The 55,971-nt window shown below is 48.9% G+C and overlaps 3 protein-coding genes and 2 non-coding genes across 7 annotated transcripts in view; all 5 read right to left on the reverse strand.

Moving 5' to 3' along the window:
• The window catches only part of FOXRED2 (FAD-dependent oxidoreductase domain containing 2), a 19,782-nt gene extending 16,304 nt beyond the window's left edge, over positions 1–3,478 (reverse strand). For both annotated transcript variants that reach the window (XM_010860542.1, XM_010860541.1), the window contains exons 1-3: positions 3,407–3,478; positions 2,227–2,775; positions 19–270 (exon numbers count right to left, since the gene is read on the reverse strand). In XM_010860542.1, coding sequence (XP_010858844.1) covers positions 19–270; positions 2,227–2,774 — 800 coding nt within the window. In that variant the 5' untranslated portion in view covers position 2,775; positions 3,407–3,478. The remainder of the gene's footprint in view (positions 1–18; positions 271–2,226; positions 2,776–3,406) is intronic.
• Positions 3,479–9,610: 6,132 nt separating this feature from the next.
• On the reverse strand, positions 9,611–23,843 carry EIF3D (eukaryotic translation initiation factor 3, subunit D). Of its 2 annotated transcripts, none has more exons than XM_010860544.1 (15): positions 23,690–23,843; positions 21,214–21,346; positions 20,897–20,942; positions 19,610–19,746; positions 18,288–18,373; positions 17,654–17,726; positions 16,749–16,858; positions 15,866–15,998; positions 15,318–15,465; positions 14,562–14,692; positions 13,329–13,414; positions 13,107–13,236; positions 10,743–10,885; positions 10,197–10,480; positions 9,611–9,756 (listed from the first exon to the last, which is right to left on the reverse strand). In XM_010860544.1, the coding sequence occupies exons 2-15, from the start codon at positions 21,334–21,336 to the stop codon at positions 9,743–9,745; spliced, it is 1,644 nt and encodes a 547-aa protein (XP_010858846.1). In that variant the 5' UTR covers positions 21,337–21,346; positions 23,690–23,843; the 3' UTR covers positions 9,611–9,742. The 2 variants fall into 2 exon arrangements, with proteins under 2 accessions (XP_010858846.1, XP_010858845.1); XM_010860543.1 differs by having other exon boundaries at positions 16,749–16,861; positions 23,690–23,842.
• Positions 23,844–26,965: 3,122 nt separating this feature from the next.
• TRNAE-UUC lies at positions 26,966–27,037 on the reverse strand. Its single transcript has one exon. It is a non-coding gene; the product is annotated as a tRNA-Glu (tRNA).
• Positions 27,038–27,098: 61 nt separating this feature from the next.
• On the reverse strand, positions 27,099–27,170 carry TRNAE-UUC. Its single transcript has one exon. It is a non-coding gene; the product is annotated as a tRNA-Glu (tRNA).
• A 26,913-nt stretch (positions 27,171–54,083) lies between these two features.
• Positions 54,084–55,971, reverse strand: part of CACNG2 (calcium channel, voltage-dependent, gamma subunit 2) — a 123,112-nt gene continuing 121,224 nt past the window's right edge. The window contains exon 4 of the mRNA XM_010860545.1: positions 54,084–54,627. Within this exon, the coding sequence (XP_010858847.1) occupies positions 54,084–54,627 (544 nt within the window). The remainder of the gene's footprint in view (positions 54,628–55,971) is intronic.

The raw sequence follows: 55,971 nt of genomic DNA on the forward strand, positions 1-55,971 counted from the left end.
GTGGACTTCCCAGCATACCTGAGGTCTCCGACGTAGTGGGTGGCCCAGGAGAGCCGGACCCGGGAGCGGCTCAGCATATGGATAAAGTTGGTGACACTGAAGATGTTCTCTGCTGTCTCAAAGGCCGAGTTCCCCCGGCCTAGGATCAGCACATTCTGACCCTCGAAGTCCTTGGGATCCACAGACACGGACTCATACCCATCCACATATTCGGAGCCAGGGAAGTCCACCTGGTTGGGGACCGACAAGCCGGTGGCCACAAGAAGGACGCTGCAGGTGGGGGACAGAGGGAGGATGGCTTATCCTCTCAGCTATGAGACCACTAAGTAAAAAAATCCCTCTTTGGGCCTGCCGCCTGGCTCGCCGGCCCCACCCAGACTGCTAGGTCCTAAAGGAAAGCAGGTCATCCATTCCTTTACCTACTTCCTGACCTGGCCCAGTGTATCTGACACTTTACCTCAGCCCCCTCACTGAATGATCCTTTGGGTATAGTTTGTTTTCACCTTTCTGGGATTATACCAAACATGAGAATCAGTTTTAATTTCTGACTCTAGAGAGGGTGACACCATGAGAAACTGAATAATTCACTTAGTTTTGAACACAGCAGCCATAGCCATACCAAGTACCACCTTCATCATGAAAATGAAACCAGACACTCTGCTTTCCCCTTTCTTACTTCCCTGATAGATGCAGAATCTGCTGAGCAGAGATTCTGTACGAGTCCCTGTACTAAGTACTTTCTGACTCATCTCACTGCTCAGAGCAGGTCTGCGTTGGTGTTATTTGGCCTGTGTTACAGGTGAAGACTGCTGGCTCCAAGTGAGCCCATGGACTCCATAGCTCCTCAGATAGCAGAGCTAGAATCTGACCAAAGCCCAGCCTAATTTCAGAGTCCTGCTCTTTCTGCTGATGGGGATTATAATCTTGTGGTGGGCAATCCAGGAGCTGGACCCTGTGGCCTGCAGAGGAAAGAGTGGATAACAAGATAGTTTCAAAGACAGGAACAGGTGGTCTGGAGAAAAGGCTTGGGCAGCCCCCATCCCCCCTTGTTTTCTGAGCTGTCCACTGGCTTACATCTGACTCCCCTATACTGTAGCACTTCTAAGTCCTAAGATGCGAGGGTCCAAACTGACCCCGCTCCCTAGGCTGTAACAAGCAAGGAATAAGGCTGGGCCTCAGGCAAAAGGCTTGAGAAGATGAACTGTGATGGAGCACGTGCCTGGGGCCAGGTGCTAGGCTGACAACCAGGAAGGGGGAGTCAGTCTGGTGGGGCGTTAAGAACACAGGCTTCAGAGTCAGAAAGACAAGTGCAGTCAAGTGGCAGCTGCTACTTATTAGCCGTGTGACAGAATACCAGTTACTTAGCTTCTCTGAGCCTCAGTTTGTCATTCATAAAATGGGGATCAGTGAACCTCCTTCATAGGGTCCTTGTGAGGATTAAACAAACACAGTAGAATGTGTAACTCTGAGTTGGAGTTGTCTACACAATATTAAGCTTTCTCCCAAGCCAAAGCAAGCTAAAGCTGAATGCTAGCAGCCCTGCCTGTTGTGCCTGGCTCTCATTCAGTTCTGAAATCCTACCGAGCCCAGCTAACACTTACTGGACACTTGCCAGCATTTCTCAGAATGAATTTTGGGGAATGCAAGTTCTAGGAGATGCGCTACAAAAAGGGTTTTGTAGGTGCATAAGCTCAGATAATGCTGAATATTTTACCCAATGTTGGAGCCCTTCAGTGAATGTGAAAATATTTAAGACTGAAAAATCCTGGAGGAAAGAAATGGTCAGAATTTTCAAATATCTTTGGGCACACACATTTCTAGGAAACACCTGGGAAATGATGGATGAACTGAACCTCTGTGTACTGGATTTCAGCGGGAACAAAGATGGGGAGGGGGCTTTCCAGTTGGCTCAGTCCATAAAGAATGTGCCTGCAATGCAGAAGACCCAGGTTTGATCCCTGGGTTCGGAATATCCCCTGGAGAAGGAAATGGCAACCCAGTCCAGTATTCTTGCCTGGAGAATCCCATGGACAGAGGAGCCTGGTGGGCTACAGTCCATGGGTTCCCAAGAGTTGGACATGACTTAGCGACTAAATCACCACCAAAGATGGGCTGAAATGCCCTTTTCCTCCCATTTCTCCCACACCTATGGGCCAACCAATGGGTTTTCTTCCTCCCAGAAAGGCCCCAGCTTCAGCAGGTGAGCTCTGCAGCCAGGTTCCTTACCTACACTGGTATGCCTGGCCCCGGTGGTCGGTCAGGATGAAGTAATGGCCATTCCAGGCCCCGCGATCCTTGTTCACAGTGACGTGGGCAATGGTTGTGTTATACAGCACGTGAAGCCCCAGCCGCTCTGCAAAGTCGCTCAGGTAGCGCACCATGTCGTTGGCGTCGGGATAGTAAGCGTCCGAGTAGTGTCTGAAGAGCAGCCGGGGGTCGTGGCTGAGCAGAGAGTTCCAGTCGTGACGCAGGTTGAACTCGGCATTGGTCTTGCCGGTGTACCGCTTGTTGATGCTGATGAGCTTGCGGTGCCGGGGGTAGCGCGTGAAGAAGCTGCCCGGCACTGGGGCGCGTTCGAATACCATGTAGTCTCTGCCTGCCCTTTGCAGGAAGTAGGCCATCTGCAAGCCCGCGGGCCCGGCGCCCAGGACGCAGTAGTCCCGATGCACGGGCGCCCAGGCCTGGGCAGGGCGCAGGTAGAGAGCCAGGTGCAGGGCGATGGTCAGGAGCAGCCCCGGGGCGCCCCACAGTGGGGCGGCGGTGGAGAGGCCCATCCTACGGCAGACCAAAGGGGTGAGGCCTTGGACCAAGCTAGGCCCCTCGAGGCTGGGGGACGGGAGCCAGGAACTGGGGGCCTAGAGAGAGGCAAGGGCTTCCCCGAGCACTCACTGCGATTTAGGGCGCAGCCAGAACCCAAAGACCTCTGACCTCAACTGCCCAGACTGCATCGTTTCTAGCTCGGATCTGGGCTCCCTCCAGGAGTCCCGAACCCCTCCATCTTCCTCACGACCTTACTTCCCAGGGGCGCCGGACTCCTTACTGCCATGGTAATAAAAGGGTGGGTATCTTCCCCAATTTCCCCTAATTTCTGGGGTGCCCAACACCCTCCTAGGGCCTCCCGAGGCCAGACCCTTGAGAGTCACGTCTTTTGGCCTCGCCCCCGCGCTCCCGGCTCCAGCCTGGAGGAGGACTGGGCTGCACGGTCCTGTCCCCCTCCCGCGCCCGGCGCCCTGGCCTCTTCGGTCACGTGACAGGGATGCCCCGGCACACCTGCCGCGGAGCCGCGCGAGGCCACTCTCCTGCAGACGCGCGGCATCCGGGAGCCGCTCCCCACGCGTGCGCTGTGCCCACGCCCGCAGCTCCCGCCTCCCCGCCCGCCGGCCCACCGCGCGCACAGAGCTCGAACCTCTCAGCCGCTCCGGAGACAGCCCGCAGCCGAGTCAGGCCGCAATCGGCCGGCCCGCGCCTCCGCGGCGGCCCCGCCTCTCCCGCCCGGCCAATGGCAGGGGGCAGGGTCACGTGGCGAGGCGCGACACGGCGGGCGGGGCTGGCCAGGGCTGGGCGCCAGGATGCCAGCGAGCGAAGCGCACGTGCTGTGCCGCCGGCCCGCACCCGCAGGGAGGGTGGTGGCAGGGTTGAAGATCGAATCTGGCAAGGGCGCGGAGCTCTTTAAAACTGTATATTTATGCTTGTAAGGCAGGCACGGGAGCAGATGACTTTGGGAGATAAACCCCCGTGACACTTCATTAATGTGGGAAAGGAGTAGTTGGCTACCCAGTACTTTGAAACTGGAAACCAAGTTGGTGAAACCAGGACCAGTAAGGCAACTAAGGAGTTTTCGCTACAATGATTCAGTCTATCCTTCACTAAGTAACAAACAGGACTGACTTGATCTTCCATCAGAAGAGGGGGGCTCCACTCTAGTACTCTTGCCTGGAAAATCCCATGGACAGAGGAGCCTGGTAGGCTGCAGTCCATGGGGTCGCTAAGAGTCGGACACGACTAAGCGTCTTCACTTTCACTTTTCACTTTTATGCATTGGAGAAGGAAATGACAACCCACTCCATTGTTCTTGCCTGGAGAATCCCAGGGACCGCGGAGCCTGGTGGACTGCCCTCTATGGGGTCGCGCAGAGTTGGACACGACTGAAGCGACTTAGCAGCAGCAGCAGCAGCAGGGGCTGTTTCCTATATAATGTAGCTGACTAGCCAAATGGCACTCAGAGGGGGTTTGCTTAATTAAGATCATAGAGTTGAGAACTGGAGTGTGGAATTAACACACACACCGCCCCCCCCCCCCCCCCCCCCCCCAACCATTTATACTCCAAATCATGAGCTCTTTCCAAACTTTTTATTAATTTATGAAGCCCGTTTTATGTGCTTGATATCAATTAACAATTAATTGCCCATCTAAGGAAGAAATGGAGAACTTTAATTGAGCCAACCTAAAGCTGGGAGAAATATCAATAACCTCAGATATGCAGATGACACCACCCTTATGGCAGACAGTGAAGAGGAACTAAAAAGCCTCTTGATGAAAGTGAAAGAGGAGAATGAAAAAGTTGGCTTAAAGCTCAACATCCAGAAAACGAAGATCATGGCATCTGGTCCCATCACTTCATGGGAAATAGATGGGGAAACAATGGAAACAGTGTTAGACTTTATCTTTTTGGGCTTCAAATCACTGCAGATGGTGACTGCAGCCATGAAATTAAAAGACGCTTACTCCTTGGAAGGAAAGTTATGACCAACCTAGATAGCATATTGAAAAGCAGAGACATTACTTTGCCAACAAAGGTCTGTCTAGTCAAGGCTATGGTTTTTCCAGTGGTCATGTATGGATGTGAGAGTTGGACTGTGAAGAAGGCTGAGTGCCAAAGAATTGATGCTTTTGAACTGTGATGTTGGAGAAGACTCTTGAGAGTCCCTTGGACTGCAAGGAGATCCAACTAGTCCATTCTAAAGGAGATCAGCCCTGGGTGTTCTTTGGAAGGAATGATGCTAAAGCTGAAACTCCAGTACTTTGGCTACCTCATTCGAAGAGTTGACTCATTGGAAAAGACTCTGATGCTGGGAGGGATTGGGGGTAGGAGGAGAAGGGGACGACAGAGGATGAGATGGCTGGGTGGCATCACTGACTCGATGAACGTGAGTTTGAGTGAACTCCGGGAGTTGACGATGGACAGGGAGGCCTGGCGGGCTGTGATTCATGGGGTCACAAAGAGTTGGACGTGACTGAACTGAACTGAAAGCTGGCTTAAAACTTAACATTCAAAAAACTAAGATCATGGCATCCGGTCCCATCACTTCATGGTAAATAGATGGGGAAACAATGGAAACAGTGACAGACTTTATTTTCTTGGGCTCCAAAGTTACCACAGACTGTGACTGCAGCTATGAAATTAAAAGACGCTTGCTCCTTGAAAGAAAAGCTATGACAAATGTAGACAGCATGTTAAAAAACAGAGACATCACTTTGCTGACAAAGGTCCATACAGTCAAACTATGGTTTTTCATGTATGGATGAGAGTTAGATCATAAAGAAGGCTGAGTGCCTTTTGAATTGTGGTGCTGGAGAAGACTCTTGAGAGTCCCCTGAACAGCAAGGAGATCGAACCAGTCCATCCTATGGGAAATCAACCCTGAATACTCATTGCAAGGACTGAAGCTGAAGCTACACTACTTTGGCCACCTGATGGGAAGAGCTGACTCATTGGAAAAGACCCTGGTGCTGGGAAGGATTGAGAGCAGGAGGAGAAGGGGGAGATAGAGGATCAGATGGTTAGGTGGCATCATCGACTCAATGGACATGAGTTTGAGCAAACTCAGGGAGACCATGAAGGACAGGGAAACCTGGTGTGCTGCACTCCATGGGATTGCAGAGAGTCGGACAAGACTGGGTGACTGAACAGCAACAAAGGACTGTAATCTAGGAGACAGTCTTTCAGACAGCTCTGGGGACTGTAACGAAGGGGTGGGGGAGGGAGGCCAGTTTTATCTGTGATTTTGATGAAGAGACATATGCAATCAAGCCCACGGCTTGGTAGAAGGTTGTTGCTCTTTAGGAGGAATTAAGCGACTTAGCAGCAACAGCTTAATGGTTTTAGTTCTTAAGTATGGGGAGATGCAAGAAACTGGGTTCAGGAATTTTTCTCTTGTAAATATCTGTCTGAAGGCCAGTCCTACCAGTTTTCCTAGAGCACAAAAGTGCCTTGTCCAAATTCTCATCCAGAATTCCTCTCATGGTATATGTAGGTCATCAAGTGGCTAATGACTTGATTCTTGTAGAACTGGGTGGGAGGCTATATTCCTTATTTTACAGTCCCTTCCCTTTCAGTCTTAATTTTGACCAAGGTTTAATAGGTATTCTGTGACTGATATAGCCCATGGTGATAGGAATGCTCATTCCCAGACCAGGCAAGGAATCATTGATAGGCCATTCAGTGTGTTATTACTGGACTGGGCTGTTAGTAGTAGCCAAAAGCCTCTGGAACTCCTGTCTTACTGGCCTGTTATGGTTCAGGTAATGATTCCCTCTAGTTTCTTCCCATTATCTAGAGTCAGACTGTTACTATCATTGACCTTGTAGAACTGTGTATTTGTTGTGGTCACCTAGTCATTATTTTTATTGGAGGCTCTGTCACACATCTGGTTGTGCAAGAAACAATAGTCTTAAAGACTTCTTTGGTAGTCCACTGGTTAAGAATCTGCCTTCCAATGCAGGGGACATGGGTTCCATCTCTGGTCAGGGAACTAAGATCCCATATACCTTGGGGAAACCAAGCCTGTGAGCCACAACTACTGAGCCTGTGTGCTCAGGAGCCCAAGCACCACATCTCGGGAGAAGCCCACAGGCTGCAACAAACAGCTTGCGTGCCACAATTAAGACCACCAGCAACTCAAAAAAAAAAAAAAAAAGTCTTGTAAAATAGGCAGAACATGTGAAATATAGCTGCTGCTGCTGCTGCTAAATCGCTTCAGTCGTGTCCGACTCTGTGCGACCCCATAGACAGCAGCCCACCAGGCTCCCCCGTCCCTGGGATTCTCCAGGCAAGAACACTGGAATGGGTTGCCATTGCCTTCTCCAATGCATGAAGGTGAAAAGTGAAAGTGGAGTCGCTCAGTCGTGTCCGACTCTGTGCGACCCCATAGACAGCAGCCCACCAGGCTCCTCCGTCCATGGGAGTTTTCAGCCAAGAGTACTGGAGTGGGGTGCCATCGCCTTCTCCGAAATATAGCTAGCAACATTCTTTCCTAAGGAAGTATTTAAGCTGAAAGCTTTCATTAGGTGCAGCCCAGTAACTCCCCAGGTCACCTGACCAGTCCTTTCTGCCCCCATTACTGTCTTTAAGGGAAATGGCACATTGGCATTGTACATAAAGTTCAACAAAGATGTCTGCATGAACAAAGCAAGTGGTGGGTCATTGTGACCCCTTACAGGACTGAGAAATGAATGTTATCTCCTAAGGAGTTCCATGACTGGCACCAGAAGAAAAATTGAACTTTAGGGTTGAACAGGTTATTTCTGCCATTGAGGACTTGTGGTTAATGCATAACATGGAAACACAATGCACACTAAAGGGGAGGGAGGAGGTTTTAACCTTCCTTGTCTTGCCTTAAAATGGAAATTTTTATCTTATCATTGGTAATATTGTAAACAAAGGGCCCTATGACAGAGCAGTGTAGACACTTAAGCCCAAATCCACTGCTCATGCTCAGCAACTGTGGCTGAAGTGGAGGCAATATAGAGGATGACTGGGTGACCCTGCACCCCATTAAAGTGAACTGGATGAGCGGGGCTGGCTTTCCCGAGGTGAAATGTGAATCCTGAATGAGATTTACCTGCACAGAACACAGTGCATCTATGAATAAACTAAGAAATTCAAGAGCTGTTAAGCAGTCCTGTGAGATGGGGCTGAGGGTTCCAGTGGGAAGGCAGCCATGGTGAGTTTGGAAAAACACTGGTTTTCCAGCTTTTCATCACTGAAACTTCTCTACAAAGTCTTTCTTGAGCTCTCAGACCTAAGTACACCCTTAGGAATGCCATTTATCTATTTTTTTCTAGGCTGTTATTAGCATCAGAGAAAAGCTCCTGTTAGAGCAGAGATGAATCTTAATCATTATAGTGACCTCAGGGCTTCCATCAGTATCTGACATAGAGGAGGCCCTTAGTAATTTGATGAATAAACACTGAAAGCAGACAAAAGTACCTAACCAAAAATGAAGCTAGGGAGGTCAACTTCTTAGTAGTTACGATGATCATGAGAATGGGTGTGGACAAATAATTAAGTACTTAAAACTGCTGGTCTTATCTTGTACTGGGAAATTAGGCCTGATAAGGTATGGCAGGGCCTTCAGACTAGGCTGAGCCTGCACTGTAGAATGCTTCCGTTTTGAGGCAGGGCTATTTACAGCCATCAAGTTGGTGGAAGTAGAGGACAGATGAAAGACATGAAGCAGGTGGAGGTTGCTGTTAAGATGTTTTTGGGCCACTTGTTCCAGATAATTCTGCTGGGTTCAGCTTGGGGAGTACCAGCCTGACCTTGAAACCCCACACTTGTCACACTATAATGTGAATTTTCTAAGACTCCACCTACACCGAACTCCCCAAGAAGCAGACGTTAATACGGTTTTCCTAGTAACTTGGACAATGAAGTCCAATACATTTTTGCTTGCTTTCTGAGGCTCAATCATTTTGATCAAAATTGTTAAATTTAGGATGGCTACCCAAAAGTGGAGCCAGTTTTCTCATCTGTATAATGGCATCACTTCCACCAGCATCACAGTTCTGTGTCAGGATGAGATATTTGTTTATGACACCATGCTTTGAGGGTGCCGGCTTGAGATCACATCACTAGCCCACGCCAAGTGAGAGTGAAAGTTGCTCAGTTGTGTCTGACTCTTTGCGAACCCACGGACTATACAGTCTGTGGAATTCTTTAGGCCAGAATACTGGAGTGGGTAGCCTTTCCCTTCTCCAGAAGATCTTCCCAACCCAGGGATCAAATCCAGGTCTCCCGCACCGCAGGTGGATTCTTTACCAGCTGAGGCACAAGGGAAGCCCAAGAATACTGGAGTGGGTAGCCAATCTCTTCTCTAGGGGATCTTCCCGACCCAGGAATCGAACTGGGGTCTCCTGCATTGCAGGTGGATTCTTTACGAACTGAGCTATCAGGGAAGTTTATACAAACCATTACAATCAACACCCTGTGGAACATCCACCAGGATGTTCTGAAGCGGTCTCCTTCACAGCAGCGACCTCACCTCAAGCTTCAAAGACTGCCCCGCTTCATCTTTACAGTGATGTGTGTCTCAGGGCGGCAGGTGGGTCTGGCATGTAGCCAGCTTGTGCTTGTGAAACTGACTTCCTATGGGGACCTCACAATGGACCTCACTCCCTGGGAAAGGATAATTTCAAGGGGTTCCAAGAACAAAAAACCCAAGGGCATTCACCTTCTAGCAGGAATGTAAAACCACTAATGCTGAGAACAAAGGAGGGAACCCAGATTATGAACTCTAGAGAGACTCTGCTGCGTCTCACCCTCCCTCTCTGAAGGGCTACTCGGAGAAGGAAGAAGGGCTGTCGGTCATAACGTAGGCACAGATGAAGGTAAGGGACTAAACAGAATTTATTTCAATGGCCTAGCTTCAGACAGCAAGAATCAGACACACATCCTACTAGGTATTCAGGGTCCTCCAGGCTCGAAGCAATCACAGATGCCAGTTCCACATCACCGTCTGGTTTAGGCTTCTTCCTCTGAAAGATACAAAGGTTACATCAAACTGGTGAACTGCTTATGATTTTCAACACTTTCACTCAGATGTGAAACCATTCAGATCCTCAGAGGACTACCAGGTATTTCCTTCAGTCACCAACCAGTGAAGCAAGTGAGAGAACGATTTAAGGCCTAGCATGAACCTGGAGCATCATTCCTCCCTGGGACCACTGGCTAGTATCAGGGACTTCTAGACCTTCCTCTAGACATTTCTTTCCTGCCCTAACTCTCCTCGCCAACCCCATCATGTGCTCTAAAGGCTCTGGAAATGGCTCCTGGAACTAGACTGAATGCCATACCAAGTGAAGCCTCAGGGAATTCCTGGAGTTTTCCACTGAGGTTAGAGGACTGAGGCTGCAGCGCTTGAGCCCCAACCAGCCCACAGCTCACGCCAGACTTCTGAGGGAGGCTTGCTACACACCTTCTTCTTCCTCTTCCTCCTCCTCCTCCTCCTCGTCGTCCTCATCGGAGCTGAAGGTGCCGTCGGGCAGGCTGTAGACACGGATGACCTGCTTGTTGGGGTCCTTGAGGATGAGGTACTTGCCCTCCTCCAGCTTCATGCAGATGTCGATGACGCAGCGCAGGATGCCCCAGGCATTCTCCACGCTCAGGTTGATCTGACTGGCGAACTCGTTGGGTTTGAACTGCTGGGTACCCAGGATGACGTGGCGCGAGGAGTCTTTCACGTGGTACCGGGACACGTAACTACCAGGGGAAGGAGTGTTAGGGTGGGGCACGCCGGCACAGACCATGTGGCACGGGACACGCAACTGGGGGGTGTCGGGTGGCAGTGTTAGGGTGGGGACCGCTGGCACAGAGGCACAGCTGTGCCTGGGGTTGAGTTATCAGTTAAATGGCAGCCTCGTGCTTGTCCCAAGAAAAGGGAGAAAAGGGCAGCCTTGTTCTCCTAACCCGAAGACCCCTCCTTTCCGAAGATGAGCTCCCGGCTCCTGGGCAGGAATCTCACCCAAGCTTGAGGTACTCAGATCCGGCCAGTAAAGCACAGCAGGTCCAGCGGGCCAACTTGTAGCTGTTGTTTTTCAGCTCGGTGGCAATGACAGCCCCTCGCTGAGAATCAAGCTTCTGTCGCCAGTCAACGCCGTTACAGTGCTGTGGGAGGAGGGCCCCAGTTACAGGTGCCAAGGCACCATGCTGCCTATGGACTACTGGCCCCTCTGGTAGAGAAGAAGTTCCCTAGTGGGCTTAACCAGGGAGGGGAAAGCCCACAGGTGGAGCAGAAGGAAGACATCATCCATCCCTCTCTTGCACAGCCTGCCACACAGCTGGTGCTTAGCAAACTGTAACTCCTCTCTTTACAAGGTCTCAACCAGACCAGGACACATACGCACACATGTTAGAAACAAGTGCCATACAAATGTTTATCACATGTGGTGTGGAGAGAGAGTTTCACAAGGGAGTGTGACAGCTCACCCGTGGAGAATACTGGCAGAAGCTGGAGTTAGGGGGATCTGAGAGGGACAGGGAAGAGACAGACTGGTTTAGTGTGGAAGCCCGCAGAGGGAGGGGAGGTCAGGTAGGTCTGACCTGATGGAGAGGGAGTTAGGGAGGTCAGTTAAGAGACAAATGCAAAATAACAGGCGTTATGAGTAGGGTCCTGAACTAGGGTGATGTCAGTGAAACCCAGGGCTGGGCAAGTAGACAGCCTGAGCCTGACAGCAGAATTCAAGGGTGCAGAGAAGGAGGAGGAGGAGATGTTTGAGGCTCTGAGCCTAAGAGAGCAGGAGAAATGACACTGATGGACAGTCAAGCCAGAGGGAATGACAAATGAAGACACTGGAATGACAAAGTGTTTTAGAAAAAACCACCACCAAAAAATTCCAAAACAAAAACAATGATAGACCAGGAGTCAGAAGAGATTTCAGGAATCATTTCTGGAGTTCAAGGAAGAGGCCTGGGGTTAGGCTTAAATCTAAGATGGTCCCTGGTGGCCCTGCTCTTGCTGCATCTGCTATCCCAGAGTCTGGGGGAACCCTGAGCATAACTACCCAGGATCATGCTGCTACTGCTGCTGCTGCTGCTAAGTCGCTTCAGTCGTGTCTGACTGTGCGACCCCATAGAGGGCAGCCCACCAGGCTCCCCCGTCCCTGGGATTCTCCAGGCAAGAACACTGGAGTGGGTTGCCATTGCCTTCTCCAATGCAAGAAAGTGAAAAGTAAAAGTGAAGTCGCTCAGTCGTGTCTGACTCTTAGCGACCTCATGGACTGCAGCCCACCAGGCTCCTCCGTCCATGGGATTTTCCAGGCCAGAGTACTGGAATGGGGTGCCATTGCCCTCTCCATGCTACCTTGTGTCTAAAGAGATTCTGCAGATGGAATCAAGGTCCCTTAAGATAGGCAGACCATCTGAGTGGACCACACACAGTATAAAGAAGTGAATGTGGCAAAAGAGTTGCATAAGGGACTGACCCTAAGAGAAGGTGCCACTGGGGGGTTAAAAAGGAGGGAAACAGCAAAGGAAATGTGAAGGCAGCTGAGAAGCGTGCAGGACCAGATTATGGCAGCAGCAGAGGGTGCCGTCACACAGGACGATGTTCCTGGGGGGCTGTGGTCAGAGGCTAAGAGCAGGCCACTGGTTCAGAGCTGAGTTTGCAGCAAACCTTCTAGGGTGCTCTCAGCAGGTGACAGAAGCTAAAGAACACCTGAGGAGTGAAACCTGGTGCCCAGAATGCTAATCCTTAGGCTCTAACGCAGGCAGAGCACAATGGCCCCTGACCTCCATCTCACTGGACCCTCATTAACACAGGCCTGGCCTTGCTGTCCTCCTACCAAGACTCTTTTATTCTACACACCAGTGACCAGGAGCATGGCCACACATTTTACATTCAGGTGTGTAGGCCAGGTACTTTCAGAAAGGATGACAGCCCCATCCTGGCACACTAGCCTGGGAGAACGGAAAGAGAAGGAAAAACGAAGGATGCATATTTCTTTCAAGATGCCCCTCCTGAAAAGCCAAACCTGGGATAATCTGAGTTCAGTAAGAGACAAAGTTGAAAAAAGGGTGCCAAAAGGTTGAAAACCAGGTAGGGGCTGCCGTAAGTGAAACAACAGGTCCAAAAGGAGAGCTGCCAGCCCAGCTCATAAGGAGAGACTGAAATCACACTTGCAGAGGGCAGAAGCCAAAGGGAGGCCGGAACGGACAGAGACAGAAAACACAAAGGAAAGGTAATCACCCGCACACACGATCTCTTCCTCAAAGTGGAACTAAGTAGGGGGAAAATTCAGAAGACAGAAAACCTCTGTAAGCAAGGCAAGGGGAAGAGAGACACAGGCTGCAGGCGCCAGCCCGGGACACGGTGTCCCGCGTGCCTCACCCTGGAGTCCCACTCATTGAGGGTCTTGATGTTGATGAAGGACACCTCCCCGTTGGCTCCAGTCATGACGCCATCGTGCTCACAGCGGACGATGAGGTCGATGTCGTCCCCGAGCTTCCACCGGCGGTAACTGCAAGGAAGAAGGAGTGCCTCTGGTCACCTGAGGCCCTGGGTCCAGATGCACCACCCACACAGGGCGGGGGCACTAGGGAGGAGGCATACCGGTACGCCACAGAGGCAATCTCGTTCTTATCCATGTCGTCCTCCACAAATGGGTTGGGGTTGGGGAAGTTGTATCTTTCCTTCCCCTGTAAAAATGACACAGGTGTCATGAGACAGCGCCAACCCGTTGCCAAGGCAATCAGCCATACCCAGCACCTTTCCTCTGTCACAGCCCTGCCTGGGTCCCTAGAGCTCGATGGGGCTCTGGGCACACTTCCGAGCCCAAGCGAGCACCCCGTGGGTCACAACAGAGGTAACAGCTCGCGTTCACCCTATGCTCATGTTTGTGAAACACGAGCTTCTAGTCTCTTATTTAACTAGCAACAGCGCCCCCTCCTGTTATGTCTTCCTCCAAGGTACACACAGTCATTTGTCACAACATGTACGTATCCTGAGCTTACCATCTTTCCTCCTCCATTGTGTGTTAGTCGCTCAGTCGTGTCCGACTCTTTGCGACCTCACGAACTGCAGCCTGTCAGGCTCTTCTATCCATGGGATTCTTCAGGCAAGAATATTGGAGTGGATTGTTGTTCCCTTCTCCAGAGGATGTTCCCGACCCGGGGATCCAACCCAGGTCTCCTGCATTGCAGGCAGATTCTTTACCATCTGAGCTACAGGGAAGATCTTTCCCCCTCCATTATAAAGTTTTCTAAGGGCAGGCACTTAGGCTGGCTGGTTGCTGTATCTCCAGCTCCTAAGAAATGCAGCTGTATCTGTGCACAAGGGTGTCTTGGTCATATATTTCAAGGAATCTTCACAACGTATCTATATGAGACAAATATTATTCAAGTATTCTAATTTTACAGAGGAGATTCCTTGGTGGCTAGGGGGTAAAGAATCTGTCTGTAGTGCAGGAGATGTGGGTTCCATCCCTGGGTCGGGAAGATCCCTGGGAGAAGGAAATGGCAACCCACTCCAGTATTCTTGCCTGGGAAATCCCAAGGACAGATGAGCCTGGTAGGCTATAGTCCATGTGGTCTTAAAGAGTCAGACATAACTTAGCAACTAAACAGTTTCAGAGAAGAAACATGACTGGCACCACAAAGCTAAAAGTGGTGAATCTAGGGCTCAAAGTCAGGCCTTCTGACCTCTAACCTCAAGCTGAGATCTCCTCTGTGACAAGCAGGGACCCCCGTCTGTCCTGTCTAATCCCACAACCCAGAGCTGACGACCCAGTACATGCTCAGTAGGCAGCAACTGGGGTTGATGAACTGAGTGCTCCCAGGACCTTACCATCCTCAAGCACTGCTGGGAGAAGTTGTGGTTGATGTAGGTTGCTTCCATGGCCAGGTTGCGGGGTGAGTTGAAGGAGTTACCTTCATCTTGAGGGGGTTCGTTGGCTGTCTCACTCACTGTCAGAAGGTCTGCAAAATCGGCAGCATGGTCACCCACCCATGAAACAGTCACCAAAGAGGCGTAGGGCCCCTTAGGGAGATGTGGTGATTCAAACAACATAGGCCCTTCCTCTAGAGGACCGCCATCTGCTAACCTGGGTCTTCTGAGGGCGGCTGGGTGGGGCGGGTTTCTGGATAACCTGAGATACTAACATTACATTCTGTCACAACCACACCTATTTTTGAGTGACCTGGTTTTCATTCAACGTGTGTGTGTACATACACATGTGTATGGTACATGTGCATTTTTTCCTTCATAAATATGCTGAAGTAAAAAGGGCATCAGTCCAAAGAAAAAGGTCAAGTACATACTAAAGGGGGTATGGACAGATGACAGAGGTCAGGAAGATGCTACTCAAATGGGTGGAAACACGGTGTTCGGGTGCCGCGAGGACTCAGAATGCTGCTGCCTGACAGGGGTACTGCAGTGACAGCCCCTTCCTCTATCTCTGAGGAGGCTGAGGGGGATTCTGACATGGCTGTTGGTGTTCGTGGGGAGACAGAACAACTTCTACCCATTCTCTGTACCTGGGAATGGCTTTGGACCAACAAGGACACTCAGAGCCTCTGTGTTGTTCCTAGACAGGCTTCTTACCAAAGTCAGAGTTGTCCCTCTTGTCAAAGAAGAGCTTGGATCCGACCCTCTGGACAACGATGTCCCAGGAATACACAGAGCGGGTGCAGCTCATCAGCGTGGCCAGAATGGCGTCGGTGGCAAACACATTGCCCTGAGTCTTCGCCAGCTGCAAGGAGGACAGCAGAGAGATGGGCTACTTTGGGGCTCACCTGCCCATTCACAGGAGGTGAAGGACTTGTCTGCAAGGAGCCCTCACACCTATACCTACACCTCTGCTTGTCTGAGCCAGGCTGCAGCAAGCCAGCCAGCAAATTTGTATCCTGGGTCCAAGGAACTGCAGTTTCCTGACCACCTGTTACACCCCAACACTTACGGTCCGGTCAGCAGAGTGCCTTCATTTTCACCTAATCCTAAATTGATTCACATGAGTCTTATCTACAGGGGCATCTGAGGCCTGGTCGGTTCATACACCCCCCTACCCCCTCGCCACATCTCTGCTCTCTCTGAGGCCTCAGCGGTGGTATTGCAGCGCTCCCCTCAGGTGGGCACGGGGCAGGGGTGCCCACCTTCCGGATGACGGGGTCGTCCGTGGTGGTGACGGTGTGGAAGATACGCTTGATGCTCCGAAGCGGCTTCTCGCTCCGCGTGGTGATGCGGTCAAAGGCCTTGTCGTAGTACTCCAGGGCCCCACAGCACTCGCTGAGGGGAGAGCACACAACACACGCTAAGTCAAGGGGAGCAAGACTACCTACTTCTTCCCTGTTACACCATGGGATCCAAAATCTTATCCAAAAGTCTAACACAAGAGATGAAAACAGTCTCTGACTGGACTCTCAGAGCTCATGCAGGGCCTGCCCCCTCAGGTCCTGAAGTGGCTCCACCCAACGGTGACCACAAGTGATTTGGCTCAGGACTCCACTCCCCGCCCCACTTTAGAGACAGGGAGAGGAGCAGTGACAGAGCCCTCAGCAGGAGGCTGCCTCCTGGCTGATGCTCCAGCTCCCGCTAAGTTACGTCCACCCACTGGCCTTCTGAGATAAGGAGTTCTTTGAAACATCAGGAAAAGCGTCACTTCTCTTGAAGAACTGCAATCTTTCTCTTTCTGCCCAAAAAGCTAAAGAACCCAACCTTCTCTTTTGCTCAGGATTTCAGGAAGCTGAAAGAAATCTAGAGTTTTAATAATAGGAAATTTCTTTCTGCTTTCTCCCAACAAGAATCCTATAATTTAATTTTCCTTTTGCTCACAATGCCAGGAAGTTGAAAGAGAACTGAAGTTTTAGCTTCAGTAAACTTCTTTCTGCTTTTCCTGCCACAGGCATTTTTTTTTTTTAAGCTCGTCCGCTAATCTTAGGCAATATTTTTGGAAATGCTAGGGCTCAGGCCAACAGTCATCACCAACATTCACACACATTAAGAGCATGATGGACAGTAGGAAAAGATGCCACCTACATGTCCTGGGGCTCTGACACTTCCAAGTACCGCATCTTCATCAGCTGAGGGAAGTCCATCTCCTCCTTCACCTCCCAGTCACTGCGGACTTCCACCGAAGAGTCTCGGGGCTTCTGTCAGGAAAAACCGTTGGAGGGGGAAAATGACAGCCAGCGCGAAACATAAGCAAAAGGCAGGTAACAGTATGAAGGGCTTGTATTCAATAAATATATCCAGAACAGTCATACGACAGGCTGGCTGTTTTCTAACAGCTCCTCTGCATTTCTCCCATGTCATTACCTGGTTATTCTTGCTGCTACAGCAAGCACTGAGTCCAGCAAATGTAACTCCCACAACTGCACCTTTACTCTGGCTTACACATGTCTTCTACTTGCACAACGTCCACATAAACACTTTTAGAGGAATGTCCACGGTGGCACCATGCACAATACCCTCAAGTAAAAACCCTGATGTCTATCAATGGTGAACAGACAGACAAAACGTGGTCTATCCATGTAATGGAACATGGCAATCAAGAGGGATGAAGTGCTGACATGGGCCACCACATGGAGGAACCTTGCAAACATGATGCTTGGTGAAAGGAGTCAGTCACAAAAGATCATTCTGCTCTGGTTCCATTTATATGAAATGTCCAGGAGAGATTAATCCAGAGACAGAACACAGAGAAGGGGCGGTCTAGGGCCGAGGAAAACGGCTGACCGGAACAGGGCTTTTTGTAGTGATGAAAACATTCTGACACAGACCACAGTAATGGCTGCAGGACTCCGTGCATAAACTATGAACCACTGAGTTCATCTTAAATGGGTGAATTGTATAGTATGAGAAGTAAAAACCTCAATAATGCTGTTATAAAACCAACCAAAAAAATCAAATTCCTGGACAGAATTCTGATACAGATATACTACCTGTGATTTTTGGTCCCATTTCTGCCTCACTCCAAATTGTTTCTGGAATTTTTTCTGCAGTCGTATGCGTTCTCTGGAAAGATAGGAAAACTGCTTTCAGTACAGATTTTTAAGGAAAGTAGAGGCTTAAGAAAAAACAAAAACCAAGACGAAAACAGCACACACTAGACATGCTAGGAGAGGCATATTGCCCCCAATATGCCAGTGTATACCAGTATATGACCAGTATATACCACTCCACCTCTAGAGGCTGTCCTCTGGCAGCCTCAGTTCGGGCAGGCTACTGTCCTACACAGCTCCAGGGACTCACAGGACCCGGTGTGAATGGGCCCCGGGAGCTGCACCACAGAAGCCCTGCGTCTAGGTGAAGCTCTGGGGTCACTTCCTGTCTGCCTTTGTTTCCGTGTCAGTCAGTGCTCACAACCAGTGCAAGCAGTTTCCTGTCCATGGTCTCTGCCATGACCAGCTCTTGGAAGACGACACCAGGGCTGAAATAGTGGCTTAACTGGCTTTGGGGAGGCTTTTTGGTTTTTCGTAATACTGGGGAAGAAGATGACTATTCTGCTCTGGCTTCCTGACAGCAGTGTGGTCAGTCCTGGAAAAATAACTTGTTCCAACAGGATGGGCAACTCACCTCTCCTTCTGCTTGGCACTCTTGGGCAGGGTCTGCAGGTTGAACTGCAACATGTTCCGTCGATCTTTGTCTCTGCGGAGATTTCGCTAGGAATCAGGAAAAAACATCATGTTAAAATCCTGGGACATTCAGCTGATAATTGGTGGTGCCTAATGGGATGCTGTTAGAGTGAGTTTAGGATGCAGCAGCCCAGTTGCACATTTCACTCTGTGCTTTTACAGGATCAACACCTGGGGTTTTTAGGTTGAGTAAGCACAGGCCTACCTCCCAGATACTTTGGGTCTGGTCCCAGACCACCACAATAGAGTCAGTATTGTAATGAGGCAGGTCACACAATGTTTTGCTTTCCCAGTGCCTATAATTTATGCTACAAATACTATACACTATACTGTAGTCTACTAATGTGCAACACTGTTATGTCTTAAACAATGTATATATCTTCATTAGAAAGAAACTTTATTGCTAAAAATGTTAACCACCTTCAGCGATTAGTAACACCACTGATCACAAATATGATAATAAAAAAGTCTGAAATATTGCTATGACAGAGACATGAAGTGCACAAATGCTGTTGAAAAAATAGAACTGAAAGACTCGCTCGATGCAGGGCTGTCACAAACCTTCAATTTGTTTAAAAAAAAAAAAAAAGCAGTTATCTGGTTTTTTGTACTGAAGCACAATAAAAATGTTTGTACCTTGAATTAGCTTAGACTCATATCCATGCTTTTACTGAGGCAGGTTCACTGGCTCTTATTAGAGTTGCTGAGTTTGCCTCTTTATGTGAGAAGATTTAGCCCAACTGGATCATCTACTCAGTAAATCCCGGACACAGCAATTATTCGAGGCAACAGACACTGACGCACATGGTTATCCAGCACAAACAGCCATCCTTAGCACAGATGTCCTAGCTACTGGTCAACAGACAGCTGAACTGTTTAAAGGCATTCCTGGACATGGTACCCGTTTACTTTAGCACAGTTTGTCACTAAAGAGCTACTTGGATTCACTCAGCTCTGCTGAGTCGTATCTACCTCCTTGTGACCCTATGGACTGCAGCCTGCCAGGCTCCCTTGATACTAGAGCGGGTTCCATTTCCCACTCCAGGGGATCTTCCTGACCCAGGGATTGAACCTGTGTTTCTTGCATCTCCTGCTTGGCAGGTGAATTCTTTACTACTGGGAGACCTGGGAACGCATAATATATCATGGGATTCATTAGGATACCCATAGTAACATGCTTTCCCCTCATCAGTACTCACATGGTACCATTTTTAGCACCAGGTGACAGCCCCAAGATGGTCAGACTGCTGGCTCTTGACTTACCTGTGCGAATCGCATTCGATTCCGCTGGTAGGCGGTCTTCTGTGTGCGCGCTGTGTCCACCAGCTGGAAACTAGTTTCATCCTCCTCGTGGAAGTAAGCATACTGACTTCCACCTCCAAACTGAGAGGAGTACTTATCTGCAGGCAAACGTGACAGTATGTAACACTACCCACAGACTTTTTAAGTACATAGTAGTCTAAAGCCTGATATTTACAGTGTGGTCTCAGGAGCCACCCCATCGGCTGGCAGCATTTTAGATGTACAGACTCACAGCTCCACCCTAGATCCACTGAGTAAGAACCATCCTTTTAATAAGATCCCCAGCAGATTATGGAGAAGGCAATGGCAACCCACTCCAGTACTCTTGCCTGGAAAATCCCATGGACGGAGGAGCCTGGTAGGCTGCAGTCCATGGGATCGCTAAGAGTCGGACACAACTGAGCGACTTCACTTTCACTTTTCACGTTCATGCACTGGAGAAAGAAATGGCAACCCACTCCAGTGTTCTTGCCTGGAGAATCCCAGGGACGGCAGAGCCTGGTGGGCTGCTGTCTGTGGGGTCGCACGGAGTTGGACATGACTGAAGCGATTTAGCAGTAGCAGCAGCCAGCAGATTAATATGCACATTCAAGTTTAAAAAGCTCTGATCCAAAGAACTTTCTAAGTCAAGACAGAGTCTGAGGAATTCAAGACAAGCCCATTTTGCACTCTGCCTTCTTCTGTAAGAACAGGAGTTACAGTTTACTCTCTCAGGAGAGGCAAGCAGGCGGTTACACACGTCATCACTGTCACCAGCTGGCGCCCAAGGCAGACGTGGCTAATGGGCTAGGACTGGCTTTCTGGCTGACCTCAGACTTCAGATCGTCTTTGACTCAGTATTCCAGAGAGCCATTCCTAGCTCTCTTGACTAGTACAGAGGAAAAAACTAACTTCTATTAGGATCCTAAAACCAGGAGTTTTAAAACTGGGATCCACTGACTGGCCTTACAGGCTCAGTAAATCTCAAGTAATGAAATACAAAATGGGAATATGTTCACCAGATTTGTAAAAGGGGCCATGGCTCCCCAAAGTAGGGGGGAAAACCTACTATAATATGCTGAACAGTCTAACTTTTGAGGCTATTTACAAAAAATGGATTGTCTCCACAGTCCATAATAGGCCCCTAAAAATTATGAATTATCACCATTTCGTTCCCATCCTAGAATGCTTTCAGGTGGAGGTTACTAGAAACACGAACAATCCACCAAGGGCCTGACCTGGGTAGGCAGGCAGGCGGAGAACACTTACTCGTGTATCTCTTGTCTTGGTATGTGGCCCCCGTCCAGTCTGCAACCTAGTGAGCACAACAAGGGAAGGCAGAGAGCACGCGTCAACCAGGCAAGTTTCTGTTGACCCAGAAACCCCCTCCTCCCAAGTGAGGACACGGTGTCACAAAGTGTTAGAAAGACTGGCTCACGATAGCTTTGTAAGAGCCCAGCTCTCCTATGACTACTGGAAGTAGCCAGAGCTTATAACCATTATCCTTTTGAGAGAATAAAATTAAAATGAACTTGGAGCATCAGCTGCAGCTTTAAGAGATTCAGACCCTGCTGACAGGCAAGCACCTTTCCGAGCCGATCTCCTTTGCTGAACGGCTGGTAGGGCATATCCCGAAACTGCTCCGGAACTGCACAGGGACCCCAGCCTGAGGGGTTGTCCTGGATCACAGGCGTCATGAACTTTGCCATCTTTTAAAACCTTAAAAATACAAATAACAAAGTAACTCCATGAAGAAAAGCCTCAAAAAAAAAAAAAAACAAAACAAAAAACCACAAGTCTTCCATTTGAGGTAAGCTAATACATGAATGATAAAGGTAAAAAAGCAAAACACAAAACAGAAGCCTCAACTGTTGAGCTGCTCTCCACTTAACATCTTCCTGTAAATAATACTGTGAATACTTAAAACTCAGACGACTGCTAACCAGATTTATGTATCATATCTCACTGTTTTTTTTTTCTACTGTACTATCTCTGAAATGAACCTGCACCTTCTAATTGATGAGGTGTCATGTCGTATCTGGCAACTTTTCTTTCTTAGTGTTACATGAAGAAATTGTGCTTCTTGAATTCAGTGATGTCTTACAGATTTGATGAAATGTAATTAACTTTTTTTTGAGTTTAATAACCAAGTTCCAGTTCTCATTCACACCTTCAACAGACATACGATATTTAATTCCCCTAAACCTCAGTCTCTTTACCTGAAAAAATAATAAGATCCTTGTTTTATTCCCCTCAGAGGATCACTGTGAAAACCGTATATATTAGTTAACATATGTGGAAATAGTTCCATTGTAAAATGCAAGACACTTACTACTCAGTCTTACAAAAATACATTTACACACAGTGCCGAGAAAAAACAAGGGTCCATGAATATATCCTGAAATGCAACCTTCCTTTGTTGTTCTTCCAATTTTCTGTTGTCAGTGCAAATTCTTATGCAGGGCATAAGAGTCAGGCAGAAAGTCCAGCAGAAGGTTGAGGAGGCCACCTGAAGCCTTATGTCATGAAAGTGGCTGAACACAGCCAATGTTCATAAACATTATGAGTACCAGGCATGTTGTTAGTGCTTTCCACACATTAATTCATTAACTCCTCTCAACAATCTCCTCCCAAGTTAGGGCCAGTATTAGCCCCATTTTCCAGATAAGAAAACTGAGGCACAGAGATATCAAGAAATCGCCTAAAATCACAACACTAATGGATGAAAATCTGAACCCTGGGAAACTGGCTTCAGAGTCCACACTTTGTGTAACACCAGTACTCCTCTCAGGAAGAGTAAAAACCAGGGGCTCCAGACAGGTATCTGCCAAACAATTCCTACCCAAAACTCATGCATTTATCATCCATTCTAATCCCCTGAAAATGCCCAGAAGCTGAGTTCCCAGGGTAAAATTCACCACACAAATATTTCCAGAGTCTGGGGAGCAAAGAGCAAAGGATACTAAACTTATGAAACTCTCTTCATTTTCCCATGATGGGGAGAGTTCCTAGAGGTGACACTTGCGTGATCCAAAAGGGCATGAACCTGGAAGCCCCATCCTCCCACCTGAACTTAAATTACAGTACAGGAAGCAGACTGAGGGAGAGTGTGGTGGTCTCAAAACAATACACCCTTATATATTACCAGGGTCCTACAACATGTCAGATGCAACACCACTAAACCCCTAGGCCCCCATTTCAGATATAAAACTACACAGTTCAGCCAAATCAAGCAGCTGATCTCATCATTTCAAGATAGACTTGGTTTCTAGGGTCCTCTGTCTTAAGTGTAACACTCTTCCCATTATTTTACAGCTGGACAGCAGCCTGAAAAGATCCTGGGTTTCAGATCATATCAATAACACAATAAGATATCTCCAAACACACTTTAAAAGCGGTGGAAGGGTTTCAACGCGTAAAATAAAATGTAGGCAGAGCACAATGTAACCAATAGGGGAAACTAAATCTTTCAGTTGAAACGGAGTGACAGCTGTACTGGCTACACATACAGGATGAGGCGGCACCAACAGGACAGTCATAGGGAGAGCCTTGTGGCTGGCAGGCCATGTACTGGGCACGTTGTCGCAGCCACTGCAGATCGTTTGCCAATTCCTGGGGGGTTAGTATCAAATCAGAGATCAACCAACTACATCCCAGCCTTCCAATTCATAAGCAAGGAAAAGAAACATTTAGACCGAACTCTTCAGAGCAGGGCCGAACATCGCTCAGGTTGGCACACCCAATAGCCCTCTCTAGAAGCTCAGGGAACCGTGGGGCACTTTAAAAGACCCTGAGACTCAGCGGGGTTAATGGCACGTTCACATCAGAACAGACCGTCGGTGGCCGCTAAGCGGACTCCAGGGAAAGAGACCTCAACCACAGGTTCTGCCCCGCACTGGGTCGGACCTGGGGGGGCCGAAGGCGGATTCCTGCCCCGCCCAACGCAGGAACAGAAAGGCAGTTGTGGGCGTACGGAAGTCTCTTCCGGTAGGCTCCCGAAGGCCAGGAGCAGCCCAACTCTGCTCTGGAGGTCCGCGGAAGCGTATGGAATACGCTGCTTACCTGTAACGGCCGTAACCGGCCCCGATGGTGAGAGATAGTCTAGGCCGGATACCGCGCCACTGCCTGAGCTCCGGGGAACCGGGAAAAGAAGAAAGACGCGCGCGCAGCGGCCGGTACCGTAAACACGATCGACGGTGTCGTAAATTGCTTCTTGGCTTCCTTCCGGTTCGACGGCGGAACGCAGGAGTCGTAAAGCGAAGGCATATCCGGAAGTTCGTCACTGTTCTTTTCGCGGTGTTCTTATTTAGCCTTCGAGGCTGATAGACACCGGAGGATGTTTACAGTTACGTCATGGGGCATCCGGCGACACTCCGAGAGTTTCAAGTTCCATGAAACGTGGCGGCCTTGGAGTTGGAGTTGGAAGCGGAGACTGGCTGATGTCCCACAATGCCTTGCGGGCCGCTCTGGCCACTCTGTATCCCACAATGACCCGCGGTTCCTGCCTTCTTTAAAAGAGCGTGTGTTTCGAGTTTCACCGTTAGGGGGAGTTCGAGTCTTTCAAGCAGGTTTTTGTGGCTACTCACTGAGCCTTCAGCGGTTTCGGAAACAGACCAGGAGGTGCAAAGTCACCTGAGTAGATCAGACTACTAGTTTTGGGGGTCGCTGCCAGTGTTCAAACCATAGCTCCGCAGTTCTCAGACTTTCTTGTTTGACAAAGATTCCTGGAGTGCTAATTTGAAAAATGAAGATTCCGGGTCCTCTTCCATAGACTGTTATACCAGCGTGGCTTAGCTGGAGCCCAGAAACCTGCATTTTAATTGGTTGTGATTCTGAAGTGGCGACTCAGGAACCACCTTCCTACGATGGCAACTGTGCTGTCTTTTTGGAAACAGCCTACGGAGTTTGTCCTGCAGCACGCCAGGCCTCCCTGTCCATCACCAACTCCCGGAGTTCACTCAAACTCATGTCCGTCTAGTCGGTGATGCCATCCAGCCATCTCATCCTCTGTCGTCCCCTTCTCCTCCTGCCCCCAATCCCTCCCAGGATCAGAGTTTTTTCCAATGAGTCAACTCTTCACATGAGGTGGCCAAAGTACTGGAGTTTCAGCTTTAGCATCATTCCTTCCAAAGAACACCCAGGACTGATCTCCTTTAGAATGGACTAGTTGGATCTCCTTGCAGTCCAAGGGATTCTCAAGAGTCTTCTCCAACACCACAGTTCACAAGCATCAATTCTTCGGCACTCAGCTCTCTTCAGAGTCCAACTCTCACATCCATACATGACCACAGGAAAAACCATAGCCTTGACTAAACGGACCTTTGTTGGCAAAGTAATGTCTCTGCTTTTGAATATGCTGTCTAGGTTGGTCATAACTTTTCTCCAAGGAGTAAGCGTCTTTTAATTTCATGGCTGCAGTCACCATCTGCAGTGATTTTGGAGCCCCCCCCCCCCCAAATAAAGTCTGACACTGTTTCCACTGTTTGCTCATCTATTTGCCATGAAGTGATGGGACCAGATACCATGATCTTCATTTTCTGAATGTTGAGCTTTAAGCCAACTTTTTCACTCTCCACTTTCACTTTCATCAAGAGGCTTTTTAGTTCCTCTTCACTTTCTGCCATAAGGGTGGTGCCATCTGCATATCTGAGGTTATTGATATTTCTCGTGGCAATCTTGATTCCAGTTTGTGCTTCTTACAGCCCAGCGTTTCTCATGATGTACTCTGCATAGAAGTTAAATAAGCAGGGTGACAATATACAGCCTTGACGTCCTCCTTTTCCTATTTGGAACCAGTCTGTTGTTCCATGTCCAGTTCTAACTGTTGCTTCCTGACCTGCATATAGGTTTCTCAAGAGGCAGATCAGGTGGTCTGGTATTCCCATCTCTTTCAGAATTTTCCACAGTTTCTTGTGATCCACACAGTCAAAGGCTTTGGCGTAGTCAATAAAGCAGAAATAGATATTTTTCTGGAACTCTTGCTTTTTCTATGATCCAGCGAATGTTGGCAATTTGATCTCTGGTTCTTCTGCCTTTTCTAAAACCAGCTTGAACATCTGGAAGTTCACGGTTCACGTATTGGGGAATTTCAAAACATTTGAAAGAATCTGAGCACGAGATTTGTGTTCAAACCTCAAGATTCTTTACTACCTGGTCTCCTAGGCTTCCTTTTCAGTCTCCTGGCCTGTCTCCTTTATTGGAAAATGTACTTGCTGTTAGAGCTGATATTTATTCTTGGCTCTGCCACTTTAGCAGCGTAGCCTTCACATCTCTGGGCCTCAGTTTCTTTATTTGTAAATTGAAGATGAGAAAAGGAGGTGCTGTGAGGGTAAAATATATGTATGTGAAAATAGGAATTCCACTTATCAGTTGGACAAACTCGGGCTTGTTAATTGATCTCTTTGAAACCTTATTCATGTATAAAATGAAAATGTTAACAGCAGCATCTGTTTCTATAAATTCTCTTGTAATCCACTCATCATCCAGTTTCCCTAATTTTTGTTCACGGTACCCAGTGGATGATGCTTATTGAAAAACCTTGTAGTCGTCATTGGTAGTTCCTTTTCCCACCGCATTCAATCCTTCAGCAAGTCCTCTTTATTCTTTTAGAATACATTTTGAGGGAATCTGCAGGTAGCCCTGTGGTTAGGACTCTGCACTTCCATTGCAGGGGGCGTGGGTTTGATCCCTGGTCAGAGAACTAAGATCCTGCAACCTCACAGCATGTCCAGAAATGAAACAAAAAATGAACCATGGTAAATGCCACCACTTGCCCTCACCATCTTCAGCCTCATGCTTGGGCCCCCAGCGTCCACTTGTGTTCCTCTAGGGTTCTTTCTTTGTGTGGTGATCAAAGCAATCTATTCACAACCTTCTAGTAGCTTCCCATTATATACTTGGAATAAAATATGAAAGTCTTCCTATGACCTATCTGGTCCTAGCTTTCTATCATCTTTATATCCTGCCATTTTATATTCACTCTTCTCTAGCTCCAGAGAAGGCACTGGCGACCCACTCCAGTACTCTTGCCTGGAAAATCCCTTGGATGGAGGAGCCTGGTAGGCTACAGTCCATGGGGTCGCTAAGAGTCGGACACAACTGAGCGACTTCTCTTTCACTTTTCACTTGCATGCATTGGAGAAGGAAATAGCAACCCACTCCAGTGTTCTTGCTTGGAGAATCCCAGGGATGGGGGAGCCTGGTGGGCTGCTGTCTATGTGGTTGCACAGAGTCGGACACGACTGATGTGACTTAGCAGTAGCAGCAGCAGTAGCTGCTCTTGCTCACATGCTGTTTTTTTTTTTTTTTTCCAATCATGCTGCATGACTTGCAGGATAGTTCCTTGACCAGGGATCGAACCTGGGCCCCAGCAGTGAAAGTGCTGAGTCTTAACCACTGGACCACCAGGGAGCCCCAATCATGCTTTTTTTTTTTTTTTTTTTCCAATCATGCTGCATGACTTGCAGGATAGTTCCTTGACCAGGGATCGAACCTGGGCCCCAGCAGTGAAAGTGCTGAGTCTTAACCACTGGACCACCAGGGAGCCCCAATCATGCTTTTTTTTTTTTTAATGCCACAGGGCTGTGGAAAGAATTAAATGAGTTAATTTAAGTGCTTGGAATAGTACCAGGCACGTGGCAAGCGAGAGAGTGAATGAGGACAGGGCAAGGCTACCCAGAGGGGTGGTTGGTTGTGGACACAGGCAGTGAAGATGTAGGGGAGATGTATTCCCGGCACCAGAGAACAGCAGGCAGCAAGGTCTCAAGCAGGAAGAAGCCTGGGTGTGACCCAGAAAAAGGAAGTTTCCATTTAGAAATGTGCAGGCCATGGAACAGAGTATGGGATTTTATCCTCAGGATAAAAGTAAGCTACTGAGGGATTTTAAAATGGGGAGGGAAGGAGGGAGGTCATGACCTGATTTAATGTAAAGGAGGGTCATCCCTACTGCCTGTGGAGACTCAAGAGTTGGGTAGGCAGAAAGAGGCAGCAAAGGTGTCCATTGGGGGAGGAATTTAGATAGGATCTCCCACCTAAGCCCAGGGACCCAGTATTGAGAATAAGACAGACTCTCCAAATTCTTCTCCATCTGGGGTGGGCAGGGACATCACGGCCAAAATGGAAAAGATGATTAAACTCTGACACAAAAGCGAGATTGCAGCAGATGGCCTGTGGGCCCACAGGAAAAAAAAAAAGAAGAGGAAAACAAAAGACATGATCCAAGCAATCCAGCAAAAGTTAGATCTCCCCTTATAGTGTAGCACATATTACAACTTACTATTGATATTCAGTACACTGACATTAATTGAATCCTTATTTATGTGCCCGGGGTAATGTGCTGAATTCATTTTCTCATTTAATTTTCACAAAACCCCTATCCACTCATTCAACAATTCCCCAAATATGGATCACCAGTCACTGTTCTAGGTAGGACAGCAAAGCCTCTGCTTCCCAGAGCTGACACTCTAGAAGCAGAGACAGAGCTTAGACAAGGAGGCAAAAATATTTCAGCACATGATGAGAATTATGAAGAAATGAAGCAGAGGAAGAGGTGAGGAGGGACGGAGGAAGATGCAGCCATTTTAGAAGTGATGATCAGAGATGATCTCACTGGGGAGATAACTCTTGAGCAGACACAAGGATGCTGGGACCAGGCCAGCCGTGGGTCAATATGGACTCATGTGTGGAGCACCTGAGGGGGTGAGGGAAGGGCCTGTGTTCTCAGTTGCTAGAACAGTGTCTGACATACAGCAAGTGACCAGTAAGCATTTGTTGACTAATCAGTGTATAAAAAGATCAAAATTAGTATGAGATCATTTATTCAGCTTGCATTGTAAGAGCCACCACTTTGCAGCAGGACCCTGTATTTATAACAATCCATTGTAAGATTCTTCAAAGAACGTCTCTTCTAGATGAGTGAGTGACTGCAAAAGTATTTTCTAAACTAAAAAGTGGAGATCCATAGTAGGCCTGCTGGCCTCTCCATATTCATACCCTGATGTCATGTCTAGAAGCAGGAGGCACCATTATTACTCTTTTCTCCTTGGCCTTTTGTGCTGTTCTGTCCTGTCCCTTTCAGATAAGACAAATGCCTTGTCTAATAGGAACCTCCAATGTTTTAAAAAGGGAACTAGCATTTATTGAGTACTTATTATATGCCAGGCAATGTGCTAGTGTTTAAAACAATCATCTCTTATGCTTTCTAAGTGTTCTTTGAGACATTCATGCAGGTGGGGAGAAACAGGCTCTGGGCAATTGGGTGTTTGGCTCCGTGAGCAAATGACTGCCCCAAGATTTGAGAGCAATTTTGTGTCCTTATGAACTCCCATCCCGGGAGGGAGGTTCAAGAGGGAGTGGACATATGTACATCTCCGGCTGATTCATGTTGATGTTTGGCAGAAACCATCAAAATTCTGTAAAGCAATTTCCTTTAGTTAAAAAATTGATTAAAAGAAAACCCTTCCATCCTTTACAGGATGGTGCAGAAAGCCTTCCCTGAGGTTTGGGTTTTCTTTTTCTCCTTCCTCCCATGTCTCTTGCCTCTGGTCTCTCTGATTGATTCAGACACTTCCTGTCCTGGATATCAGCAGCAGTTCCAGGATTTCTCCATGGGAAGGTAATAGAGACAGCAATATGGTGGAAAGGAGGGGGAACCCTGGGCTTGTCTTAAAGCTGTGTTTGTGGAGTAGATACCCTGCTTTCATTGGGGTTGTATGTTTATTGGGTGAAAGGAGCCTCTGTAGTATACTCTGAGAACTTGGCCAAATGTGGGTGACCATATCATTTACCATCTAACTTAGGGCCCTTTGGGGAGAGAAAGGGGTTGTTATCAATACTTATGCCAGGCAAAAGCCGTAAACTGGAACTGTTCCTTGCAAATTAGAAGGTAGGATCACCGTAGGGGAAAGGGAAATAAAATTGGCCTCTGTTCTGGTTACCTGCTGCTGTGGAACACATCTATCCAAAATTTGGTGGTTTATGGCAACAATCCTTTTATATTCTCTATTCGCTTCTGTGGGTCAGGAGTTGAGGAAGGGCTTGGCTGGGTGGTTCTGGTCTTGGGTGTCTCAGACAGGTGGTTAGAGGTGCGGGGAGCTGGCTAGACAATTCTCTTTTTCTTTCTCTCCATTTAGTCTCAGGGTCTCTCTGTGTGGTGAGTTCACATGGAGAGTTTGGGTTTCCTCAGGACATGGTGGCTTCAGACCAGTCAGACTAGTCACAGGGGGCTTAAGACTGCCAGAGCACACATTCTGACTAATAAGCTGGGAGCTGCATGGCCTTCTATGATCCAGCCTCAGAAGTTGTGTGTGTGTGTGTGTGTGTGTGTGTGTATGTTTGCTCAGTTGTGTCCGATTCTGCAACCTCATGGACTGTAGCCCTCCGGATCCTCAGGAGGAGAAATTCTCCAGGCAAGAATATTGGAGTGGGTTACCGTTTCCTTCTCCAGATGATCCTTTCTGACCCAGGGATTGAACCCAGGTCTCCTGCATTGTAGGCAGATGCTTTACCCTCTGAGCTACTAGGGAAGCCCCTAAGTTACGTAAGTAACTTCTGAAGCCTCAGAAGTTACGTAGCACCAGTTCCATCCCTCCCTTTGTTCCCAGTGAGTCCCAAGCCTGTCCAGAGTCAAGGCACAAGATTCTAGAAGAGCATGTGGAGATGCTATTGTGATCATCATGGGAGCAGAAAATCTGCCGCAGATGTCAGCTGACCTTTTCTAAGAGTCACTAGTTGGTTGTCTGCAAACATGTGGCTGATGAGTTGGGGACACATCAAATTCCAGACAGTGTCTGAACAAGTCTGGCTGAGGGGAGGCCTGGAATGTGGCCATGGTTTATCATGGGAAACTGATCACAGGGAATGGAGATGTAGAAGGGGAAGGGTCTAGGAGCCAGAGCTGGTGCTGTCCAGGGGGCTAAATTGTTACCCCCATTTCCTGGGCCAGAATGCCCCCTCAAGTTGCCTCTGCTGATAGATGCTTCTTCAGAAAAACGCTGTCTCTTGTTCTGACTCTCTCCCATCATGATCGTAAATCCTCACAGAGCTTTTACTGCAGGAAAGTAAGTGCTGGTCAGGCCAACAAAAGCACCGGGTCCTGCCGGCGGCTGTATTTCTTGTGCTTTCTATTAAATAGACAGATCATCTGTTTATGCATCAGCCCTGCTTTGTTAGCACACTTACCCTGAACTGCGATGGGCTCACCAAGGCCTCCTTTGGGGACCTGCCAGTGTGGCCAGCCCCATTCCAGTGCAGCAACCTTGTGTGCCTTCCAGGAACCAACACAGGAATTACCATCCCGTTTTACAGATGGGAAAACAGAAATATAGTCAAGAGGAATGTCTTGCCCAAGGTCAGCCAGCTGGTAAAGGTGCAATTGGAATGCACCCAGGATTGCCTGAAACCAGGCTGGCATCTCATACAGTTCCCAGGTCCAAATAAGCTCTGAAAACCACAAGCTTTCTCATGAAGTTGAGGATAGCATCTGATGGCAAACCTGATACAAATTGGATATGTTGTTATTTACTTTTTAAAGAGTTTTTGTTTTTGATGTGGACCATTTAAAAAGTCTTTTATTGAATCTGTTTCAATATTGTTTCTGTTTTTTATGTTTTGGTTTTTTGGCCTCCAGGCATATGGGATCTCAGCTCCTGGACCAAGGATAAAACCCACATCCCCTGCATTGGAAGGTGAGGTTTTAACCACTGGACCACCAGGGAAGTCCCTGGACGTGAAGTTATTTATAGGCGTTCATATCCCACTTAGTATGAATATGTAAACATTTTGCTGTATAGGAATAATGAGTTTATGAAGGGTTTATGGGATTCTGCCCCAGAACTTGCTGGGCATATTGTGTAACATATGGTAGTCTCACCATATAAACCTTTCTGAAGTCCACAGAATTCTGTTAACAAGCACATTGAGCCCCAGGTGTTTCAGGTCAGGAACTATGAACTTGTACCACACTTTTTGGTCTCAGAGATACAGAAGGCACTACCCCCAATTTACAGATGAGAAAGACTGAGGGTGGGGGAAGTGGTACCCAAGGCAGATTCCGTGAAATTGCAGCATTTTTATCATCCTGTAGGGGTGTGCTGGGGGGAAGGGAAGCCTTTGAATCACCAGCCCACCTCAGCCTCCTAAGAGCCTTGTCGCCCCAGCAAAATTTTAAAAATAGAAAACCTGGAAGGATTAAAGCATCCCAAAGGATGTTTCAGGTCCACCGGAAGAAAGGGAGGTTCGCTATAGGTTCTGTTGGCTGGCATTCAAATTTATTTATTTTTTAAAAATCTCAGCTGGATGTACACTCACCCATCACAGGATCAGTTCTCAGAATAGAGAGGTGCCTGTTGACTCGCCCACCCCACTTCCTGCCAGTGCGGGCATATCTCCAAGTGCTGAGCCATCCACTTCTCTGCTGTGGCCTGAGATATATCAGGATTTGCAGCCCTGGTGACGGGAGACAAAATAGACTCCCATTTCCTTTGGAACCATTTAGCTACTTGAGAGAGTGCTTGACTGTTTCAATGAGATGATCAAGAACCAGGCTTCTCCTGGCTCCTCTCTGCCCTATACATTTTCCCTTGTTGGGAACTGGGATTTGGTGTTCTGGGAAAAGAGATAAACACCAGTTCTGGCTTGATCTACCTGTGTAGTGTTGGATAGCATCCCTCTGCGAAGCTAAGGTTTGGTTTCTGCAGTGCTTGCATTGTTTTCTGTGCCACTTGTTGTGGTTCCCACTGTCCTTAAAACTGGAAACCATGCCTGGCAGCTTCCCAGAGAGCATTATCAGGGCTATGTAACTGCAAGATATATTTAATGAAGGTGGGGGGTCTCATGGGGCAAGATGGTATCACAGCAACACAGGCATTGGTGAAGATAGACTGCCTGAATTTGAATCCTAGGTTATTGCTAGCCACATGACCTTGGGCAAGTCATGGGATTATCTGAGCCTCAGCGTCCTCATCTGTAGAAAGGACAGAATCATAGTAAGTAGGTCATGAGAATTAAGTCAGATAACATGGAAAGTGCTTAAACAGTGCCCAGCATGCAGTAAACACTTAATCTATGTTGGCTGGACTGGCATAGTCACCAGAAACCAGCAGGGGTTTGACTGGGCAAGTACTTTCAACATTTCAAAAGCAATAGCTTGTCACTGGTAGCGATCCAGGTCCTGAGCTGGTCACTCAGAGTTCAGTGACCTAGCCTTCCTCTCAAGTGGCCCAAAGTCTAGTGAGGAAGTAAGTGGGACTGCTTCAGGGGCTACATTGCCTATGAAATGCTTAACAAAATGGGTTTTGAACCAACATTTATAAAGCAGATTTCAGCTAAGAAGCTGGTGCTGAGTAGGGGCTGCCCCCAGACCAGGGATTCTCTGCTTTGCCACACTCCTTACTATTCTCCATTGCATCATATCTGACCTACTTCCTGTTCATGTGTGTTTGTTGCCTGCCCCCCATGGGAATTTGCAGATAAATTACAGTGCAAGGCTGTGAGTGTTGTGGGAATAGGATGAGCAATAACTCAGCCTTGGGCAGTCAGGAAGAGTTTCCCAGGGGAGGCAAAGTCACAGCTGCTTTTCTCTGAAAGCTGCGGAAGCTGCCGAACACCCTCATCTTTATGGTTCAAGGACAGGCATAGCAGACACAGGCAGAGCCGGCAGGGATCTCTGACATAAAGCCACCAAAGCTAAGTGGCCTGTTTGAGGTCATTCAGCCAGCAGATGGCACAACTAGGGCTAGAATCAGGACTGCCAACCAAAAATAGTTGTGGGCCTTGACAGTCAGGTGAATTTGTACTCTGACGTCTTGAACTGGAGGCCTATCTCTGCCACTTACTTGCAATATGACCTTGACTAAGTTGTTTCATCTCCTTAAACCTCGGTTTCTTCATCTGTAAAAAGGGCTAAGGATTCTGACCTCAAAGGAGCATCCTGAGGGCCAAATAATGAGAAACTGAATAGGGAGACAGTTGTAAAGTCAAGAGGACTCTTGACATGTGAGGGTCATCACGATTATTGCAAATTAGCCACCATCCCCCCTACAGGTCTGCCACCATCTGTTCGGCAGAGACCTTGAAGGGGACCCATCCCCTATCTGCCTTGTCCAGTTCCTTGTGGCAGCATGCATGGCCTTCTTCCAGCTGTAGACCTAGGATGGGAGTCTTTTGGAATTCTCCGACCTTGAATGTGAGCAGGACTCTGGGTGCAGAGCTCCAGGGCTCCCCTCTTCCAGGAGCTGCCAAAGTCTAAGGAGGTACTGAGCTAGAGATGGGAATGAAGCAGAATTTTGTGGGGAAAAGAGGAGAAATGTCAATAATTCCTTAATTTTCTTTAAGACTGCCAGCTGGGGGAACCTTGAAATTGCTGGTCAGTGGCTGAAACTATTAGGAGAGAACAGCACTAACGACCTCGATTTGGGGGTCACCTTGTGCTGAGTTCAAATCTTGGCTTTTCTCCATACTAGTTGAGTGTGTCTTTTGGCAAAATTGCAAGCTTTCCCAAACCTCAGTGTTCTCACCTGCAAAATGGGATTCTTTTTATTTATTTTCATTGAAGTATGGTTGATATAGTGTGTTAATTACTGCTGTACAGCAAAGTGATTCAGTTATAGACACACAAATATATACATATACATTCTTTTAAAAATATCATAAGACATTGAATATAGTTCTCTATACAAGAAAGACAAGTAGGGCCTTATTGTCTATCCATTCCATATATAAAAGCTGGCATCTGCTAATCCCGGCCTCCAACTCCGTACCTCCTCCAGCCCCCTCCTCCTTGGCAACCACTCGTCTGTTCTCTACGTTGGGGAGTCTGCTGCTGCTGCTGCTTCATAGATAGGTTCATCTGTGTCATTTTAATGTCTTGGATTCCACATGTAAGTGATATCATATGGTATTGTCTTTCTCTTTCTGAGTCACTTCACTTAGTTTGACCATCTCTAGTTGCATCCCCAAATGGGATTCTTAGAAGTAGCTATTTTATAGAGTTATGTGGAAGTTAAATGAGATTGTATGGTAAAGGGTTAAGCACAGTGAGAAGTTCAATAAACTGCCAGTTGTTAGATCATTAGAAATAGTCATAACCATCTATCATACTTGTACAGGATTTTACCACTTATGAACTAGTTGTGCTTTTCTTTCTTATCCCATCTGACCTTCCCAAGAACTCTTTGAGCTGGCCTGCGCAAGGATTATGATCTCACTGTACAGATGAGAAAACTGGAACCCAGAGACGGCAGCAGTCTGCTGAAGGTCACACAGCTTGTGAGTGGCAGAGCCAAGTTCAAGTCTTCTCAGATGGAAGATGGTTAGTGTTCACTGGGCCAGGCCAGCCCGCCTGCAAATGTGACTAGGCTTGTCCCAACGACCTCTTCATAGAGAAATAGTCCAGTGTTGCTTCAGACTCTCGTCGCCCCTGTTTATTGTACTCTGAGCCTATACCACTTCCGGGGATGAAGAAATTTCTCTTTGTTCTGTGGCGTCAGACTGACTTTTCCTTGTATTTGTCCTAACTCAACCTCCAGGGGTCCCGTTTCAGCCTGATCCCCGCGGACCACCAGGAAGTCCATGTGTTCTGAGTTCTGGCCACAGGATGGCGCTCCTCCCCAAGGCATGAAAAGTCCTGCCCAGCTCTTGGATTGCATTTCAATGCATCAGCTATTAATTAAACACCTACTGTGTGCAAGTCACTGTGGCTGCTAAGGAGAGAGCTTCAGTTTGGTACTGGAGACGCGGGTTCGCTCCCTGGGCTGGGAAGATCCTCTGAAGGAAGAAATGGCAACCTACTCCAGTATTCTTCTCTGGGAAATGCCAGGAACAGAGGAACCTGGCAGGCCACAATCCACGGAGTTGCAAAGAATCAGACACAGATGAACGACTGAGCATGAGTACAGATTTTCAGAGTTCACCGAGCAGTTGACATACGTTGCATTTGCCGAATAATCCTGTTGTATTGGATGAGGTGGCCTCTCCACCCCTCAGTTTGGGGAGGAAACTGAGGCACAGAGAGGTGGCAGGGCTGGCATAAAGGCACAGGGTAGCACATGGCAGGCACTTGATGAATCATAGGTGGCAGGTTGAATGGGGTGGACCAGGCATTCTTCTCTTCCTTGCCATCACTTGTCTGGGAGGGCAGGGACTATCTTATCTGCCTTTCTTTCCCCTCTCCTAGGACTTTGCCTGGTCAAGGGCTTCAGCACACCTCTGGGGCAAGGAGAGGAGAGGCAGGGGGCTCCTGCAGGCCACTCAGCCTCCTTGAAGCTGCAGTGCCGAACAGCCGGCCAACTGCAGCTCCCAGGCCAGGCCTGGAAGGCTCTCTGGATGCTCTCAGGCTGAGAGATGCAGCCTCTAGGCTGGAGCTGGTAGAAGAGACTGCAAAGAGAGGTCACTGCATCCACCACGAGCCATGGGCAGGATGTGAGTGACTCACCATAATTGGGTCCCTGAAGCTGCCAGGTGGCCGAGGGGACAGGAATGGCTCATTCATTCATTCATTCATTTATCCATTCAACAAACATTTCCTAAGATCCTGCTAAACATTAGGGATACAGAAAATTTATCATACATCTAAAAAGAAAAACACGGCCCCTGTCCTCTTGGAACTTTAAGGGCAGCAGCCTAGACAGAGGGTAGAAAATGAACAATACAGATTGATAGGTGCTGCTCAGAGGTCCAAGTGCCATGGGTGGGGGGTGGTGACTGAGTCCACCAGGGGCAGGGGGACAAGCTACATAGAGCGGGGATTCTTTTGCAGGATCTGGAAGGATGAGATGAGTCTGTAGATTATCAGGCAGAGGGAGTGCGGAGGTGGAGGGAAGGCAAGAATCAGGGGTGATAGCGCATGGGAGCAAGAACTGTCAAAGGCCAGTGAGCATTTTTTTAACTTATCATTTTAATTATTATTTTTGATCTATTTCTAAAAATTGGAGTATAGTTGCTTTACAATGTTGTGCTGGCTTCTGCTGTATAATGTGAATCAGCTATTTGTATACATAGATCCCCTCCCTCTTGAACCTCCCTTCCACCCCCGTCATCTCACGCCTCTAGGTCATCACAGAGCTGAGCTGAGCTCCCTGTGCTGTACAGCAGGCTCCCTCTAGGTATCTATTTTACATCGACCACTGCATTTGAGGATGGGTAAGAGGTGCGCCCAGAGAGAGACCATGAAACCCATCCTGAGGACAGTGAACTGTGTCTCGTCGCTGTCAGGGAACATTTCAAGGCTTTTAACCATCATGCCAAGAGCTGTGCTGAACTCTGGGATCCAAAATGCAGCATTGTGGTTCCCAACTTTGAGGAGCTCAGAGTTTCAGGGAATTCCCTGGCAATCCAGCTGGGGGCCTTGGTTTGATTCCTGGTTGGTAAACGAGGATCCTGAGGGTCCTGTGACACAGTCAAAAAAAATAAAGAGTTTCATGGAGAAGGTGGACAAAAAGAAGACCTTCACTCATGTTTCCTGAGTCCTGCCTGCTTGCTGTGCATGGTACTAGGTGCTTCCTGAGCACTGGTTTATCACCTACCTTGCAAGACAGATATTATCATCTCTCCCATTTAATAGGTGAGTAAACCGAGGCTTGGAGTGCTTAAGTACAGTTGTCCAAGGTCAGGGGGCTAGTCATGGTGGAGTCATGGTTTGTCTTTTTGGCCTTTGAATGGTTACCTTTACTAAAGTTAATTCATTCGTGTTATATGGTTTATGCATATGGTTCAAAACTCAAAAGATGCTCAGTGAAGTTGGTCTCACTTACATCCTTGCTTCCGGTTCTCCCTCCCCAGAGATGACCACTCTTACTAGTTTCTGATGTTTTCTTCTAGAGATTTTCTATCCAGACTCAAGCATGAAAGGTAAGAAAAGACAAGTGCAGGTGAATCACCAGCGTGGGCTTGGGAATAGCCTGCAGGGGATTGAATCCTTTTTCGTCTGAGCTTGAAGAGCATTCCCAATAATTATAGTTTGAGCAGGGGGCAGGAGGGTGGGCAGGGATGGCAGTGTGTGTGTGTGTGATGGTGCAGGGCTGGAATTGAGGGGAGGATGTGGTGATGGCACGGAGATGAGGGAGGGAGGACCCGCACGGAGATGAGGGAGGCTGAAGAGAGACTGAATAGGGGTCAAGGAGGGGAAGAGAGGCTGTGGAGGGGTGGTCACAAGGGCTGGATGTGCACTGAGAGGGACAGAGGTGGCCCTGGGGCCAGGACGGTCCCCATGTGAGGCCTCGGGCGGACTCCTGAACAGTTCCAGCCCATCAAGTCACACACCAGAGTTGAGACGCTGGCAATGGGCTGCCTGGGAGGCCCTGGGCTCTGGAGCCTGGGAGGCCTGGCCTGAGTGGGCAAATCCTTTCTCTCCCCAGGAGTCAGTGCCAGTCAGCACTTCACAGAAGTTTGTTGCCCCTGCTGTTCTCCACCATGAAGGGAAAGGCGGGGTCAGGGATGGGGAATGGAAAGGTTTGGGAGAAGCTCAGCCTGGGATGGGGCTTCCCTCATAGCTCAGTTGGTAAAGAATCCGCCTGCAATGTGGGAGACCCTGGCTCGATTCCTGGGTCAGGAAGATCCACTGGAGAAGGGATAGGCTACCTCTCCAGTATTCTTGGGCTTCCCTTGTGGCTCAGCTGGTAAAGAATCCACCTGCAATGTGCGAGACCTGGGTTCGATCCCTGGGTTGGGAAGATCCCCTGGAGAAGGGAAAGGCTACCCACTCCAGTATTCTGGCCTGGAGAATTCCATGGAAGTCCATGGGGTCCCAAAGAGTTGGACACGACTGAGCAACCTTCACTTTTACTTTCAGGCTGGGATGTGCTGGAGGCTCAGGACCCTTTTCTGGAGGTTTCCAGGCTGCACCTGAATGAGTGTCCCCCATGCCCAGAGCAGGGGATAGGGTAGGGTAGGAAGCCAGCATATAGAGAGAATGTTACATGTTATACGAATATGCATGTAATATGTTAATAACATGTAGCACATGTGGACACTAATCCTGTTTGATTGTCACCTCTCCTGTTTGGGAGCCCCATCTAGTCGGGCATGGAGCCTTGTGACCCAGCGCTTGGAATCTCTGGTAACTTCCTGGCTTTCTGTTAGAACAAGATGTTCCAGACTCATCTTGTGCTGTCCCTTCCCCAGTCCTGGCATCAGCCTTTTCTCCAAGGAGCCTGGTTTCCTCTTTGAGAAGGGCTGTTTGGAGGTTTTGGTCCTGGGTGGTGGCCAGATAGAGGGAAGCGATGATCTCGGGGAGAGTCCTTGATCTGGGCAGAGCCCCTTAGCTCTTATGACTCTGGACGAGTCCCTCTCCTTCCCTCGTGCAGGGAGAGTAGTTTAGAGGACCAGTTCAATCCTTTCCAGACTCAACTGAGGCCGAGAACGAGATGTGGGAAACGTTCACACTGTGTGCCCCTGGGCTGCTGCAGTGACACAGCGGAAGCCCACGGACCTGGATTCAGGCCGCAGCTCTGCTGCCAGGTGTCTGGGTGACTCTGGGTGTGTTACTTAACCTCTTTGAACCTCAGGGTCCTCGTCTGTGACATGGGGATAAGAGCACTTACCTGGCACGGCATCCACAGGGATTATGAGAGACGACACGTGTAGGTTCTGACATCTCTCACCTACAGCAGGTGCTCGGTGCGTGTAGATTCCTTTTTTCCTCCCTCTTTAATCATGTGGCTTCAGAACCCCAGGAAGTGGATGGTTTGGGAGAGGGGAAGAGAGGAAACTAGGGAGGAAGAAGAGGTGGGAAATAGCAGTTCAGGGACAAATAAAGAGGAGGGAAGGTTAACTCAAGATGGGGAAGATGATTCATTGTCAAATTTGACCCACACAGAAGGCTCTTGTTGCTTGGGGGAGATGGAGAACCTCCTGTTGCTGGAGGTAAGCAAATAGAAGCTGAGAGGCCGTGGGTCACAGAAAGGATCCTGTGAGGGCTCCTGCACTGGCCAGGAGGCTGGCTCATCCACTCAGCAAACTTTTGGAGAGGGCTGAGCTTGTCTGGCCCTATGATGGGATGGGAGGTCCCCAGGTGAATGGGACAGCACCCCTGGCCCAGTCCAGGGAATGAGCCAGTCTCGAAGGTCCCTTCGACTCTGCGGTTCAGTCCTTTAGAGTGTCTAGGCCTTGTAGGGAGCTGGCTGTGGATTTCCAGCATGTGCCTTTTGGTATTGATCCACTGGAGCTAGGCTGTCGGGGCGGGGGGAGGACGCTGCAGTGTTGGTGCGGAGGACACGCTGTAATCTGTCAGTGTCACCCTGGCCGCAGCTGGCCGGGGAGCCGTCCTGCTGTTAACTCCTCGCTGTCCTGCCGCCGCCGAGCACACAGCTTGCACAGCCACCTCCCAGGTGCCTCCGTCTCGTCCTGGAGGAGGGCAATGTGGGTGTGTGTCCTTCTTCTGTTTCTCCCTGGCATGATCCCTCTGCCCCAGTCACAAAGATTCATTCAGTGTTTCCAAGACATTCCTGGGACATTCCTACCTCAGTTACCAGCTGTCCCTACCAGCTATGGTCACTGAATTTTCTTTCACCCACCCATCCATTCATCTATCTGTCTATCATTTTAGTATCTAAAAATCTGACAATTTTTCCATTTCTTGAAACAACTCTCCATCCATCAACCCATTCAATCATCCATCTATCCACCTATCCATTAATCTATCTATCTATCCATCCTTCTAGCTACCACCCACCCTCCATCCACTCACCTTTGCAATTCACTTCAGTCCAGTTCAGCTCGACTCAGTTCAATTCATTCTGCCTTTATTCGATTTGTAAGATTCCTAGGTTTCGCCATGTGCCAAGCAAGTGAAATGTGAGTCATGTCTCTGTTGTCAAGGAGCCCAGGCAAGAGTCTTCACCCTTCATGGCCAGTTTTGAGTCTCACTTCCGTTAACCCTTTGCCAGTCCCCTGAGCAGAAGCAGTTGACGCTAAAGGGCTGGTCTGTGGTAGAAAGTTTAGTCTGGTTTTCACAAGCTCCACAGACCAGCACTAAGGCAAGGGGAGAGGCAGAGTGTGGGCAGGAAGTGAGAGGGAGGTGAGCCAGTGGGGCAGGGATTATCATGGAGGGAAGGGCTTCCATTCAGCCCTGAGCACTCCAGTAGTGAGTGAGTGAGTGTGTGTTGGGGGATGGAGGTAAGGAGAAGAGGGCAAGGTGATCGAAGCTGGAAAAGTAAATGGTGAACATGGGAGCTCTGGAGCCAACAGACTGCTGGGCTTATGGTCTGGGCTCTACCTATTCCCGCTGTGTGACCTTGGGCACACACCTTAGTCTCTCTGAGCTTCATCGTCCTCGTTTGTAAAATGGAGATAATAATAGGATCCATCTCATCATGAAGCTCTTATCATTAGCACGGAAAATACTTCAGTGAATGCCTGGCACCAAGGGAAAGCTCCACAGACTCTGGCTATGATGATTTTTCTTCTTTGCTGAGTACCAGCTGTCTCAACCCTGTGCTAGGAGCTTTCACATTCAGTGTCTTCTCAGAGCATTCTAGTCACTATTATGTAGAGATTATTGAACCCATTTTGCAGATGAGGAAATGAAGGCTTGTTATTATTAATTAAAAACAATTGCCTGTGTTGTAGTGGCATGTGGGCTCTTTCTTGCAGCACATGGCCTCTCCAGTTGTGACACGTGGGCTCTGTGAATGTGAGATCTTAGTTCCCCAACCAGGGATCAAACGCGAGTTCCCTACCCTGCAAGGTGGATTCTTTTTGTTTGTTTTTAAACTTTTTACTTTGCATTGGGCTGAGCACTGAAGAACTGATGCTTTCGAATTGTGGTGCTGGAGAAGACTCTTGAGAGTCCCTTGGACTGCAAGATCAAATCAGTCAATCCTAAAGGAAATCAATCCTGAATATTCATTGGAAGAACTGATGCTGAAGCTGAAGCTCCAATACCTTGGCCACCTGATGCAAAGAGCCAACTCATTGGAAAAGACCCTGATGCTGGGAAAGATTGAAGGCAGGAGGAAAAGGGAGTGACAGAGGTTGAGATGGTTGGATGACATCACTGATTCAATGGACATGAGTTTGAGCAAACTTTGGGAGATGGTGAAGGACAGGGAAGCCTGGTGTGCTGCAGTCATGGGGTTGCAAAGAGTTGGACACAACTTAGCCAATGAACAACAGCAACATAGCGGATTAATAATGTTGTGATGGTTTCAGGTGAACAGTGAAGGGACTCAACCATACATATACATGTATCCATTCTCCCCCAAACTGCCCTCCCATCCAGGCTGTGCAAGGTGGCTTCTTAACCACTGGACTGCTAGGAAAGTCCTGGGAGGCTGTCTCTTGTTCACATCACACAGCTGGTGAAGGATGGAGCTCGGCTTCAAGTATAGGCATTTCTAAAGGAGATCAAATCAGTCAATCCTAAAGGGAATCAGTCCTGAATATTCACTGGAAGGACTGATGCTGAAGCTGAAGCTCCAATACTATGGTCACCTGATGCGAAGAACTGACTCATTGGAAGAGACCCTGGTGCTGGGAAAGATTGAAGGCAGAAGGAAAAGGGGGAGACAGAGGATGAGATGGTTTGATGGCATCACCAACTTGATGGACATGGGTCTGAGCAAGCTCCGGGAGTTGCTGATGGACAGGAGGCCTGGTGTGCTGCAGTCCATGGGGTCACAAAGAGTCAAACATGACTGAGTGACTAAACTGAACTCTACTCACCATGCTCTCCTTCCTGCCCTTTCTGCTGCCTTCCAAGGGGTGCATGCTCTGAGATGCAAGGATTGGAAGACTTTCATCTCAGTTTCTGTGTGGAGCATCTTTTGACCTTCTGTGCTTTTAGCCTAGAGTTGTTGCTTATTGTCTCATGTGTGTTTTCTCTCTTTTCCAGACAGTATGAGAGCAATTTTTCTTCTCTATAGCAACTGAAGTGTTGACTTTGACTATGAAAATGACAGAATTTGTGATGTTTCCCTTTTCGCCTTGCTTGCCAGGAAGCTTGAACTTTTGTCATATGGCTTCCTTCTCCTTTGTATGGGTTGGATCTCTACCTTTAACATTCTTTTTTCTTTTCGTTCTTTTGGCTGCACTGTATGGTATCCGAGATCTTAGTTCCCAAAGGGATCGAACCCGTGCTTCCTGTAGTGGAAGTATGAAGTCTTAACCACTAGACAGCCAGGGAAGTTCCTAACATCCTTTTTTTTTTTTTTAATGGATCTTTTGGTGTAAGGTCTTCCGCTCTTGGGAAGAGCTTTATAAATAGATGTTAATTGAATGGAAAAGGGCAAATTGCAAATCACAAGTAAATAATTCAAATGAAACTGTGAACTTCAGGAAAGGGACTTGTTTTACTTATATTTGTCCCTCCCACTGTGTCTAGCAATGGCTCTGTCTCAGTGAATCTTGCATGGAAAGCTCAGTTCAAAGACTGCCCCTGGAATAAAATTTAAAACTCTGCTCCATGAGGACTGACCCCTGCCCCCCTCTTCCACCTCCTCCTTGTCCCTTGCTCACCTGGGATAACAATTGGATCATCTTTTAGATCTGCTTACAGGCGAAGTTCTTTCCTGCCTCAAGACACGAGGCTTTGCACATGCTTTTTTCCTCTGCCCAGAACTTCTCCCTCTCTCCCATCCTCTGTTTTCCTGGCCCTCCCTCTTTACCCTTGAAATTTCAGCTGCAAGTCAGTGTCTCAGAGAGATTTGTGATTATTATTTGATTCTTAACTTGCTAATTTTTCCTCTTCCCCGTTGGAACATGAGTTGCAGGAGGCTAAAACTGTCTTTTTTGATCACTTCTACCCCCAGCATAGTGCATAGAACAGCCTGTGAGAGGGGCTGAATGAATGAGTAAATGAAAAACATCAGAGAGTCCTGCCGTGTTCCTGAGAACTGGGCTGGCCAGAGCCAGGAAGAAGGTGGTTATGGCTCAGCCTCAGCGCCCAAGGGATGTCCTTACTCAGAACTGTGAAGCCTCTCTAGGCATCATCCTTGCACCCCAGACCCCAGGCCCTTGCCAGGGAGAATTGCCCCCTCCCTTCTTCTTGCTCTTCTGTGCCCTGTGCAGCCCTCTGGGAAGTTTCCTGTGACTCTGCGTGCGTTTGTGTGCGTTTGCGTGTGTAGGTGATGGAGGTGCGGCAGAGCAGTGGGTGCCAATGAGGACTCTGGACTCAGAGACCCCTATGTTCGAACCCCGGCTCTGCCACATCCTAAGTACGCCTTGGAGTCATGGCTTTGTTTCTTGAGTTCACTTAAATAGGAAGTGCTCCATAGTTGTTGTCATGCACCAGACATTGTTCTAATGCCTCCCTTCCTCCTTTTTTAATTTTTTTTTTTTAACAAAACAAAATGTTTTTATTTGATCCACCAGAGCCTGAGTCTGGACACCAGTGGAGAATCACTCTACAGGGTTGGTACTGACAATTGATGAAATCAGCTCTGTTTCAGAAGAACTGCTGTGTGTACAGGTTTAAAAATACAGCTCAGAGTAAAAGGAGGAACATAGAGGGGGCCCAAGGATTCCTCCTGGACTCTGCTCCTCCCAGCAGAGGTCAGGTGGTACTGAGGACAAATCACTTCACCAAACGCAGGGCTGGGCCCGGGCCCACCTGACCTGCTGCCCCAACCTCGGCCCGGGGCATGGCTTCCATCCTGACTGGCACTCCAGGAATTGCATAGTGTTGCGCCTCGCCCCTGCTCGAGCCCTTGGTGGCCAGGCACCTGCCTCCTGGGACACTGCTGGAACACCAGGGACCCCTGCTTGCCTCAAGAGGGCTTGGAGGGAGATGGGATCTCGGGGAAGACTGGGAAAAAGGCTTTTGACCTCATGCCCCACAACGGGGGGGGGGGGGGTGGTTCCTGCTCACCCCAGGGTCCTGGCCTGACCCCACAAAGGGGTGGCCTCTGCTGTTATCCTGGGTTCCTGACCTCTCACCCCCCAAAACTCAGGGGGCACAGTTCTGGCCTCTAAACCACTCAGATTTGGTTTTGTGAATGGAGCACTTGGCTGCAGGAGGCCTCAGGCCCAAGAGTAAAGCAGCCACAGTGTGGCCGTTAGAAGTTAAGCCAGAACTCAGGGTGGGCTGGTCGGAGGCTCTGGCACACAGCCCCTCTAATACTCTTTTTTCATTAACTCCATGTAACAACCTTATGCGTTGGGTTCCATTATTATTGTTTCCCTTTTGCAGATTAGGAAACAGGCATAGAGACCTTGCCCAAAGCTGTGCTGGCAATAAGTGGCCTGAGCCCGGATGGGACCCTGGCAGTGTGACTCCAGAGCTCATCCTCTTAAACGCCAGAACTTTCTGCCTCTCTGAGCCTCAGTTTCCACGTCTGTAAAGGGGGTGATAACACTTGCTTCTTGTCGTTGTTCAGTCACTCAGTCATGTCCAACTCTCTGTGACCCCATGGACTGTAGCACACCACGCTTCCCTGTCCTTCACCATCTCCTGGAGTTTGCTTAAACTCATGTCCATTGAGTCAGTGATGCCATCCAACCATCTCATCCTCTGTCATTCCCTTCTCCTCCTGCCTTCAATCTTTCCCAGCATCAGGGTCTTTTCTAATGTGTCGGCTCCTCACATCAGGTGGCCAAAGTATTGTTAAGCTGTAATAAAATGTGATTTGCTAGTGCCTGGCCCAGTGTTGTTGTTGTTTAGTTGCTAAGTTGTGTCTAACTTTTTTGTGACCCCCTTGGACTGTCGCCCACCAGGTTTCTCTGTCCATGGAATTTCCCAGGCAAGAATACTAGAGTGGATTGTCATTTCATTCTCCAGGGGATCCTCCTGAAACAGGGATTGAACCCACATCTCCTGTATCGCAGGCGGGTTCTTTACCACTGAGCCATCAGGAAAACCCACCTGGCACCTTGTAGGCTCCCCCAAGTTCCAGTTTGCTGTGGCAAGACAGACAATCAGGAGGCTGGCCAAAGAGGGCATCAAAGGCTTTTCTGTGATGGCACTGGAGAGGTATTGAAGGTTTTAAGTGAGAGAGGAACATAAAGAAACACGTTTAGCCTGTGAGATCCTGAACTGTGTAAGCATCAGGATAGGCCATCCCAGACTTCTGACTTGAATGGAATGGGAAGAGCCATTCTCCTTTTCCCCCTCATGCCAGACATTCTTGTTCTTGTTGGGCTCATTGAAGAGGGCTGCCTCAGAGAGCCCATCTGAGGGCCTCTTTCCTTCTCTGGTTTGAGCAGTCGAGGTGGAGAGAGGTGCCTGGGGCGATCTTCCCATTTGCTTCTCATTTCCTTTGGGGTCCTTTTCATAGCCGTGTGGGTGAGGTGAGCCAGACTGGTAACTCGGCTGGAGATGAAGGAAGGAGAGAAAGCGAGGGAGAGATAGGGAAGGAGAGCCAGAGAAAGAGAGAAGGTGAGAGGGAGGTCAAAAGAGAGAGAGATTGACAGAGAAAGAGAGAAGAGGAAAGCTGGGCTTATTGCTTCAGGGATGGGTCCTCCTGGTGACAGAAAGGGGCCATCTCACCTAGTAGGGTGTTCCCTGGTTCCAACTGATGCTCTGAGCCTGTGCACACACTCCCATACACATATGCTCCATGAGTCCCTACAGGGGCGGGCTCCTGTGACGTCATATACCTCCATGCTTCCCTGTGCCTGTAGATGCACAGGTGGGGCTACGAGTGTGTGAAGCTTAGGTCTGTAGAGAAGTGTGTGCAGTGGGCAGCACGTCTCGCTGGAGCGCCAGCTACTCTGTGTGCCCGCCCCGTGTTAGCTCACCCCCCTTGCCACGCCTTGGTGCAAGCCTCTCTTTTCTTGTCCATGATCCTGTCTCTCCTGAGTGCTTCCCACAGGGGAGTCTGTGTCTTGGTCGTGTCTGCACACTTGAGACCAAGGCCAAGACCTGCCGGGGCAGGTGTGGTTAAGAAAAGGCGGCAGACTAAATGGATATGTTTGTGTGAGTGGATCTAATTCCATAAGTGTGAGTGTTTGTTTGTGCGCTCGTGTGTGCTCATACAGGCCTGCACATAAGAATATGTACATGCACACATGCTCATAGGCATGTGCACTGTCAGGGCTATGAATGTGCCTCAGAGGCGTGCTTGAGTGAACTTATAAACACACATCATGGCTACAGCTTTATGCAGTGGTACGGTGATGTTTGACAATCAGCTCTCTATTTTAAAAAGTTGCCTGGTCTGTATTGATAGCATCTGCCCATTTCTGTGCTGTAAATACTTCCAGCACAGCCAATCTCAGGGTGCCAGTGTGGTGTCAGTGAATGCAGAGCAGAGAGGAGATGCACATGGTGGGTTTGCCTGAGCCTGTAGGAGGTAGCCCTGGCATACACTGGGAATTTCCATCTGTGACAGCGTGAGGGGGAGGGAAAGGAAGGGCCCAGTTCCTCCAGCCTGGACTGGGAGGAGTCCCTTCAAGCTGGCTCACAGACAACTTCTTTCCAGAGCCTGTGTGCTGGGGAGTGGGGCAGTCTTTGGCTACCAGGCAGCTTTCTCAGCATCGGCTTGGAAGCCGGTCCAAACTGCTGCTCCTTGTGATGTAGGGCTAGACACTCGCGGAGACAGCAGCTTTCTCTCACCCCTGCAGACACTCTCAGGGCTTTTGGAGTTTGGTGAGCTCAGCACTTCTCCAGGGAGGGTTCTCTAAGCTTGGAGTATGAGTGGAGAAGGGAGAAAAAAAGCTTCAAGCATCCATCAGAAGGGGTGACTGGGATGACTTCCCTACGGGTCCAGTGGTTAAGACTCTGAGCTCCCAATGCGGGGGACACAAGTTCGATCCCTGCTTGGGGAACTGAGATCCTGCGTGCTGCAGGATGTGACCTAAAAAACAAATAAATGCCCTTTAAAAAAAATAAAACAGGAACTGTTGGCTGGGGATGTCAGAAGTCAGGTTCTAGGGCAGGCAGCCTGCTTGAAGCCAATTCACTCTGCAGGTCTGGTTTGGAAATTGCTTGCTTTCTCTGGACTCTAAAACGCCTTTCCTCCCCACCAGGGGATAGGTCTTCTGATCTATATGGCCTCTTACCTGCCCCCCACCTCCCTGCCCTGCCCGGATTCAGAACACTTGTATTGGACCATGAGATCTTATTCACAAGCCGGAGAGAGGCTGAGCTGCCCCGAGACCTGGGCGTGAGGGGTGCGGGGCGTTAGGGGACCTTGCTCTGGCCCTCCTCCACCCCACCCCTCCCATGGTGGGGAAGAGTCCACAGACCAAGGCCATGTGCTCACCCTGAGCCCGCACCTCTCTTGTAGCCCTCTTTCTCTGGTGCCTGCTTTTTAGAATTTCTATCCAAAGTCTCCAGAGTCAGCTTCCATGGTTGGCCAACATCTGTCTTGAGGTAAAACTGGCCTGAGCAGTGCCCAAGGAGTCGATGTTTCAGGCGACTGTAGCTGGAACTTGGATGGGCAGGCTGGGGTAGGCACCCCCTTAGAGGCCCCGGGCATGCTAAGTGGAGCTGGAGATTGGAAGGGAAGGGAGTGGGGCAGGCAGTGGGCTCAGACCCAGGGTGGGCTTGCCCTGTACCACTTTGGGGAGCAGAATTCAGAGGAGGTTTAGAATTCTAAATTCAAACTTTGTATTTTAGGTCATTGTGAAGATTGACTTGTCAGGATAGAAGGATAGAACATATTTTAAAGTTAGTCAGATTTGTAGCTGTTAAACATTTTGACTGACAGTATGGAGGCCATTTGTACTCCTGCCCTGGGACCAGTGAATGTCAGGGGTGAGCTTGGAGGAGGAGATGCTTGAGATGGGTGGGAAGCTTGGCAGCCAGGCCCAAGTGGAGTCATGAGTCTTGACCAATTCTTAAGGGGAGTTTTCCGGGGCCCCAGGTTATGGGGCTGCCTTTCTCTTAAGTCTGTGTGACTCAGAGGACCTCTGCATGCCATCTCTTTTCTCTTGAGCCTTAAGAAGAGCTGTACGATGACTAAGCTTCCTCCCTTGCATCTCAGACAGTGTCTTGCCTCTCAGAGACCCTACCTCCTGAAGCTCATGAAGAAGTCCTGGTCTGTGTCCAAACTGGGGATTTGATGTCTGGAACTCTCCCTGGTCCTCATCACTGTTCGTTGTTATAATGGTTTCTTTTTCTTTTATTTTTTGGTCACGCTGCCTGTCATGCAGGATCTTAGTTCTCCAATCAGAGATTGAATCCAAGTCTCCTGCACCGGGAGTGCAGAGTCTTAGCCACTGGACTGCCAGGGAAGATCCTGTTACAGCTGTCTCCAGGTTGACCTGGTGACCCCTCATAGATCACCCTTCTGGCTCTCCACATGAAAATATTAAGATGACCAGGCTAGTGAATCCCAGCCATTATAGTGAAAGAGACCACCATTTTTTTTTTTCTGGTCTGCCACTGTAGTTGTTAGTAGGACAGAATGAAGCTTTTTTCTCCTTTTGGAGCAATGTATCATAATGTTTCATTTTAAACAAGCTTTGGTCAGCTTTTTTTTTTCCTGTTTTTCATGGCATTTATTATTTTTCTGAGTCAAGGATAATAATTCAGTAAGGGTGGTGGTAGAAAGGTGGGCACAGGAAACCCCTGTAAGGAGGGGGAGGGGAAGAAGCATTTTACAATTTGCCAACAGAAGAGGACTTTTTTGGTCTGTGTTTAAAATCTTGGTTTGATTTTGAAATAATTTCTTTCCATCCTATTCCACATGACAGTCTTTTTAAAGTCCAAATGAACTAAAATGAAATGTATTTAATGCATTTGGAGAAGTGCTTACATCCTTCCTTCAAATAATTGACCCTGGCAGTTTAACTAGAATAGAGCCAGACGTTGGTGGACTAGTTTTTGAGCTGCCTTCAAACGGGGCCTTTCTCTAATGTCAAGGGTCAAATTTTCCCGTTAGGTTAGCCTTGATAGGCCAAACATTTTGTTGCTGTTGTTGTTTAGTTATTGAGTTGTGACCAACTCTTTGTGACGCCATGGACTGTAGCCCGCCAGACTCTTCTGTCCCTTCTTGCCTATTCCAGGCAAGAATACTAGAGTAGGTTGCCATTTCCTTCTCCAGGGGATCTTCCTGACAGAGGGATCGAAGCCACGTCTCCTGCTCTGGCAGGTAGATTTTTATTGCTAAGCCACCTGGGAAGCCCCAGGCTGAATGTTTGTGTCCCTCGCAAAATGTATGTATTTAAACCCTAACCCACGACATGATGGTATTGGCGGCAGGGCTTGGGAAAGACAATGAGGCTTAGATTAGGTCATAAGGGTGGGGCCCACATGATGTGATTAGTGTCCTTATCATAAAAGAAGACCAGAGGCTGGCTGTGCTGTGTGAGGACAGTGAGAATGTGGCCGTCCGCAAGCAGGAAGATTGTTTTCATCAGGAATCGAATCTGCTGACACTTTGATTTTAGACATTCTGGACTCCAGAACAGTGAGAGATAGCCATCCCGTTTATGGTACTTCGTTATACCAGCCTGAGAAGACTAAGACACATCTCGTCTTGCCTTTCACATTTGGAGAGTCCCAGGTCCCCCTGCTAGACCTTCCTTCCCTACTTGTCTCCCAATCCACAGTCCCCTCTGAAGAGCACCCCTGTATAGCGGACCCTCTAAGTACACTGGCAGGGTCATGCCCATTCCAGGCTGCACACTTTCACTGGGAAAATTGAAACCCTGGAGTGATGTTGGGATGTTGATGGAGGCTGATTTATTCTAAAGCTGAAAACTCAAGGATGTTATGTTCATGGCCTTCAAATATCTGAGGGACTATTGTGCTGCAAAGGGAAGGGATTCATTCATTGCTGCTGGTCAATGGAAGAGGTGGGTTGAAATGCATGTGGGGAGGAGACTTTTACCAGTGAGCATGGGCTGGGGCTGCCTATGAAGTAGGTGGGCCTCCTGTTGCTGGAGGTGTGTAAATATCAGTAAAGGATATTTAGGAGGAATCGCGTGACCTGGGGAGTAGGGCTATTCTACTGTGTGGCTTCTAAGCCTCCTCTTCCTCAACTCAGGTCTGAGAATCTGAGTTCTCAGATTTCAGCTTTAGAATGATCTTAAATGGGATGCTAGGAGCTGGGAAAGCAATGAAAGAAATCCACTGACATGAGGACCAAGCTATAAAAAAAATCTTTATTTCATGTACCAGGATTTTTTTTTTCTTTTTTCAGTTTTCAGCTTTTTAAAATTTTTTTCTGTTAACAGTCTGAAAAAAAAAAGGACCCACCAAGAAAATAAAATGGAGGTTGGTTTCTTGAACTGGTTTGAGCTGGACATGAGCAATTGTCCACCCTGGCAAGTGGCGCCTTCACGGTCCTGAACCCAGCTCCTTCCCTCCAGGCCCCCTAGCCCTTTCACCCTATACCTGCATGGCCTTCTTCAAGGGGACCCAGGCCCCAGGCCTCATGGCCCAGGAAAAAGTGCTGATTGCCATCCCAGACACTCTGCCAGGACTCAGAGAACTGGGGTCAAGTTTCCTCTTTGGACAGTGCCCACTTGTTGTTTTCTTGGGGCTTCTCCCTTATCTCTCCTACTTGATCCTTTCAGGTTTGGAATCTGGGGGGGCAGTGGGCAAGGCTGAGGTGGGAAGGGAGCGATTATGACTTCTGCTCAGACTGAGAAATACTGGGTGGCCCCCACCCCTGGCTTTGGCTGCCATGACTCTGTCCTGGAGCCCCCGTGGCCTCCAGGGAACTTCCAGGTTGGCGGGCAGATATTCTGTCTTGTGGCTCAGGCTGGGTTTAGGGTTCCAGCTGCTACTGATCTGAGAAAAGAGCTTTCCTTCCCCAGACAAAGGATGGGAAGGGCAGCTGGGAGTGGGCAAGCCCCTGAAGCTTTTCCAGCCATTCCCCCAACCCCCCCAGAGCTCAATTTAAGAGAAGGCCAGGCCAATGTCCAGAAAGAGACAAACCAAGCCATGCTGATGGGGGCAGGAGGGGCCCCTGCCTTCAGCACAGTAACTGGCAGGCTGGGCTGAAATTCAAGCTTGGGAAAGCGATTGGTTTTCTTTCCTTCTGAATGGGCCTTGCTGCTCTGGGGAAAAAGGGGAGCAACATGGGACACCCTCAAACTTTAGTCTGTAGTCTAAGGTTAGCTTTGGGGTTGTTCCTCACGCTGGGACCAACTGTGTAAAGCTCTGCTCTCCATCTCTCAGCCTTCACCTGTCCCAGCAAACCTCAGGGGAAACTCCTTTCCCCTGACCCCCAAACACTATGGGGGAAGCCTGGTGGCTGATCTTCCTCCAAGGAAGTCCCCTCTGCTCTCTGTGACCGGATTATGGAAGTCAAGAAAGAGGACACAAAACAAAGAGTGGCTTTGGGGCCCTCTGGGACCTTTCCCTCTCTGTCTGAACGGCAGAATACATTTGCTCACGTGTGTATTTTTGCTTTGACATTGGATGTAGGGGCAGGGGGTTGGGAGCACAGTGAGGAGGCATATGGTGCGTGCATGTGTGTGTGTGTGTGTGTATGGCTGAGCATCTGAGTGGCTGACTGATGATTTGGGAATGTCTGGGGGCTGGATGGCAGCCATTCTGGTCATCCCTTGGCATCCTCCTCTGGGCAGGTGGCAGATCTTAAGAGTATGGACACCAAGCATGAGAATGTGCCTTCAGAGCTCATCTGGGCCAATCCACATGTTTATACAGGGAGAAACTGAGGCCCAGGGAAGCCTCAAAGCCGGGGATTCCAGAATCCAGAGCGGGATTCCAGACTAGTGCCCTTTCCATGCATGCAAACTGTGTGAGTGTGTGTTGTGTGTGTGTGTGTGCATGTGGTGTGGTGAAAGGGTGTGCATGAACAAAAAGGCCAGTATGGAGCTGTGTCGTCAATGGCTTTGGAGGGCATGAGCCAGTCTTCTCTGAATCCTGCTACTGGCTGGGGAACTGGATGGAAGGGTTTGGACTGAGTGTGTGTCCCCATGAGTGATTCCACTGCTGGGCTTCGAGGACTGTGAGAGTGTGTGTGTGTGAGTGTGGGAATGGGTGTGCTATCTCCCTTGTGTGGAGCAGATTCTCAATGATGGTTCTCTCTCTTTCATATGAGCAGCACTTTCCCGGAGGAAGGAAAGACATCTTTTGTCACAGCCCCTGTGGCTCCCTGGGGCCTCTCCCTTTCCCCTCCTGCTTGAAGCCCAGCTCTCATCTCTCACAACAGCTTGTTGGTTTTTTAAAATGGATTTGTATGTTTGTTTTCTGTTTTCTCTTTACAAGTTCCCTGCTAAATTTTAAGTCCCCCACCCCACCCCATTTTTTTTGTTTGTTTTCACAGTTTAAAGCTGGAAAAGAATTAAAAGAAAAATACTATCTGATTTTCTTGCAAGTAAATCCACTTATTATATATTTACATTTATTTATAGTCTGTGGTTTTTTTATTAAAAAAAAATCACCACTTGTTTTTCCTTTTTCTTTTGTAAAAAGAAACCTTTTTGCAGTGTCATTGTTGGACCCGCTGGGCCCTGAGGGGGCTTCAGCGAGTCCAAGGACCCCCAAAGGGTCAGTGAGCCCCCTTCCCAAGGGGTTGGGGGCCGATGAGTCTGGGGGTCCGCCATCGCCCCAGGGTCATCGCATGGCCCTGAGGTGAGGGGTGAGGAGGGAGAGATGCTTTATATCCCCCCGGGGGGTGGGCATCTCCTGCCCACAAGGACAGGAGCTTGGGGTGGTGACCCCAAGAGGCTCACCCTGAGGATTCCGGGGTTTTCCGGGCATCTCAGCAAGCCACTAGCAGCCATCCCCTCTCCTTCCCTTCCCTCAAGGCCTAGGAAGTCATCACAGTGGGTTAAGGACCATAAGGACTGGGAACCCCAGGGCTGGGCAAGCCCCAGATGCACCCCCCTCCAGGCACCTTTCGGACAGGAGGGACCAAGGACTCTTGGGTCACCTGGAGGCCTACAATTGCCCCATCAATGCTGGGTGGAGCCGGCTCGCAAGCCACCGAGCTTGCCCAGCGTTCCTGGGGCACCCATCCTGAGGCTCCAGGGACCTGGCAGTGACCAAGAGGCTAACCTGGCCCCGGGGCCCCTGAGTCTCCACCTCCCCCACTCTCCCAGGGAGGCGGAGCCCGCTTGGGGTTAAAGGGAACAGAAAAGTAACTCTCCCTGCGTTAAAAAAAAAAAAAAAGTAACATAAACCCCTGATAAATGCAAAGAACGTTTCCCTTCCTTTCTGCTCCTTCTCATTTTTTTTTTTTTTGCTTTAATATTATCTTGGTTCCCTTGTATGTTTTCATTTAAATTAGTTTTTATTAAATGTTAAAATAATGGTACATGGGAAATCATGCATTTTCATTTAGATTTATTTTCTATTTTTAATTTTTATCCTCTCGCTTTTTTTTAAAGTTTGTTTTTCCTTCCCTCGTTTATATTTTTGCACATTTATTGTTTTGCCTTTGTTCCTCTTATATGTTGTTATTTTTTTTTTTAATTTACTTGTTATGTTTTTCTCTTTTTTTGTTGTTTTTTTGTTTTTGTTTTGCTTGCCTTTTGAAAGGTTTGTCCCCCCTGGTATGGTTTGGTGTCCCCGCCCCCCACCCTCCCTTCACCCCCCCGGCCATCCCGCGGGCCGCGCCCCTCCTCCCGGCTCTGGGCGGCGCCGGCGAGGCCCCCGTGGGCTTCATACAGGGGTGGTCCTGCGGTTGGCTGTGTTGGAGTGGAGAGAGTCTTTGTTCTCCTTCTGGATACAGTTGTGAACTTGGAGGAAGCTGTTATCCCTGTCGGAGTTGTAGGTGGCGGTGGGCGTGGTAGCGGCCTTCAGGGGGTCCCTGCTGAGGGTGTACATGGAGATCTCCGTGGACGGCAAGGTGTTGAAGCCCTTGATGCCCACGGGGGAGGCGTCCCTGGAGTGTGAGGGCTCGGTGGAGCGCGAGCTGGAGCGGCTGCGGCGCTGGTAGCGGTAGCGGTAACTGGGGATGCGGGTGATGGCGGAGGCCTGGAGGTAGTCCGTGGCGCGGGCTGTGGCCCGCAGCTGTTTGTGCCGGTCGATAAACATGTGCACGGCCAGCACCCCGACCATCTCGGCGATGATGAAGGACAGGGCCCCGAAGTAGAAGGACCAGCCGTAGGAGTAACTATTCTTTTTGGAGTCGCTCTTGGAGGGGTCTCCGGCATTGGCAGATATGTACACTATAATGCCAATGATGTTACTCAGACCTGCGGGCGGGATGGGTGTGGAGAGGAGGCAGGGTGGAGGGGAAAGCAGAAATAATGATGGTTAGTATCCAAGGAGGATGCCAGGCCCTGGGCAGGATGGCGGTAGGCGGACACCTGGATGTGCTTTCCCTGGTCCAGCCGTTTTTGTGGAGAATGGATGGGCTGATATAGGGGGAAGTTGCAAGCATCACCTTACTATCCTATCATTCTGTTTGGAGAGAGCCAGAAAGGGAAGAGCTAACAGAATCACAGATACGGGAAGAAGGGAGAGAACAACGGGGCATTCTACAATATACTGAGTAATAATAATATTAGTTATTGAGCATTTACTACCTGCTTTCACAGCTGAGTGCTTTGCAAAGGGTTTGCAGATGAGAAAACAGATTGCAGAGAGGTTAAGTAAGTTGCTTAAGGCTGCATTGGGATTTGAAGCTGTTGTAGCAGGGGGTTAGGGCTTCCCTGGTGGCTCAGTTTTAAAGAATCTGCCTGCCAATGCTTGCCACTGCAGTTCAATCCCTGGGTCAGGAAGATCCCCTGGAGAAGGAAATGGCAACCCATTCCAGTATTCTTGCCTGGACTTGATGGGCTACAGTCCATAGGGTATGAAAGAGTCGGACACAACTTAGAGTCTAAATAAGAACCACAGGCAAGGGGTTAAGTCTGGTTCCTGGAGCCAGACTGCCTATATGCAAAGCCTTTGGCAAGGTAACCATCATCTGAGTTTCCATATCTGTGAAGTGGATATAATAATAGTGCTTGCTTCTTTTAGGTTGGGGGAAGATTAATACACATGAATACGTATGAGTTACTACTACATGTGAGTTAATACACATGAAAGCTGTTAAGAGTCTGCGTGTGGTAAGTGCTGCTTAAACGTTAGTTGTCGTTATTAAATGGCTTATGCTACAACCCATGTTCTTCTTCTGGCATCTGAAGCCAGTGTGACTTGTCACGTAGCTGTGCTGAGAAATGTGGTTTTGAATGCCTGCCTGCTCCCACCTGGGTAGGACAGGGAGGGAAGCGGGTGATGAGGATAGACCCAGCACTGGGAGTGGGGCCTTCTCTCAGGAGGTGGGGGAAAGGTGAGTCACTGGGCTAAAGGTCAGGTGTGGGGGCAATCCCGGTGGACTCAGTGGAGGGCTCAGGCCTGGCTATGGCGAGGGAGCCCAGCACAGCCTGCCTTCTGTGCGACTTGGCCTGTTGGAAGGTCCAGAAATCCCTCTCCTCTCTCCCCTCCTTTCTCTGCCAGGCCCCTCCAGTCACCAGGCCCCGCAACCTCAGCCTCCTCCCTGCTGGTGGGCCTGGCCTCGGGCCACCTGGCGCAGCAGCTCTTACCTGCAGACACGAAGAAG

The sequence above is a fragment of the Bison bison genome, unplaced genomic scaffold (assembly GCF_000754665.1).
Source record: "Bison bison bison isolate TAMUID 2011002044 unplaced genomic scaffold, Bison_UMD1.0 scf7180017864468, whole genome shotgun sequence".
Lineage (NCBI taxonomy): Eukaryota > Metazoa > Chordata > Mammalia > Artiodactyla > Bovidae > Bison > Bison bison.

Excerpts from the sequence above, each read along its gene's own strand:
- EIF3D (XM_010860543.1), bottom strand. The coding sequence starts at position 21,336 with ATGGCAAAGTTCATGACGCCTGTGATCCAGGACAACCCCTCAGGCTGG. Across the intron at positions 19,747-20,896 it reads CCAAGACAAGAGATACACGA|ATAAGTACTCCTCTCAGTTT; the intron begins GTAAGTGTTCTC and ends GTTTGCCTGCAG. Across the intron at positions 10,481-10,742 it reads TCTGAGTACCTCAAGCTTGG|TTACGTGTCCCGGTACCACG; the intron begins GTGAGATTCCTG and ends TTCCCCTGGTAG.